At 41.6% G+C, this 72,089-nt stretch overlaps 1 protein-coding gene across 1 annotated transcript; it reads left to right on the top strand.

The window, feature by feature from the left end:
- The first annotated feature begins 23,806 nt into the window (after positions 1-23,806).
- On the top strand, positions 23,807-67,287 carry LOC146829880 (vomeronasal type-2 receptor 1-like). Its single transcript, XM_085606556.1, has 3 exons — positions 23,807-24,287; positions 30,057-30,896; positions 67,225-67,287. Exons 1-3 carry the CDS (start codon positions 24,207-24,209, stop codon positions 67,285-67,287), a joined length of 984 nt encoding a protein of 327 aa, XP_085462682.1. The 5' UTR covers positions 23,807-24,206.
- Positions 67,288-72,089: the final 4,802 nt, after the last annotated feature.

Here is a 72,089-nt window from a genome sequence, read left to right as displayed (position 1 = left end):
ATTTTTGAGCTAATGATGTCTTTCGAAATCATATCTCTAGACACCACAAGCCAGCGATGCAACGAGCTCAAGGTAAGTGATTTTATTTATTTAATTGAACAGAGATGGTCCTGCACTCAGAAGAGTAAGTAATTAATTACTGAAAGGAAGTTAGTGTCCATAGTCCATAACAGAACAATGAAGAAATATCTTCCCAAATGAACAACGTTAGTCGGCGTTTTTGCTGTAGAAAACGATTCCTTCTATTCTTTTAATCTATAGAAATTCTTTAAAATCCCCTCACACATTTGGCAAGACAGCAGACGTGTTTTGTCCCTCTTGGAATTTCTTCAGGGCTTGATAAGTAAAAGACATAAACCATATGTTCTTTGACGGTGATCCTTAAGTGAGCAGGCGAAACAGTCGTTGAACAAGTAAATGGGATATGTGTCTCCCGACAACATTCAGTGGCTTCCAGTTCAAGAGTCCTTTTTCCTTGTGCTTTTATTTATTTATTTATTTACTTAGTGTTCGCATTTCTGTCGTATGTCGAATTCCACTAGGCCCCACCATGCCCCGCCCCACATCACTGCCCCACAGCTAACCCTGGGCGTAGTTCGCGAAGTAGCACTTCGCGAAGCTACGCAAAGTGCACTTCGCACTACGCGAGCTACGCGTAGCACTTCGCGAACTGCGTAGTACCTTGTTCGCACTGTGCCAGATGTCGTTTTCAATGATTGCACAGTGCGGACAAGCAACCGGCACTGTGCAATCATTGAAAATGGCATCTTGCACAGTGCGAGCTGTAGTTTTCTGCTGCTCGAGTAGATTTTTACTCGAGCGGCAGCTTTCTCAACGCGAACTGGTAGTTTCTCATCGCGAGCGGTCGCGAGTATACGCGACCACTCGAATGAGAAACCTGACCTCCTCGCGTTGGGAATCTCGCCGAGAGGTTTATTTTCCATGCTCGCGATCGCCAACATGATGTTGCTGATCGCGAACAAGGAAAAAGTCTCGCCGGGATGTCATTTTGCTTGCTCGCAGTCGCCAACTTGACGTTGAGGACCGCGAGCAAGCAAAAAATGACCGCAGCATTACGCAACACTACACTACGCGTGTTCGCACTGTGCTACGTGCAATTCACGTAGTGCGAAGTAGCGCGAACTTCGCAAACTACGCGAGCGTAGCGTAGTGCTTTGCCCAGGCTTACCCACAGCATTTACCTGTGCAAGCTGCTACTGGCTGCATGTTCAGCAGGTATCTTAGATAAAATGTGGGCCTCAGCTCATTTTTAAATTAGGCAAGGTCAGAAAGGTGGTAGAATAGCACTGCAACAACACTTCAACCATTCAAGACATCTGCTGACCCACAGTCTCACCACGTATGTTCATACATGTACTCATGACCGTACTGATTCACGTTGTTTAGTAAGTGAAGGTTTCGCTCCAGGAATGGCATTTGCTGTCTCATTATGACCAATTAGTTTGCACTCTAATTTCTGTCTTCTCTGACATAGGAGCTTTATGGAGCCCACTCACCTTGACTGCAAAGCCTGATTCTACGTGCTGTTTGCCAGATTGGGCAATTAATATCTTTTAATAAGAGCATTCATTCCCTGTCATGACAACATCCTTTTAATAGGAAGTATTCAATTATTTTCAGGTGCTCTTTCGCACTGTCCTGATGAAGACCCTACACTAAGGATTGAATCACATTGAACTTTTAAGGGGTTGAAACGTTGACTACTGCATACCATTATATAAGCTCTGAGGACTGAAATTCATTATCAGTGTCTCTAAAGTGCTATGTGTACTTACTGCAATATTTGGCCCATTATGGGCCGGACAGGTTTCACTATGTAAATTTAATGTATTTATGTCACATTCCCTCTCCCCTATCAATTACCCTCACTCACTCACTTTGATCCAGAACACCCCTACCCCTCCTCCCCCACACTAGAGCACCATTGTTGCAAATATAATCATGTTCCACATGTATCAATAACTGCGTTGTCTGTAGAAAGTGATTAATGCTTTGAAAATAAATTGCAATCATTGTGAATTTTTTACATTTGGTTTTGTGAATGCCACTATTTCTTTTGCATTGTTAAATTGTTGCTATTGTGACCAATTGTTTATTGCATTGCAGTTTTGACCCAGTTCAGGTAGCCCCATTGTTACTTAAATACCAACTGGAAACAGCTCACCACACACCCCACCACAGCCCTCATGAACTTGATTATCATTTGCGACCTACCCCCGCTACGTCTTCACTCGGGGACAGAAGAAAATCAGCAGTGACCTCACATTCATGTTCATCTTCCATACCACGGTCACTATCTCTGATGAATGGAAGAACACAGAGGTCAAACTGCTCCTTAAGAAACCCCTGTCAACCAACCAACCAAAGCAAACTAAAGAATTACCACCCCATGTCTCTGCTCCCCTTCCCCGCAAAGGTCAAACTCAATGAACACCTGGAAGAGAACAGCCTCCTCTCCAACCACAGCACCAGCACTGCCCTCATTGCCGCAACTGACGAAATCAGATCCCTCCTCGACTCAGGGGAGATCGCAGCACTGATCCCCCTCAACCTATCAGTGGCTCAACACCATCTCCCACCAGACCCTCATCACAAGACTCCACCACACTGGCATCCATGGCAACACCCTCAAATATATCACCTCCTTTTTAACATGATGCACTCAGAGAATCCACCCTCTGCCTTTCACCTCTGAACCCAAGAATATAATCTGTGGCATCCCTCAGGGGTCCTCCCTCAGTCACACCCTCTTCAACACCTACATGGTGCTGCTGGGTGACATTGTCAGCACCCATGGACTCAACATCATCTCATATGCTGATGATACCCAACTCTCCCTCTTCCTTACGGAGGACCCCACCACCACCAGATCCAACTTTAGGAATGCCATGACCAGCATCGCCAACAGGATGAGGTCCAACTGCCTGATGCTCAACATGGACAAGACAGTTGTGTTAATCTTCAGAAACAACAGCTCAACCTGGGATCAAACACCGCACTCGGACCAGCACCTATCCCCGCAGACTACTCGCACAACCTCCGCATCATCGTTGATAGTGAACATACCATGAAGTGACAAGTCAATGCAGTGTCCTCCTCCTGCTTCCACATGACAGAACATTGCAACCAGACTCGTCCTCAACTTTCCCAAATGGACAAGCATCACCCCCCACCTCGTTAAACTCCACTGGCTCCCTGTACTGAAGAGATGCCAGTGCAAGGGAATGACCCTTGCAAATCAATGCCCTCCACTAAATTGGACCCAACTACATCAACGACCACCTGACCATCCACCAACCTGTCAGACAACTCCACTCTACCTTCCTAACACACACCCTGCACATCTGTTTAAGCAGCAGCATAAGTAGGTTCTTCTCCTACCTCATCATAAAGACCTGGAATCACCTTCCCATCCACCTGAAACCTGATCACTCCCTCACTAACTTCAGGAAAGGACTTAAGACCTTGCTCTTCAACTAATGGCTGTCAGAACCAGTGCCTGGATACCCCTTGAGGTGATAAGCTGCACTTTACAAATACTTGATTGATTGAATGTGCAAGGAGTGTGAAAGGTACGAATAAGTACATTAATAATGGCCCTTCATTTTATGTATGAACATCATGGATTCTTCTCTACGTTCAGCTGAGTTTGCTCTGCTCTGGTCTGCATTGCTCCACAGAGACTGGACTTCTAGTTCCCCAGGGAACAGCTTGTCTCTCTGGAAAGTACAGATGAGTGTTATATCTCAGTGAGGGAGTTTTGGTCACACCTCTGTAATAACAGTGTTCACTACTCAGGAAAAAGTGGCGCCTGCTGTTTAATTAAGCGCCCCTAACTTGTCATTATTTTGCCTTCATAAGATGCTTGCTCTGCTTCCTTGAGAGTGAGTCACAGGAGGCTCACTCTGTGGTGTCTGTGAACCTGTACAGCCTGTGGTGACATCAGGCATATCTTAGAAGTGAAGCTGTAAGTTAGATACAGGGCTGAGCAGCAGTGCAGGCTCCCTTGGTCATTTCAGCCTCTCTGGTACTATTGCCTAGCTCATCTCCTATAGCCTCTTTGGAGAGGCTTCGAATGGAATTGCAACTCTTCTGAAGTGCTCCTCGTCACATGGAGCTCCACAGGTACTTGGTCATCACATTCATCCTTTGCAGCGTGAATTCACTGGTAAGATCTGCCTGCACTCTGCAGTCATGGGGGTTGGAAACCCTCTCCACACCTGGGCAGCTTCTTATCGGAGGCATCATTGACATTTATTCTGGAGTGACACAGAGTGAGATCAGCTACAGGGAGAGACCAGAGCAAGACAGCTGTCATAGGTAAGGAGAGTGGTGATGCATCTGTCTTCTAAGTCCAGTCCCTATCCTCTGTCTCTGAGTGGTGGTGTATATCTTTCCACTTATGCCAGTCGCCTGGCAGGGTTAAGAACAGGATCTACATATATGAGTGGTGGTGTATGTTGTCCTCTCAGCCGAGTCTCCTGTAAGAGGTAAGACCATAAATTACATCTGTGAGCAGCAGTGTATGTCTGTCCTGTCAAGCCAGTCCCCTTGCAGTTGAAAGAACAGGATCTGCACCCCAGAGTGGTGGTGTATGTCTCTCCTCTCAATTGCTGTCACCTCAGGGTTAAGAATAGGACCCGCCCCTTTGAGTGGTTATATGACTGTCCGTCATCTGCCCCACTAGGATGGTGTGGGACTTTTAATATTTACAATCCATCTATGAAACAGAAGTGTTCAATTACAGCTTTTGCAAACATATATCTGAAACCCAGTCTGCACCCTGCTGGTTCCTCCCAGCACCACGTGAACATAGTGTGGTGAAAGCAGATAAAGCATGGGATGCGGGGATGCAGGGATGCGGGGATGCAGGAACAGGTGGGTATGATCCATCAGTGAATCACTTTTCTGCTCCCAAGCCATGCAGCGTTGTTATTGTCCTTCTTCTCTATGAGCAAATTCACTCTAAAAGAAGAGGAAAAGTTATACATACAACATACGTAACGAGTAGAGCAGGTTCATCCTTGTGGTTAATTTTTTATATATTCAAGTGCATCTGCCTTTGCCTACAAGAGAATTCCACAAAAAAATAGAAATGGGAATAATAAGGGCTGTGAAACAGAACTTCTATTTAAAATCTCATCACTTAAAATCTGTGACTAAAGCCTTTTAGTGCAATAGGCCATCTCTTGTCGGTGACACAAGCCCGGTATGTGCCATAGTCCCTCTACTATCGCTAACTATATCACTGTATGTGCAATGGTCCATCTCCCTTTAGTGACACGAGCCCTTGCTGCATTTAACATTTTATGGAGAAAAAAACATATATTAACTGATAATAGTATTATTAATATTTTTACAGTATATTAACGTTGAAATAACTAAACATTGAGCCAGATTGTATATTTTTTTTAATTATCATTAATTAAATTAAGTCAAGTAAAAGCGCAGTAATTAGTAATATTTATTAGACTCACAGAAAAATATATGTAATTACATTTTTTAATTTGTATCACTTTTTTAAATATAATATTTACAATATTTAACTCATAATATAACATTTAGATTTTCCCCATTCCCATGGGTGAAATGTCCTTTTCTACTTTTTTTCCCGGCCATTTTTAGTAGTGTCGTTGTTTTTTGCATTCAGTGGAAGTTCAGAGTCAGAGGGATGCTGCAGCTTTGGTCAGGTAAGAACCCTATTTATTAAAAAAAATATATATATTAGAAATGTTATAAGCATCACATAGATAGGTACATAAATATATGAGGAGATTTATCAGCAACAATGCCATTAAGAAGATTAAAAACACAGGAGCTTTCAGATAAAACCCATAAAAATCCTATTAAATTCAAACAATGCATGTAATTCATATTTCGTCTAGTCCCATTGCAACATAATTTTTCCAACGATAAATCATTTCCACATTTTTTAGCCCTCCAAACCTTTTAGTCATAAACCCCTTTTTCTAGATTACAAGTTGATAAGAGCCGGGCAAGCCATTGATGAGCAAAGGGATCCACTGAGTACAACCAAGCAGAGGCAACGCAGATTCTAAACACTGCCATGGTCAGAAGCATAAAGTATTGGTGATCTTTCCTCGTCTCCTCGCTACTGACCCCCAACAAGATTAATTGAGGCATTAGGATTACTTTTAGTTTCAGGGATTGATCTAAAATCTTTCTATATCTTTCTTCAATGTTTCCAGGCGAGGGCAAGTAGAAAACATGTGTACCAAATCTGCTGCTCTACTTTGGCAGCGGAGGCACTGAATGCCAACTAAGCCCCCCTCATTAAGCAATTTTATCCAGTGTATGATTTTTTTATAATGTTCTGCTTGCAACCGGCCAAACACAATATCATTTAAAGATTTTACAAAGCCTGCGCTAGTCTTTGTTCCTATTTTTTAGCGTGCTTTTCAAGATCATCTTGTGACCAATGTTTAAACCCCAGATATACCCGACTAAGGGGCTCATTACGATGTTGGGCTGAAAGCCTCCACCCGATACCGACTCGGAATCAGGACCGACCGACTTGTGGTCGGCGGTCCCGATTGCCAGATCATGATGCGACCAAACACTGTTCAGTCAGAGTCCCATTGTTCCCTATGAAAACTTGTGTTCCCCCCAACAACTGGCTATAACAGAGGCTCCTATGGTGAAATGGGGTGTTTGGGGAAAACCCTGCACCTTGTTGCAGGCAAGCCACGGTTCCTGGCACAAAGTGCAGGGTTTTACACGAGGTCCCTCAGGGACCCCCTCAACCATCAACCATAGGCCGCGGGACCTAGGAGGCCCTGTCAGGGGACCCCAAAGTCACTTTCTGACAGCCTTTTGTGTCAGACAGGCCGACATGAAAAGGCTGTTGAAAACTGACATCATAATCCCGTGGGCGGAAGCACTGTCCATAAGGGTGTACGATGTGGTTCCGACTGACAGGAATACTCCGCGAGTCACTAGAAACCGATTCAGAATGACTTCACGGTTTACAGTCCGACCGTGAACATCATAATCAGGCAGTAGGAATGTAAACCGGTCGGAAGGGCTCCGATGCAGTCGAGGAGAATCTGTCTGTCAGGAGGAGGCTTTCTGCTCGACATCGTAATGAGCCCCTAATTGTAGAAAACTCTTTATCCCTTACTACCTCCATTATAGCATCTTTAGCAAATGCTCTTGCCAGTCCTATTTTTCTTGGCTAGGAAGCTGATTATCTGCAAATATTTAAAGAAATCTTTCTGATCAAGCCCATAGTTTAGTGTCACACCCTTGAAAACAGACAGGTTTAATACTCGGGTTAGCCTCAAATTTGTGGATCACGGGGTCAATGTAACAGACAAATAATAACGCAGAGACGGGGCATCCCTGTCCTTGTCCCCCTTTTAATCATGAGCTGTTCTGTTTGCACCCCCATCATTTGTAAACGAGCTATAGGTGCTGCGTACATTACGCCTATGGGATCAATAAAACCCCTTCCACTCCAAAGCACTCAAGAGTGGTCCACATATAATCCTGGAAGACCCTATGCAATGCCTTTTTGGCATCATTGTCATAGGGTCTTCTGCTATTGAGGCAGCATCAAATAATGTGATAACCCTCCTAATGTGGTGATTGGTTCCTCTGCCGGGGGTAAACCCATGATGTCTGGGGTGATCACTTTCTGCACAATAAAGCTCAGCTGATTATCTAACACCTTTGAATATATATTTAGCATTATTATTCATAAGCATTATAGGCCTGTAGGACCCGGGGTCAGTTGGCGGTTTTCCCTTTCGCAAAAAAACTATAATGCTGGCACTGGCCCATGACCCCTGCCTGGTACACAGTGCTGATAAGAACGGGCCCCAGGGTTGTCAGAAAAGTTTTGTTAAATTCTAATGGGATCCGATCGTGTCCCAATCTCTGAGTGCCCTATATATTTCTTAAGTTGAGAAAGGAGCATCTAAACCTCCAGAACTTTCTGAGAAAATTTCAGATAGGCCCGTATGGTACTTTCCTCAGAGAGCCTTCCGAGTTATACAGTTTGTCATAAAATCTACTGAATTATTCCTGTATACCAGCAGAGCCATTTGCAAAATTCCCTTTATCATTTGTAATCTCCACAATCTCCCCACTGACTGTTTTCTGTCTTGTCGGTATGGCCAGCATATGCCCCACTCACTTGTTATACTCAAAACACTCTTGCTGCCATGCAATTCACTTCTCGGCTGCTCTTGCAGTTGTAACATTACCTATTACCACTTTGGCCAGTGCCAGTTTATCCAGGATATTCCCTATACATGACCCAACAGCTTTAGCCCCAACAAGCTCTAATTCCCTCAGTTTTGTTATATAGGTTATTCAAATGGTGATGCTGCTTTTTTTGTTGTTTAAGCTAAAACTTAACGTCTCCCCCTTGCCCCCACCTTACCCATCCCAGTACTGGCCCTAATACTCTCCATAACATCTACAATCCATTATTCATATGTATAATACATAATCCAGGCGGGCAACTGATTTATGCTGGGCCGAGGAAAACTTACACCCTAAGTCTGCGGCCTTTAAATATGGGCAAACATCTATAAGCCCATTATCTTGTATCATATGTATTAGGGCTCTAAAAACCTTAGGATCATGGCTAACATATTTTCCTATATTATCCTCCCAGAGCCACACATACCATTGATGCCCAAATCTCCACATAGCATAATCGCGGTGTGCCAAGCAGCCAGTTCTGCATTTAAAAACTGAAATAATTCAGGATCATCCCCTGTAGACCCATATACTGAGCGTGTGGTAAAAGTGTGTGTTCCATTGTAGCGTCCCATGATAGCACAATGTCCATATGTATCTGTCCTATGCCTTTTAAAGTTAATTTCTTTCCTCCGGGCTAAGATGGCCACAACTCTTTGTGTCATTCCTTGCATGGTATAGGCAATAAGATTATACCCTAACTGATTCAATAGCCTCTTGTTAGTGCCTTCAAGCAGGGTCTCCTGCAGGTAGAGCAGATAAGCGCGTAGGACTTTCAGGTCTTGTGCTACCTTACGCCTTTTAACATGATTGTTTAGGCCATACATATTCACTGTTGCTACTTGCAGTTTTGCCCTGTTGCCCTTCTTAATATAATTTTCAGGGAGTGAACATCCACCATTCAGCCCTACAGATCCAGATCCCCAGGTCAGCTCCTCAGTTGTCATGAATCTCCTCATACTAAATTATTTTCCCCATTTTAAACCACCCCTCATGCCCTTTCCCCACAATAACCCACCCACGCCTCCATCCCTCCTCTGCACATCCCCATCTTCCTATATCCCTGCCTTCCCCTAGCCACACCATGAGGCAAGATGGCATCTGTGTGAGTGGTCGCAGCGGCCCCTCTCCCACTGCTTAGAGCTACTCATAGGCAGACTCTAATGAAACTTGGCTCAGAGCAACCTTTCTTCGGCCGGTGTAAAACAGGGGATGTGGAAGCCTTATGCTGTGTCCTGGACAGGAACTGCAGCTCAAGCTTGCAGTGAAATGTGGACGGTGCTAACAGCGGCAGGAGTCTTGCTTGCTTGCAGGACCATCTCCTAGACAGATGTGCTATGAGGCCCGGAAGGCTCACGGCTTGAATTGGCATCAAAATCAGGATGCCATCCTAGCAGCTCGTGCGATGAGAGATCGGAGCATTGAGTCTGCACCAGTGGGACTGGCAGCCACAAATTCCTCTTCCACTCAGCGTGTCAGGTCAGGGAAGGCAGTGATGGCTAATATAAATAAAACTGCCCTGAAGAACAGAAAGGGCTTGGAGGCTGCAATATCTTTAGACCCCAAAAGTGCTGATCAAGATGCACTGGGTCATAAGTTAGAACTTCAACAGCAACAGGCAATTACTGAATTTTTCCCAGCCATGGCAGCAGCTGTTGGAAATCCGCAGGTAGAAACTTCGGACAAACTGGTACATAATCTGCAGACCAATACCCAGGGCAGTGAATCAATATAAGCCAGGGAGAGGAATGGCTCCCCAGCAAGGCTACTATGCCTGTCGGGTGGGACCAGGGAGCCTCACAAATGACATATAACCCGCTTGGGGAGATGACTTGGGGGCAGGAAATCGTGATCCTCCTAAAAAGACTGGTCCTCTGCCCTCTCAGGGGTGTACTTTATCAGAAGAAGGAGGGCAGGAGGTACACAGTACAGAAACCAAGAGGGTCGTACCAGGACCACAACCCTCAAGCTGGATCAATCCTGATACAAATGTATTAGCAGAGGGGGCAGTGGGTTTTAGAAGACTGGAAGGCTCCCAAGATCTAGGGCATATATTTTTTCCTCAACTGATGGTTCAGATACCAGCTCAGCGGAGTCTGCTGGTGGGCGTATTTTGTTGACATCCAGTTCAAGCCCAGGCAGCCAGTATGATGGCCTCAGAACTGTTGGGAGAAAGAAAAAGCACCCCAGACGGAGCAAGGAAGGTGTACAGCAAGGTCACTCCACAGAAGGATTAAAAAGACACACATCTTATGTAGTCCTTTAAGGGAATTATTCAGCCACACAGAAAATCTATGCTGACCAGCAAAGGTTGGGAAATACCAAAATGGAGTAGAGGGAGGCAGAAGCAGGAACGCAAGTCGAGGACCATCTTTAAAACTGATCTATGAATCTATAAAGCAACACCAAGAAGAGACACATGTGTATGAGAAAAAAGTCTGTCTGGCCACAAAAAAAACTATAAGGGGCAGTCAGAAAAATGGCTAAAGCTTATGCAGAAATAAGTGGGAGATTAATGGCTGCTGAAGAATGGGCACTTGCCCTGGAGAATAATGTTGCTAGGGCTCAACCCAGATGGAAGCTCATCGCTCACAATCACAGACATACAATAGAAGCTAGAAGATTATGAAAACACGTTACAGCACAACAACCTGAGAACTTTAGGCACAGGAGAAGGGGCTGAAGAGAATGATATCCAAACCTCCATAAGAAACGTAATGAAGGGGACCTTCCCTGAGCTCCAACAATTGGGAAATGGAAAATCAGCGTGTACATTGCTATCCATTTATGTAGAAAAAAACAGGACAATTGCAGCCAGGCTAATCTAAGTAACCAAGAGCTATAATTGTCTTTTTCTGGAACTTCCTGCTTCGGGAAGCAGAGTTCACGAAATCTCGCCCAGATGCAGAGCAGACTTATAAAGGACCATCTTTTTTTTCAAGGCCTGACTTCTGTCATGTATCTGTGGAAAGACTATGGAGGTTAAGGCAGCTGATTCAACCCTGTCAGGCACTTGGTGCTGAAGCCTATTTGTGAATCCAGACCGCTTAAAAACAATTTGTAATAACAAGATGAGAGTCTTTACGTTGAAAATATAGGCTAAAGAATATATGAACGGAATGTGAAAATAGAGAGGGAGCAATCAAATAGGCCTCTGATTAGCAATATTAAATGTCAGTGGGCATAGTGGGAATTAATATGATAGATGAGTATTGACAAACATCTTGTCCGAGGGTGGGTTTTCTGCTCATTGTTATTGAAGCTCTGGGGTTCTGAGCAGCGGGGGGGGGGGGTTGAGAGCACAGATTTCATCATCCAGAACTCCTGTGGTCAGTTTGCCTGAAGAACCCTATTTTTAATTTATATATAGATATAATTAAGGAACAAGTGTAATGGATATTGTAAGGACAGTGTAATGGATGATTCTGTGATTTGGGGAGTATTTTAATAATGTATTCCCTGTATAGGTTGAAGGTGAACATCCTTTCTGAGACACATATTTCTTAGGGCGTGTTCTTTAAATCTGTATTCAAGTTTTATCATTTTTTGATTTTTATTAGGAAGTATTACAGAGTGTATAGTTTTTAAATGTATACACACATTTGTACATTTTAAAGTTATTTTTCAATCACATTTTTGGATGTTAAGATAAAGAAACTCTACTTTTTGGTACTGTGTGATTGGGTGCAAGGGACTTGTCGGGTTAACACTTGCCTTAGTTATCCTACCAAACACTATTTACAGTATTAAAGAGGCCTTTTTCTGTTTTTTTAGAGTTTGCAACTGGATTCTGCTTTTGAGGATACACAATTTTAATTTTGATTAATTATTAGGTTTTCCTTGAACTCATATTGGGCTACTCAAAATTGGATTGTTTAGGGTGATGGCTGAAGGAGTGTAACTTTCTTCCATCACTCGAAGAAAGAAGACAGCTACAGCTGAAATTAGAAAAGAAAAAAATGCTATGGTACTGTAAATGTGACTTACAATAAGTGATTCATATTTTGTGTAGTCATTTAAGATTCAGACTATTATTAATCCTTTTACAACACGGACAAAGCCAGCTTAGATCCATAATACTATTGAGCTGGACTTTACATACTGTGCTCAATGGTTGCATGCCCTGGAAGCATTCGAACACAACTGATTTATTTCTGCCATACAATCTAAAACAACAGAAGGCAATCATGGCAAAGAAGGCCACAACATACACGATGTTAAACATGGAACATCTAAAGCAGTCAGCATTCAATGTGGCGGAATCACCATCAGCTGATTGGATAATACATGGGTTTATATCTCTGCCAATTTCCACATTCCACTTTAGATCCAGGTAGGCAGATATGAGGCAAAGCGGAGAGACTTGTACACAAGACACAGGCCCTAACTTTCGATTACAGGAGTAAAAATGGGAACACCAAAGTTTTTCTTGGTGGTACAGATTGCAAAAACACTTTCAGCCATTATCAAGTGTGGAGGAAGGTTACACGTCACATGGCATGTAAAGTGAATAAAGCAAACCTTGCTGATTATCTGAAGGGTTCAACACCTTCTGCAATGTATCCAACATTCAGATTACTTTCTAATGAAAGTTATTTGATGTTGAATGACCAAGGTTGCTTGTGGGATGAAACCGGGAGTGCCTTCTGTGATGACGGATTCCAGAGTGGTTACAAACTTGTACAGTTAGAGAAGTAACGATATGGCCTTTAGTTTCTATCTTGAATGTGACCTTTTTTTAAATAAATCTTTGTATTAAATAAACAAGAAACCAAAGATTAATCATTCAACAGTCATCATGGTAGATCTATAGAACAATAAAGTGGTCAGAGAATATATAAGTATAGTTACTTGCAAGACATTAATCAACATTGTGGTCAGCTGATCCTGGGGGAGCGTCATCAGAAGGAGCACATATCAGACCACTGCTTATGTTCCAGGGCCCCCAAATTGTAGTCCATTTCTTTGGGCATCCTCTACTTACCTAAATCACTCTCTCTGCCTGCATGCACCAATCCATATCAGATTTCCAATCCGATAACTCTAGTTTTGTCAATCCTTTCCATGTTCTGGCGATATTTCGTTTTGCGAGTATACATCCAAGGGATACCCACACCCTCTCAGTTTTGGACAAATCAGTAGCCTGCCAGATGTTAAGCAGAAAAAGGTGGGGTGAGACTTCGATAGACTTAGGACAAATTAAAGACAGCACTGACGTGACCTTCCCCCAGCACGTCTGAAGAACTGGGCATTCCCACCACTAGTGGAGGTGAGTGCCGTTTAGACCACACCCTCTGGGACAAGACAGTGAGCTTCGTACCGCCATTTTAACCAGAACTGAGCTAGTATAGTAGGCTCTGTGTAGTAGTTTAAGTTGGATGAGTTTAAAGCGGGATCGTATAGCCTCCTCGCGATGAGAGGCCAGGGCCACCTGCCATTCTTTGTCATCGATGTCTTTAACATCATCCACCCATTTGGTACGAAGTTTTCCTAGAGGATCAGGCATATTGTTAAGTATTTTGTGGTATGTCAGTAAAATGGCTTTGTCTTGGAGGTAGTTATCTAGGAGTCTATTTTCCAACGGGGAGGAGACTGGCAGGACGGTCCCCCTGGGTATTGCTTTTTGTAATACGCTTCGGACCTGAAGATAACAAAAGGTTTCCCCCACTGTGCAATTGATAATCGTGCTGGAGGTCGCTAAACGGGGTCACCTTTCCTCCTGCCCACAGATCGCCCACCTTGGAGAGGCCTATTAATTCCCATTTATCAAATCCCAGACGTTTTGACAGTACGCCCAGCTGGTGTGCGTTGAGCAATGGTGTAACTTGTGTTATTTTATCTTTCCATCCCAGGGCGGCCGTTGCGGTGTGCCGTATAGCGATTGTGGTGGAGGTAGGAGTGTGTGATGGTGTATGTTTCTTTCCTCCATAAAGGGCCCTAGTATAGCTACCGGGGAGCATGTTGTGCATATCCACTCGATATGCGGGTCCATGCCAGGGCGGTGCACCCAGTGGTTGAGGACCACTAGCTGTGAGGCCCAATAATAGTTTCTAATCACAGGCAAGGCAATACCTCCATAGTACCAGCTTTTTGTGAGTTTAGCCACAGCTATGTGGGGGTGCCATTATCACACAGCAAGTCACATACCTCCGACTCAATGGCGTTAAAGTAATGTGGAGGAACCAGGTAAGGCGCATTTTGCAAAGCATACAGAAATCGGGGAAGGGCCATCATTTTGTAGAGAGCGGCCCTGCCAAGCAGAGTGAGGGGCAGTGTTTTCCAATGCTGCACGTCATTCCGAAAGCGACGCAGATGAGGTACAAGATTATGGTCATGAAATATCTTAGGATTGATGGTAACATATATACCCAAGTATAAAAAACCCTCGGTAACTATTCTGCCGCACAACCAGTCGGCAGGATTGGACACCCTCCACTGAGAACATAAACCAGGGATTTATCCCAGTTAATAGTATAACCCGAGTATTTCCAGAAAAGGGCAAATATATGCAAAACAAGATGAACGGAAAATCTAGGCCTTGCCAAACAGAGCAAAATGTCATCAGCGTAGCGGGAAATGTTGTCATTCCAATCTGCTGTCCAGTTAAGGCCTCTAATGAAGGGGTCTCCCCTGATCCAAATCTCCAGGGGCTCCAAGGCCAGGTCAAAAAGCAAGGGAGAAAGGGGGTACCCCTGCCTCGTCCCCTTCTGTAATAGGAATACTGCGGAGCATCCCCCATAATGCGTGCCTGCGGTGCCAAGTAAAGGAGTCTCATCCATGATAAAAACGTAGGACCAAATCCATATCTTTCGAGTGCTGTGAATAAAAAGGGCCAGTCAATCATGAGGAATGCCATTTTGGCATTTAGCGACATAATCACTGCGTCTTCCTGAATTGTGGACGCCCGACCTAGTACCCCATAGAGGTGCCGAAGGTTGAGGGTGGTATTTCTAGCAGGCATAAATCCGGCTTGGTCCGGGTGGATCAATTTATGAAGGAAAGGTGTGATCCGTTGGGCGAGGAGTTTGGCTAGTATTTTCACTTCCGGATCTAAATGGGAGATTGTCCTGTATGAGCTGCACCACTCAGGAGGTTTGCCCTTTTTATGTATCACAACTATATTGGCAACTCTCTGCATTTCAGGCAGAACCCCCCTGAGCCACACTTTCCTCATACATACGTATAAGATAAGGGGGAATCATGGCAGCATTAGATTTGTAGAGTTCAATTGGTTGAATGTGACCTTTGAAATTCTAGTAGATTGAAAGCTGTATTGTTTCAGAAGGAAGTTTCTTTAACACCTGCAAGAGGGACATATGATCTACAAGTTGCAATGCCTTCTGAAATGCAATTGCTACTACGTACTAACCTCCCACAACATTTTGAAGAACTTGTGCACCACATTTTTACCTCCTCAAATATGTTTCGACTAGTACACTTTATTAAAGCAATTTAGTCTGGGTTTGTTAGTTCTTTCCAGAATGCCTTCGGAGTGATTTTATCTTTTATACACTCTCTGGTTTCCTGATCTTTTGAGGGCATACCACTTCCCCCATTCTTGATTGTTGGGATCATGTTTCTATTTTTGCTGCCAAGTGGAAATGTCTGAATAGCACTACCACATGTGCTACTGTGTTGTGAATGCATGATTCAGTATTTTGGTGACCCTTATTTCAGGAGCTAAAGAACAACTGGCCTTTGGCCTTTTGACCTATATGGTTACATTGCTTTTAGCCCATGCTTCAGTCTGCAGTGCACTTTTGAGTGTGCTTTGGATATATGCCTTGGAATGCAATAGGTCCAATTTACGTATGTGGAGCTGCTGTTATGTCTATTGAGAATCCACCTGTATAGATGAGATGTCCTGCTTGATTGCTCTTGTTGCAAAATGCATATTATGAGCCTGCTCTGAATGCCTCAGCTCCTGGATTTTCAGATCATGGCTCATCCACCTTCAGCGGCTACTGATTGAGTATATTTGTTCTTTGGAACTTGTGAATAGGGTGCCAATTAAAACATCATCTGTGGAAGCTGGAAAAAACCAAATTCTGTATTACTCTGGGAACATTTAAACATTTATGCACTTTCAAAGAAACACTTTTTTAATTCAGCAACATTTTATAATGCCAATTTGCTTTTTATATTCAGATTTTAAACTGGCTTTTAAATGCAAGTTGGCTTTCCTTTTGCTTAGTATTAAAAATCAAAGTATTTTTGAGACCATTAGGTTTCTTGAACAATTTAAACTTTGAGTTTAGTATAGTTTTAGATTTAATATGAAACATTTAAGTCGCTTTACAGACAATGAGTGGGTATTGTGAGGTTTCATAGGCTTTTTAAAATAAATACAGAAGTACTATATTGAAAATGCAACTCTGAAATCCTGGACTCAGATTCTTCCTAGGACCCTAGATACATATCAAAGACATAAACCTATCACATCTTCGAAAAATATTACTTGTTTCTGGTGGCTCTTGGGTGAAACCACCTGACAGGTTTATGTCAAATTTGATAAAAAATGGTTCATATACCATTGTTATGTTATGTTATGTTAAGTGAAATTTGTTGAGCGCACTGACACCAAAGGTTTCCTGGCGCTGAAAGACAGAGGGGAGTCAGAAGGGACAGGAGCGGTAGGGCCTAGCAGGGTGGAGGGAAGAGGAAAGTTTTAAACAGTTTCCGAAAGTGAAGGAGAGAGCTACAAGATTTGATAGGGAGGGGAAGAGTGTTCCAGCATTTGGGGGCGAGGAAGGCAAACCGGCGGCCGCCAAATTTGTTGGTTTTGATCTTGGGGGCAGCAAGCAGGTTGAGGAGGGCTGAGCGAAGATTGCGCGTAGGGCGGTGATGGTTGATGAGGGTCGTCAAAAAAACAGGGCTGGGGCAGTGAAGAGATTTGAACGTGAGGCAGCCCAGCTTGAAGGCCGCCCTATGTTCTATGGGTAGCCAGTGCAGTTTGTATAGCAGGGGTTTGGCTGACTGCCATTTGGGGGTGTTATGGATGAGACGGGCTGCTTGATTCTGAACGACCTGAAGACGGTGCAGCAGAGATTTAGGGAGACCATAGTACAGGGCGTTAGAGAAATCCAAGCGGGATAATACCAGGTAGATGACTACCTGGATCAGGGCAGCTGGTGGTAGTATATGGCTGACTTTGCGGATTTTTCGAAGCTGGAACATGCATGAAGAAATCACAGTACCCACATGTGGTCTGAGGGAGAGTTCGGTATCAATGGTCACTCCTAAGCTTTTTACTGATTTCATGGGAGCCGGAGGAGGGCCAAAATTATCAGGCCAGAACTGTGGACCCCAATGAGAGAGGCTGGACCCAGGGAGGAGAAGCTTAGTTTTGCCGGGATTTAGTTTTAACTGATTGAGATCCATCCACTCCTGGATGTGTATCATGGTGGAGTGGAAGTTATTTACAGCGTCCGGAGAATCGAGTGGAAAGATGATCTGCAAGTCATCAGCGTAATTGTACACTGTGATGTCCCAGCTGCGGAGCGAACGGATTAGGGGACGGAGGTAGAGGTTGAACAACAAGGGTGACAAGGCGGAGCCCTGGGGGACCCCACAGACAGTAGGGGTTTTGGGTGCAGTATAGGGACCCAAGCGGACGGCTTGTGTTCTACCGATTAGAAAGGACTGAGTCCAGTTGAGGGCCAGACCCCCGGACGCCCGCCTGCTCGACACGGTGAAGAAGGATGTTATGATCGACCGTGTCGAACGCGGCGGACAGATCCAGGAGTACAAGAGCCTGGGGGATCCCCATGTCGGCGTTCCTCCTCAGTGTGTCCAAAACTGCTAAAATAACAGCTTCAGTGGAGTGGGCTGGCCTGAAGCCAGCTTGATTGGGCTCCAGGTAACCGGAGGTCTCAATGAAGCTGGAGAGGCACCGGGTAACGTGGGCCTTGAGTAGTTTGGAAAGATACGGAAGAAGGGATATAGGGCGGTAGTTCGAATAATCCGCCAGATCCAAACCAGGTTTCTTCAAGAGTGGCACCAAGATGGCCTCTTTGAAGGAGCTGGGGACGCTACCGGTGCTGAGGGAGGCATTCAAAAGGGGTAGAATGCAGTCAGGTAGTTTGAGACAAATGTCCCGAAGGATTGAAGGGGGGCAACAGTCGTTAGGAGAGCCTGATTTGACCCGGGTGGCAAGGTCGGCTAGGGAATTGGGATTAAGGATGGGAAGGTGAGTGAGAATGGATGGATTGTTCGGCAGGGAGATTGGGGAGAGTATCGGGGGAAGGGAGGGAAGGGAGTCCTTAATTTTATTGATTTTCTCAACAAAGAAAAGATTGAGGGCATTACAGATCTCTTGAGTAGGAATCTGGACCGGGGAGGTTCTATCATCTGAGGTAAGTTCACTCATGATTTTGAAAACCTCCTTGGATTTATTGTTCGCAGAGAGGATTCTGGTTGAAAAATGTTCCGATTTGGCAGAAAGTATTGCGTGTTTATAATCTCTGCGGGCTGTAGTGTAGAGTAATCTGTCAGGCTCCAAGTAGTTGCGTCTCCAAGTCCGTTCCAGTTGGCGCACCCTTAGTTTGTGCTTCTTAAGTTCGCCCGAGAACCATCTGTGAGAGTTGTGATGTCTGGTGCGGGGGAACTTAGTGAAAGGAGCAAATTGGTCGCTAGCCGACATTAGCCAACTAGCGGTATCACTTTGCAATGTGTCAATCTTGGCGGAGGTGTTGAGGGCTGGGCGGGTATTGGCTAAGGTCGTGAAAAAGCCTTGGGAATCATAAGAATTCCATTTGCGAGAGAGACCGCCAGCCAGCAAAGGGGCGGGGGTCCAGCCGGTGACAGTGAGAGTGGAGTCAATTAGGTGGTGGTCTGACCAGACGCAGGGGGACACAGACGGTTGGGATAGTACTATATTTTGGGTCCAGATTTGGTCCAGGATGTGGCCCTTGATGTGAGTGGGCGAGGAGATTTGTTGGGTCAAATTAAGGCTATGAATAGCTTCGAAAAGTGCTGTGGCATGCGGCCCCGCATTGACGTCATTGAACCAGTAATTGAGGTCGCCAAAGAGAGCAAGCCTGAGATACGATATCAGGAGGTTGGAGAGCTGTTCAGTCAGGGTGATAGCGAAAGATGGCATGGAGTGTGGAGGACGGTATAGAAGGAGAAGTATTAGGACTCCTGAGTTGGTCTTCAGACTAATAATTAAATTGTCAACTTCCGGGAGGGAGAGGGGAGGAATGGTGGTAAAGTTAAGACGTTTACATAAAATGGCTGCCACCCCACCCCCAGAATGATTGCCGGTACGATCGGCGTGAAGAATATCGTAGTCTGGGGGAGGGCAGCCAAGATGTCAGGGAGAGAGTCTGGAGTCAGCCAGGTTTCTGTAAGTAGGAGTACATCTGGGTTTTCATTAGTTAACAGAATAAAAATATCAACTTGATGTTTGATTAGAGACCGGGTGTTTAAGTACAGCACCCGGATAGGGGTATCACTCCTAGCTGCTTTAGTGGGGGGCACCAGCCGGCGAGAGAGATGTAAGCCGGGACGCGCAAGGCCGGCGATGGAGATTCGTCTGGAGGTGGCGGGAGAAGGGGGGGGTAAGAGGTTTGCAGGTCTCTAAGAAACTTGACCGAGTATGTGGTAAGTTTGGCAGAGTGGCTGGCCCCTGGGTCCGGCCTGGCGCGGACGGGCGCAGACGGGCTTGCCTTGGGCGCGCCTTGGGTGCGCCCGCGGCGCGTCCGCTGCGCGCTCACGCAGGCATCGGCCTTAAATGAGGAATGTGGAGGAAGCCTAGAGAGCTGACCCCAGGAGCAACCAAGATGGCGGCTCCACCTCACTTCGATAAATGAGTAAGTAACTGTGCAAATTGGCAACCAGAGTATACAAATGTGCAAATATCGCAAAAGCAGCAATCGGGATAAAAAGGGGGTAGAAGCGAATGAAAGTTAGCCCAATACCTCGCTAGCCGCGCGCTCTCCTGGCACACCCGGCTCAAGCCTCAGGTGTCTTTGAGCTCGCTCGCGCAGGCCTCGGCCTTAAATGAGGAATGTGGAGGAAGCCTAGAGCGCTGACCCCAGGAGCAACCAAGATGGCGGCTCCACCTCGCTTCGATAAACGAGTAAGTAAATGTGCAAATTGGCAACCAGATTATACAAATGTGCAAATATCGCAAAAGCAGCAATCGGGATAAAAAGGGGGTAGAAGCGAATGAAAGTTAGCCCAATACCTCGCTAGCCGCGCGCTCTCCTGGCACACCCGGCTCAAGCCTCAGGTGTCTTTGAGCGCGCTCGCGCAGGCATCGGCCTTAAATGAGGAATGTGGAGGAAGCCTAGAGCCTTGTGCGTGAACTCTGGCAGGACTTACCCATCTCTTTTTCTCATCTGTACAAGGACTAGGTACACTGCGCAAAATGTTGTTGTTGTCCATTTGGCAATAGCTTTGGGTGATAGAATCAACCATGACAGCTAAGCCAGAGCTCAAGCAGAGAACAAATGTGTCCTTTTATTATATAAACTTCATCAAGCCTTTATTTCTACAGAGGATCATTTCAATGAATTGTCAAGGTCATCCTGTGTCTGAATTTTAGCCCAGCTGAATTCCATCACCATCTTGAGAAGCGCGGTGGCATTTTCTACACCTAGACTGGCTACCAGAAGACGCATGCCCGCAGGTAAATGGTAAGCCTGGGCAGAATTCATGACAAAGTGACAAAAAACTCTGCCATGCTATGCGGAGTTCCCCGAGCAGTGGAGTGCATTAGGGGCATGCTATTCGCAGTGAAGTTGAGGACCGGGTGTTTGTCCCACGCTGTAAAATCATCGCGAACGGCACCATCCACAGCGCAAGAGGGCGCAGCTTCCTTTCTGCTTCTGGAGTAGACTTTCTACTGTAGCACCAGCTTTCTCAACGTGAACGGAAGGTTTCTCAATGCGAGTGGTCATGACCTGCCGTGACCACTCAAATTGTCAGGAGGATGATTTTCCTTGCTCGCGCTCAGCAACTAGACCTTCATTAAAGACTAAGGGGCATATTATCAAGACGCAGCGATAATTATCGCTGAACGCGCTTAGCGTGATTTTTCTATCGCCGGCTATCACTGGATTATATTGCCTTAATAGCGCTGTATTAACAACGCTTAGCACATTGGCTATGTAAAATCCAGCGATAGTGGGGAAATCGTCCAACATCGTTGAAAAACCAGCGAAAATCAATGCAAAATGGAGAAGAGCTTGCTTATACGACCATGTGGCTTTAACCCTATAATCCACCTCCCATGTTAAGTATGCCTTAGTCAGGAATTTAGCAGACGTTAGATTCCTGCGTTAATGGCGAGTTAGCGTGTTTATTTCTATCGCTACGACGGTCGGGGCCTCGTTGTAAATATCGTGAAGCTGCGTTAGTGATATTTTCCTGTAAAGTTTTGTGAGGCACGCCTACTTTGCATCTCATTAACGATGCGATACGAGGCGTGAGTAAAACGGGTGATAAAACATGCAAAACACGCTTTAGCGTGTCCTTGATAATAATGTGATAAAATTATCGCCCCTTTTCAGTTTAATGCTGAAAACAGCTCCTTATAGTGTCGTTTGTTTATATTAGATAGGATGAATAGAATTAAAGGAAACCTGTATATAATGGCAATTCTACCTCCTTTATAATAATGTAACTCACAAATTCAATAATCTGGAGGTACAGCGTTTGCAGTATCAGGGAGTGAGGAGTCCGGTTCTCGTAAGGAAATCAATATTCAAGGAAGCAGAGGATAGAATGTAAAATACATCTATGGAATGTTTAGGTAAATCTCTTACATTTATGAGGCAGAAAATGTTTGCAATCAACCCTCCAAGGGCTTGAAGGCAGGAGATAATGTAGACACCCCACTATCCTGAGGGGTGAAATATATTACTGCAGACATGGCGATAGCATGCTGACAGTCTGTCCAAATGGTTGAATGAAAAGATTAGCACAGTCAAAACGCTGAAGACGCATAACTCCCCTGTTAATAGTAAATATCTTTTACCCCTCATACTTTAATATCTGTTTCCTCTTTTCAATCGAACACCTTTTGATATATTTTCCATGGTTTCTCTGTTTATATTGTTTAAATAAAGAAAAAGCATGTAATTAATTTTACATTTGATATTTAATCTGCATTACTTTTTTGACCTAATATATAGACTGGATTACATTGTTGTTTCCATTGTACTTTGCTTAGAGATGAAATATTTATTTCCTTTTTTTCATATATCTCTACTTTTTATTTCCTGTTTAATCTTAAAAAAGTTATCTTTTTAATATTGTATTTATTTCCCAATATTTATTGCCTGAAGAAAGAAAAAAATGTTCAGCTGTGCACTCAATTTTTGATTTCCTTTGAAAATATGTTGTATTAGTTTACTTGTGAATAAAAAAATGTACATTGCCTGTTTTTTCCAGAAGAAATTTCTTTTAGCTCGTAAATTAATTCAAAATATTTTCATTGTTGTTAAGCATTGAGTGTAGAAACCAGTGCAGGGTTCACAAAGAAAATGTTCCCCTTTTGAGTAATTTTACTATTTCTTGGCCATTTACTAAACTACAAGTGAAAATTTACCCCAAAAATGTAACTCAAATGTCTCCACCAAATTAACGTACCTGTGGGCAATACATGTTTGAATAAGTTTAATCCTTTTTTGGCTATTCATAAAATTGGAGTATGATTTGAATTCAAAAGTATAACTTACATTCAGCACTTGTAACTATCCAAAAGGTAGTAAACGTATTCAACATTATAAATTATTTAAAAATGTAAGTTACTAGGCACAGAATGTTTTTTTAACCTTATTTTGTTTTGTTTGTAATGGATTTGCTCCTGTGAGTTTTTTAATTCAGAATTTGTTCAGTTGAGTAACACTGTATGCTGTGCAGATAAATTGCTTTTTTAAGGTTATAGAATCCTTTCAACATTTTCTTTGAAAACAGGAAACAAGAAACTCTTATTGTAATCCGCTTTTACCCTCATATGTATACTTATTGTAAATAGAAAATGCTTCCAAGGCATTTTTATTTACTTATCAATAGTAAGAGTCAGCTGGTTGTGTGCTCTCAGCTTCAGTTTTCATCAACCTCAGGATAGCCCTTCTGTCTCCTCAGAGGTCTACATATGACTGAGGACCATATGTTTTTATAGTATTTTAGAAGCTATATTTACTGGATTTTGTTGCAATGTAAGAGATTCTTAGTGACAGAAATGCATATATTGTTACATGTAAAAAAAACTATTTCTAACTTGTTTTGTGGGGTGATTATGCATCCATATTTGATGGGCTTTTGTAAAAAGATTTAAATCAATCTTAATATACATTCTTTTAATTATGTATATAACTAGATTCATGGTAATAATGTGTGTAATTAACAAATGCAATTTTTGAAACAAATTGCAAAAAAAGATCATTGTAAAAGGTGGTGTTGTAAAGGTAATACACAGTGGTACATTGCAAAGCTTTGTAAAGGCATGTTTGATAAAGCCGTGTGGTAATGTACCATGTTGTAATGTTGTAATGAAATGCCTTGTTACAACTGGTATTCTGTGCCTGGTGTTGGAAGGACAATTGATGTTATGCCCCTGTCTAAATACAAATGTATTTACTCATAGTTTATTTGCACAGTCTATGCGCATGTATCATTATTGGACTAAAGTATACTTGAATTGCATTGTTTGCATCTCTGTATGTGGTTATGTGCTCTTACTCTTATTCACCATGGTCACCTCACCAGATTGTTAATTGTAATCCTTTGCTAGTTTTCAGATCCGGTACTACAGGGACGTGCTTGGATTACTCTTTGCTGTCACTGAGGTAAACAAGAACGCTTATCTGCTGCCAAACATCACCCTGGCATTGAAGGTCCATGACTCCTGTCTATCTGAGAAGAGAGCTGTGGAAGGGGTTCTTTCCATTCTCACTGGAAGGGAGAAACTGGTCCCAAACTTTCTATGTCAGTCTCTGCCAATCATGATTGGCTTTGTTGGTGGTGGTTCATCTCCCAGTTCCATTGCAATGGCTTCTATACTAGACCGCTACAGCATTCCTGAGGTATGGATTTTAGAGATATTGGAAGAGTGTGAATTGTCTTGGTTTTCTTGTCATTGTTTTTTTAAAATATTTTGCTGCATCTCTATGTTGCCTGTGTAGCATGATCTTTATAAGAAATATACAATAAGAATCAAGGAAAAACTACAATGGCATAAATCTCAGCCTAAATAACATAGATTAATAGCACCATTTAAGGCCAAGGGAATGCTGTTCTGTTGTTGCTAAAATTGTGCACAATATTCTACCTAGCTAGGCTAGTTCTTTCTGAGAGTGACTACACCTCAGTAAATGTGGACTTGTTGCAGCACGGGGGAAGATTAAAAAATGAAGCATGGTTGCCGTCACAGTTCTTCCCATTGACCATGATGGTGAGATTCAGCCACAGACAACAATGTCACTTGAACAGCTAGCCAGGGGTGACTTCAAGTCCTGGTGCATCAAGGTCCAATGATGACTCCTGGAGGTCCTCACATTCGGTGGCACCCTGTACTTGGCTGGCACGTTAACATTACCCCTGATAGATGCACTCCAGTGTCATCAATGTACTTAGCCAAGCTTCTGTCAAGCTTCTTTGAACCCTTCTGTTAGGATATTGACCATGCATATTCTTGATCTGAAACAAAGGAAGCAGTAAACAAGACTCTTCTCTTGGTACACATTTCTGAACCATGCTCCTAGAATAATTGGACCCAGTGTCTGTGTTCAAATCTGACAATCAATGCGTTATATCATTTTGAAGTTGGTGATCCCTTCCAATGCAGAATTGGTTTTAACTTTTGGGAGCAATTGTGCTTTCCTGAAGAAGGTGATGGTCAAAATATAGTGCCCACTGAAACGCGTTGATGCACTGAGAAAGGAAAGTTTATTTTAAATCTATGTGGACAACTGTTATTTGGAAAAAACTAATAATTCTAATGAAATATAACAATTGATCTGTGCAAGATTTAGTAGTTCTTCCTATCATTAGGAAACATCTTCCTGCTTGTTCTCCCAATTTTAATTTTAATTTTATTATTATATATATTTTTTTCTGTATTTTTCTATTTTGTTGCCATAAAATATTGTCGAATTATATGTATGTTTTGAAATCGTTAAGACCATTTTGGTTTCCATATGGCTGTGTTTAAATGTAATTTATGATGAATCTTTAATGTACGTTTAACCAAGAGCAAACTGTGTATATTCTAACGTATACAAATTAAATTGATACTGATTATTTGCAATTGTGTTTGTAGCTTGGTTTCCTTATCCGTGTATGCATTGCCTATATCCTGGTGACACAGGGTTCTGAGTGCTAGTGTGATTTATATATACTTATCTACCCAAAGGGGTGTTTTGCTGACTAAGATCCCTTCCAATCCTCCAAGAGCCTGGGCACTGTGTGAATACTCTGTTCTGGGATCAGGAAGACACACAATTCTCCCTCCTGGGGCGGTTGTAGCTGGCCCATGAGGGATGTTTATTTGTCCCACATTTGGTCCCAAATAATGCAGAAAATTATAGAAAGAGTGGAGATGCTGACAAGGAACCTGCTGGGGCACTGTGACTACTTCAATAACTAATGGGGATATAACCCTTGAACATCACCCAAAATATGCAATGGGTCCAATACTCTACAGGGACACCCTAATCCTCTAAAAGCCTCCCCAAAAAAGATTTAGGGGCATATTTACAAGCTGGCAATAAAAAATTATCCTCGCTTTTGCGGCTGTTTTCGGCCGAAAAGCGGCGATAATTTTATCGCCTAATTAGCAAGGCCATGCTAATGCGTGAAACCTTGCTTTAGCGTCGGGATTCCTAACGCCCAGCTTTGCATCTCTAATGAGATGCAAAGCGGGCGTTCCTGACCTAACATGACAGGAGAAATGCCGCTAAGCAACATTTCTCCTATCATCAAGCCCCACGCTATGAAGCATAGCGTCAGGAAAAGTAGCGATAACCCCTGTTATCGCTACTTTTCTTACGCCTGCTTCAGGACTGACTTAGCCATGATATCCTATGGAAGGTGGATATCATGGCTAAGTTTGTGAGTCCCTATCAGCAAGCTAACGCCACACTACTGAGATTATCGCTGGGGTTCCAGCGATAATCTCACGTTAGGCAGTTAGCGCGAGGATTTTTATCGCTGAGGAGATAAGCGTTGCTAATAGCACGCTTTCTCAGCGATAAAAATCCACGTTACCCGGCGATAATTATCCTCACGCTTAGAGCGCTGAGCGATAATTGTCGCCGGTTGTTGCTGATATGCCCCTTAGAGAGGAGCTCTTACATGGTATCTAGAAGGATATCCCAATGTGAGATGTATGTAATGGTTAGCAGAGTATCCTGAAAAAAGTGAACAAAAGTAAAATAAAAATGCCTCTCAGTGGATGATATTCAAACTGTAATCACTCAGCAGAGCAACTTTACCCTTTAAGTGATAATGGGGTTAACAACAACATATGGGTTTATGTAATTCCTAATGACCCTAAAATTAGGTGTATGGTATTCACCAGGATCAGTATTTAAAGACTTTATCACTCTGCACCAAATGACTCCAGAGGCAATTACAAATGCTTCACCCACACAATTTTGGCTCGACCAGGGCAATCAATATCTGCAATATCCTGGTATGTCAGTCTCAACTCGCCTAAGCATTTAGACAGACATGAGCAGGGATCACTGCAGGTCTGCTGCCTTCTCAACCAGCATGTCTATGGCAAGGAGCCTGGGAACTCTGTGAACTCTGTTTTCAGGGATCAGAGCACAGATTTCTCCCTCCCGGGCTGGTTTCAGATGGCCCATGGTGAATGTTCAGTGTCCTAGATTTGACCTCAAATTCTGAAGAATGCTGAAAATGACAGAAAGAGTGTGAGAGGCTCAGGGAATAGGCAGAAGCACTGTGACTACTGCAATGAGTACAGGGAATATCTCCCATGCACACAGGGATCACTATTTGTGGGCAGGAGAAAGGGGAATGCAAATCATGCAGATTCCCAGGTCTAACATGTACCCAGAAAGTTATTACACAAAATGAGGCAAGAACCTAAATGTTACATACACATGGAGTTTAATGGACGTCATCATGTACTCAATCAGACGAACATAGACTTCACATTCCACAACAAATGTACACACAAACTCACACACACCCACCCACAGACACACACACCTCAAAGCGACCACCTACAAGGTTGTTATTTTAACTTCATCCTTCATCAAGTCCTTTGTAGAAAAACTCTATCACCCCTACTCACCATTGTCAATGCTTCTCTTGCTTTAGGTAGGTTCTCCAGGGCACTAAAGACCCATCAAGGTCATTCCATGCCTGAAGAAACCCACAATAAACCCTGGTGAACTTGCCAACTACTGTCCCATCACCCATTTGCAGTACTTTGGCCAAGTCACCAAACAAGCAGTGAATACACAGCTTCTCTGTCACATCAATGACATCCATTTCCTGCACAACTATCAATCCAGCTTCAGACTGCACTGCTGGAAGAAGAGAATTACCTTTTACATTATAAGCAAGCAATGGCTTTCTGAACACAGATTTAAAAAACACGTGACTCCAGATTTTACTGATCCTCTCAGCCATTCTACTCTAGACCACAAATTCAACACCAAAATGAGATTCTGTGGAAACATCCTTCACTAGTTGTCCTACTACTTATCCACACAACATCTATTCATTCACATGGGAACCTCCAGGTACTAGAAAATCCAAACCTGCTGTGGTATTTTCCAGGGTTCCTTCTTGTGACAAGTCATCTTTAACCTCATTGTGGAACTCCTTGGTACTTGATTTAAAGATATCAAAATGAAAACTCACCAATACTCCGACACCACACAACTGTATTTGAAAGTCTTCTCTGATGCAGACATCCAGAGCCTCAAAAAAATGTAACTCCCATCCAGAACTGGCTGTCTGGCAGCTGCTGAAGGTTAACCCTCCCTAAGCAAAATTCCTGATGTTCACCAACAACCAGAAGCATCAACTGGTCTAAACCTGGCTCAACAACATCAAACTGGATGGATTTGAACCTCAACATTCACCATGCCAAGTCACTCTGATCCAAAATGGACACCGATCTTATCCTCCCCTAGAACATTGCCAAGAAAGACAAGAGGCCTCATTTCAGCTGTCTAACTTCTGATGAAATTAAATCCATTCCTCCCAGAGAGCCGTTCAAACCTGGATTATGGATAGTCCTGTTCAGCAGCCTTCCAACATCCATAATGGGACTTTAAGGGCAACCTATATGCTATATCGTGCCTCATTAGGACCAAAAGAAATAAGATTGTGTCACCCCCACCTTGATGAAACTCCATTGACCTATTTGCCGTCCGGCACAATCTTCAAAACCAGCTGCATCATCTACAGACCCATTACTATGGGTACCCCACCTTCTCATTGAAATGCTCGTCACATTCACTGAATCTCAGCATATCTTCCTTCAAGACACAATCAGACTGGAGACAAAGAAATGCCCAAAAAAGAAATAAAAGAAGGCAACAGGCCGTCAACACATTTAAAACCAGGTTATGAAACAACAGATCCATCTGAAATGCTCCGTCCCTGCTCCAATTTAGGCAGGAGCTGAAGGCACACCAGTTTAAAGAACACGTTCCATGATGGAGTAACAGTCTACCTTTGTTCCTAGTGACAAGCTAGCCACATAATACATTGACTGTATATTTGCTTGGACCCCATACCATCAGTTGCTACCTTTGGGCTTGGTTTATGCTTTGGAAATATATGTATGTATGTGTACGGGATTCCGGTTGCTAAAACCTTACCAAAAGGAAGCAGAGCTCTGTACAAATATAAGCATAAAGGCAATGAATAATGAGAGAGGAAGCTTGGTGGTATATAGTTAATGTATTGTGATGTAGCATTCATCAAAGAGGTGCATCTTCATGCCTTTCCAAATTTGAGCAGTATTGGGGCGGTCCTGAGATGTTGTATTAGATCATGGCTTCATTAGTAAAAAAGCTCTGTTGTCTTGTTCTGTCTTGCTCTTTCTGTTTTACACTTTCTGGTCTGCAGTCTGATGGTGTCCTGGCTGCTTAGATCTACCGCGGATGGTGAGTTTGCCTGAAAGTTAAGTGAGGTGTTGGTTGTGTGAACTTTCTCAATTATGCTTCTTGGTTTGAAGATGGTGCGAGTTGGCTAGGGGAGCCAATGGAGTTCTGTCAGGATTGGTGTGATGTAATTATATTTCTTCAGGTTACTTACAGCTGTGTCTCTATTACACCATGCATGTGTGTGATGATCTCAATGGCACTGCTCATGGTTGTGCAGCATGGAGATGGACTTTGCTATGCTAGTGATACAGTCTGTCACCATCATGCATGTCACAAGTGCTGTATAAGGATCCCCTGATTCACTCAGTGCATCAACATCTAAGTTAAACTGAGTGTGTGGGGGGGGGGTTTGGGTCGTACATGAGTGTGACTGCCCTAGATGTCAAATGTTTACAAGTGTTCAGGCAACTCTTATCTCTTCATCATATTGTTTTCTCCTTTTCCCTTTTCCAAAATCATTAAGTATTATTTCAGCATTGAATTCAACGGTGAGAACAATTGTTTGATATGTTTGTAGATTCCCTCTTTGAAACATAGATGTACCTTACACAAGTTACAGTTTATTTTTCTTTATATGTTGTAGCTTGTTGTAGCTATCATTAAATCTTGCCAAATGTCACCATCTGCCTTGAATGCAGTGAAACCTAAAGCTCTGCAAAATTATAATAGCGTATTGGTGTGTTCACTGTGCTTCCTTGTTAGGTCAGTTATGCAGCAGTGCACGATGTGCTGAGTGACAAAGCCCAGTTCCCATCGTTTCTACGCACAGTACCACCCATGCGACCTCAGTCTACGGCATTTGCAGTGTTAGTGAAGCACTTTGGTTGGACTTGGATAGGGCTGATATCTGAGGATGATGACATGGGCTACATGTGGAGCAAAGATCTAAAAGAGGATTTGAAGAGTGTTGGAGTCTGCATCTCATTCTGGGAAAAAATCCATGGCAAGTACCCAAAGGAAAACATGAGGAGCATCGCTGAGAGGATAAGGAGCTCCTCTGCCAGGGTTATCATCTGCGATTATATTGAAATGGACTTTATACCACTTCTGCAGGAGCTGAACGACCTTAACGTAACTGACAGAATGTGGATTTTTTCAACTCGTTTAACAATAACTCCAGATTATGTTCCAAAGTCCTCTTTGAGATTATTGAATGGTTCCCTGGTAATGGTGCTCCATGCCCCTAACATGGCCAGACTTAAGCCTTTCTTAGAGAGCCTTCATCCTAATAGGTTTCCTGAAGACATTTTCATCCATTCCTTCTGGGAGGCAGCCTTTGGGTGCAAGTGGACAAACAATGCCACTTCTTCAGAATCAGGGCCAGTGGATGCTATGGCTAGGGAGCTGCAGTGCACTGGCACAGAGGTGCTTGAAGATATTGAGTCACTGTTCATTTTGTCTGATATGAGTTATACCTATCACACTGACCTGGCAGTTTATGCCCTGGCGCAGGCTCTGCAGGACTTGATCGCGTGCACACCGGGGATGGGACCCTTCCAGAACAGCAGCTGTGTCAATGTACAACATCTAAAGCCCTGGCAGGTAGGAGGATATTGATTTATGTTTTGGTGCTTTTTTTGTTGATTGAGAAACTACTATAAGCTGCATTAGAATGCCCGAAGTCTGATCTATAAACATTCAGGGTATTGTTTCCTTATTTAACCCCTTGCGTGCTCATGACGAGCTCAGCTCGTCATTAGTCACAGTGGAGCTGCGCTCATGACGAGCTGAGCTCATCATAACGGCCGTGGCCCGCCCACGCACGATTAATTCCCCGCCTGTGAGGGAGAATTAATTAGTGGCAAGCTCAGCTTGTTATGAGCACAGCTCCACTGTGAGTCATGACGAGCTGAGCTCGTCACGAGCACAGCGGTGCCGCGGCCCCCCCCGCACCGTGGGGGAATTACCCCCGCAGGGAAGGGGTTAAAAATAACTTGATTAATAGTGTCTCAAAGAATGCTATTCAGTGAAGAAATACCAGTGCGAGTGTCGTGGTCACACAGCCAAGAAACCTTCATTTTTCATTAATTTAAAATAGTGAAACACATTCCTAACTGCCCAAAGAATGTCCAAGTTGATTTCAAAGGTATTGTGGGGGGACACGAAGAGGATTAACCCAAGGCTAGAACTGCTGTAGCTCAATGCTCAGGAATGACCTTGTGAAGAACCTCTTTCTACTTTTTTCCCAGCGGCAAATCCTGAATGATCCACGTACCTGGCTGCCTACAGAGCCTACAACATTCACAAGTCTCTTGTGACCTAAACCCTTACACCTTTTCTCTTTAGGGTAGAATATTTTTTCACCAGAATGGTTCTCCCAGAAAACAAAGGTGGGCAAGGGAAGTATGGGGCAATACAATCTCAAATTACAGCCTCACAGCATCTAATCACATGAGCAGGGGTGCCCTATCATGAACCTGCAAAATAGGTAGAGGAAGGAGGTAACATATCTGAATTATGGCTTGGGGATAAACTCCTGAGTCTGCTCTGGAGGGGCTGGTGTAGATGGAAGATAAGTCAGATACAACTTAAATGATTTGGAACATTAGATCAATAACTTCAGACCCCTGTTCTACCCACTTCCAGGGTCTGAGGAAAGTTCTGGTTCATTGGTGTGAGGGCCCCATATATGGCCTATGCCTAAAAATGAGTCATTAAGTGCATTGGCTCCTCACTTATGCTTAGTTTGCAACATAATTTGTTGCCTCATATTTGTTGCTTTCCTCCTGATTGGTTCCATCAGATTTCCCAGTCCCAGGTCTCTTATTAGTCTGTTCTGCTGTGTTGCCTTGGTTCTCCTAATTTACTCCTCACAGTTGGACCAGCGTTTTGTCAGCAGTCTCCTTGAGCTTAAGCCACACCTGCTATTGAGGCCAGTAAGCCTACTGTGTGCATACTGATTATGTGGTGCCCTTATCTAAAGCAATATATTTACCAGTCCCTTTCTGTTGTACACCTCTGCACACAGGACAGCATGCAGTGACCCAGACTGGGATACTGGGGAGGGAGGCATCAGATGAGCCCTGTTAGAAATGGAGGTCACTAGTTGGCAATGGTTTGCACCTTTGTCCAAGTAGGCACCCTTCTTCCTAGTCAGGTTAAGGGGGATATACTTCTAAAGTATCCCCTGCCCACCCCTTTTATAGCTTGGCACAAGCAGACAGGCTTATCTCATAGGCAGTGTGTAAAGCATTTGCACATAACCAATAGTAACACAGTAAAAACACTACAAACGAACACCACACCAGCTAGAAAAATATCCAATACTGTACATATTCAAAACAAGACCAGAACAATAAAAATCCAGCATACTGCATTTAACAATATGCACTTTGTAAGAATAACTTTAAATTGAAGTTCCTTTAAGTCGGTAGCTCCGTCTGGGGCTACCGTGGTGCTGAAAACAACAGAATGCAACAGTTCCATCTGACCGCATCAGGGGTGGTGTCGGCAGACTCTTAAACAGTACCTTTTCATTGCAGGCCGGTCGTGTCAACCATTGTGGTTGTGATATGAAGCATAGTAATGAGGTGTGCGGTGCCCTCAAAGCGCGGTGCAGGCAACAGCTTGATGACGGTCATTCAGTAGCATCAGTGAGAACGGGGCTGTGATGTGGAGTGAACAAAGTAAACACAAGGAGTTGATGAACGGAGCTCTGAAACTTTTCAGACACTCACCCTCAGTCATAGATCTGGGTTGAATCCATCATCATTTTTTAGCTCAGTTCACCACCCTGGTTCAGACACAGCTATATGAAAATCAGTCTTGACCCTGTGCCTCCTGGCAATCGTCCTGTCTGAATTGCCAAGCTGTGTGTTCCCTTGACCGGAAACAAGCACCCGGGGACGGGTTCCGGGGTAATACCCTTCAGCAGCCAGGCTAGCTTGAATCCAGTGGCAAAGTGAGCAAGAGACCCACATCCAGGCATACCCTGCCAACTTAGGGCGAACAAAGCACAAAAGAAGGAGATGATGGATGGAGCGGTGACATCAATAGAATTGGGCTATTTTTGTTTACCTATTTTTTTGGTAAAGCACTGCAGAAGACCTTGCAGTAGCTTCACAGTGTCTTAAATCAGAGATATAGGTAACTGAAGTAGATTGCATTCTGGATAATAACTGACGATATCCTAAAGCGGTATCATCAAATAAAGAAATCCATCAACAATATATGTACAAAGAATATATACCCTTTGTGAAGTGGCTGCAAAGGGTGAATGGATAAAAACCTTTTGTGGGCATCAGACAGAAAGGGTCAAGGAAAGGAACAGGGACAGGCACAGAAAGAGCTAGGAGATTGCTTACTACTTTTGGGATTCACTGAATAAACTTACTACTTTTGGTATTCACAGAATGGATTTACTACTACTAACTTTACGTCCGCACTCGGGCCGGAAATTCCGGCCCGGAGGCGGAGCTTCCGGCCCGAGGCGGAACTTCCGACCCGGAGGCGGAGCTTCCGGCCCGGAGGCGGGGCTTCTGGGCCAGAGGCGGAGCTTCCGGGCCGGAGGCGGAGCTTCCAGCCCAGAGGTGGAGATTTTGGCCATGGCTAAATCTCCACCACTGGCCGGAATCCCCACCTCTGGGCCGGAAGCTCCGCCTCCGGCCTGGAAGCCCCGCCTCCGGGCCGGAAGCCCCGCCTGCAGGCTGGAAGCTCCGCCTCCAGGCCGGAAATTCCGGCCCGAGTGCGGACGTAAAGTTAGTAGTCGTAAATCCATTCTGTGAATACCAAAAGTAGTACGTTTATTCTGTGAATCGCAAAAGTAGTAAGTTCATTCTGTGAATACCAGAAGTAGTAAGTGCATTCTGTGAATACCAAAATGATACTAAGTTTAGGATTTTGTCTTAAGTTAATTCTGTGAATCAGGCCCATAGTTTGGTTTCAGGCAGAAATTCATGACATTTAAAAATTTAGGTTCAGTTTGATAACAAACAATTTCATTTGCTGGCAGTAAGCTAAATACATTTGAATTTAGACATTTCTTGGTCACAGTATTTTCCCAAAACAACTCCACAAAGAAAGCAACCATTACAATAATTGGAAATGCCATTATTATAAACTCACTCTTTTTATGACTGATATCTACCGCAGCTACTAAATTAAGGCAGCTGGGCATTTCTGTGACGTTGGGGTCAAGGGTCATTGGGAAATACATCACAGACCTTTGAACAAATTCATGTTTCTGAACAGGCACTGAGAGAGCGCAGCCCTCCCTCTCACTGCACATCGGTGTATTTTCTTTTAAATAAACTTGCATTCCTAGTGCCGGGGCGCGACATCTTTTCACTTTTAACTCTAGGAATGTTTTTGTGCAATTGTTGTCCAATGGAAGCGGATCAGACACAGCCTTGTGTGTCAGCCTCAGTAAAGACTTAGGGCCCGATTCACAGAACAAACTTAAGACAAAATCCTAAACTTAGTACCATTTTGGTATTGACAGGATGCACTTACTACTTCTGGTATTCACAGAATGAACTTACTACTTTTGCGATTCACAGAATAAACTTACTACTTTTGCTATTCACAGAATGGATTTACGACTCCTAACTAATTTCCGGCCCGGAGGCGGAGCTTCTGGCCCGGAGGCGGGGCTTCCGGGCCGGAGGCAGAGCTTCCGGGCCGGAGGCGGAGCTTCCGGCCAGTGGCGGAGATTTAGCCATGGCCAAAATCTCCACCTCTGGGCCGGAAGCTCCGCCTCCGGCCCGCAAGCCCCGCCTCCGGGCCGGAAGCTCCGCCTATGGGCCGGAAGCTCCGCCTCCGGGCCAGAATTTCCGGCCCGAGTGCGGACGAAAAATTAGTAGTCGTAAATCCATTCTATGAATAGCAAAAGTAGTACGTTTATTCTGTGAATCGCAAAAGTAGTAAGTGCATTCTGTGAATACCAAAATGGTACTAAGTTTAGGATTTTGTCTTAAATTTGTTCTGTGAATCGGGCCCTTAGCCACTAGGGAAAGGTTTAGCAACCACTCTCTACAGCAGCTAACAATTCCCAAAAACTTCCTGACTTCTTTCTGAATTTGAGGTGGATTCATCTGGTAAATGATTTCTACTCTCTGTGGTGACACCTTTCTACCTCCCTTTCCAATTATGTGTCCCAGACATTCATTTTCTTTCTGACAGTACTCCTCACTAGCTTCATGCAATGGCACTGTGACATGAACTTGGCATAAATCAACAACAGTAAGCCATTCTTCAGCACATGGAATGTGAAAAAATATATTGGCTGGATTCGGTACCACAGGACAACATGAAAAAATTATGCTATTAATCTCCTGCTCTAAACTGTTCTGTTCATTTAGTTTCTGCGAACCTGTGATCAGAAAGTTACATAAACTTCCAATCAATTCCATAAAAAATCCTATTATTGGTAAAATTCCTGCAACTGATGCTGTTCTTGAATACATGTCATCTAATTCTAATTTGAATAAGACATGTTCTACACATTTTATTAATCTGACATCCTCTTCTGTGAACTCTCTTATTTCTGCTTTTATTATTGCTTTCAAATCAGAAGGTAATTTTTCAACTGTCTTTTCTGAAAACAATGCTACAGCTGTCTCTTGTTGGGCCATTTTGAAATCCTCATCAGGAATCTGAAAATTAACATTATCTGGTGTACAGTAATCTGTGCTGTTTAATTTGCAAAACAATTGTTTTTCTGTCAGGCCTTGTTTCTGGAAATAATTCACATTTGCTCTGGACAACTTATTTAAACTAATTTTAGCATTTTCCATATTTTTGGGGACCCTTTGGGCTTGAAAAATTCCTGCCATTGGTACCTGTTTCTGAACTGACATTTGCATTTGCTGAGCTGGCACCTCTTGCACCTGCATTTCTCTCTGTTTTTGCACATTTCCTATTCCTGCATCATGTTTAAATTTAAATGTCTTCTTCCAATGTTCAAATCTGTCACAAAGATGGCAAAAGGACACTTTTTCCAGCAGTACAACATCCATACCTGAATTTGCACAAACCAAAACACCTTTATTTCCATCCTGTGGAACACCAAATCTTCCTTTAGCACTTTTTACCTCTGCTTGTGAAACATCACCCTGTACCACAATTTTATTCTCGGCAAACAGCTTATTCTGAAAACGTTTCTGTGCAAACCTTCTCCGTACCATCATAGGTTTTTTTCAAACTCTTTTGGCTTCATTCCCTGTCCAGCACAATAGTAACCTTCATCCTTCAGGTGCCGTTCTATTAGCTTTTGCTGTATGTGCACACTGATCTGATGAGAAAATATTAAACCAATAACCAACTGAGTCGCAAAGAATCTTATGCTAGTGGCATCAGGACATACTCTACCACTGTGTTGCTGAAACATTAAACACACACTTTCACAAAACTCATGAACCAATTTTAGCTCCTGTTTTGTTCTTTTAATCTGTACCCAATTAACATATTTTGCTGGCACTCTGCCCTTCAGAAAAGTAATCGCTGCTTCATTTTTCTCAACAACAACAGAAAATGATGGTGCATTCATGCAAACATTTTTCACTGTCTCCTCACCTGACCTTTGCACCGCAACTTTAGATTCAAACCATAATTTAGTTTGCATGGCAGTGTCAAAAATCATTTCCAAATTAATACACAACTCCTTTAAAATTTCGATAAATCCATCAACTTGTGGGTTCCACAGCATAAGTTTGTCTCTCAATTTCGGGAATGTGTTCAGAAATTCTGCAAGTTCACTTTTGTTCCGTGGCACATGAACATGCACTTCTCCCACCATTTCTCTCAATGAGCAAGCAAAAGCTTCTCCCTCATTCTGCTTATTATTTTCCTCAACTAAATCTGGTGGTTTCTTTTTCTTATCCAGTTTCCTTGCTAGGTCTGGTGGTTTCTTTTTCTTCTCATGTTTTCTTGTGCACTTGTCTCCTAATTTCTCAAACCTATTGCATTAAAAAATATATTTTGTTTCTGCAATGTACAATTGCATTCCTGAAGAACACATTGTCTCATTTGCCTCATCATCCACATGTACTCTAAATCATTTCTGAAATGGAAAACTTCCTGAAACATTAATTTTATATTTTTGAGCCAAACCATGTGCAGTTACTGCACATGTATTTATTTCCTTACTCAGAGAAATGAATTATTTTTCCTGACACTGGTTCATATTTTCATGATTTAAATAGCAATGACTGTTAATTTCTTCAGGCTCAAATGCTGAATTTGAAACACTAAACTGTTTCTCTTTTTCGGGCTCTGGGTTAATTTGTTCCCCCATGCTTACTATCTTTTTAATTACTGCTGCTTCCTCAAAGCAGGTTTGAAAAATCCCATCTCCAAATATATTTATTTTATCCTGGGCTGTGGGTGCTGTAAACACCATTTTTTCCCCATCTTGCAATGCTTGGACTGTCTGGGGTAGTTTCTGTTTAATAATCTGTGAATTCTGAGTTTCTGAAGTAAACCCTACCATATTTACTCCTTCTATAACTCTTTGAACCTTTTGAGTAGGGCCCATATTAATTTGGACAGTCACAATTTGTCTAGGCACAGTCTGTGCATCTGCGGCTTGTAGTTTTTTCACTGAATCAGTCACATTTAAAGCAGTAACACCTGGAGGTATCACTGTCAGTGCTGAATCAACAGGCAGTGGGTCAATCTGAAATGTTTGCACATTTCTCTCATTCTGTTTTTCTCTCTGTTCAACAGAAGCAGTAGCCACTGTAGTACTTGCTGGTACAATATTTTCAGTATTTTTAATGGGACCCACATAAATTGGCTGACACTCAGTTAGCAATGCATCCATTATTTCACCCCCTGAATCATTAAAAATTTGAAGCTTTTTATCATCATTAATTCCCTTCTCCTGCATCTGGTGCTTTGCCTTTTGATCCTCACTTGCTTTGTCTCTTGCTGCTTTTTCCCACATGCTTAAGGCCTCAAATTGTGCGGCTCTAGATGGTGTCTTTCTTTCACATAACACTTCCCTTAATTTGTCAATAACTTGCAATTCAAAAGTGCCATCTTTTGGAAACCTCAAAGGACTCTCTTTTTCAGTAATCTTTCACCATTGGTGAACCCACATACATGAATTTTGTCCCAAATTGGTAGACATAAAATGCACAGGTGTTCCTTCAGGAGCATCACCAATAAAACATTTTTATTTTCACTTTACCTCCAAACAGCTTCTTTAAACCTTTAAACAATTCCATTTATGCAATATCTTTATGCAATTTATTTTCTCCAATCCTGCCACAATTGACAGTTTCAGTCTGTTTAACTCCTGCTACTGACAGGGCTCGCTACACACCCACTGTCTCGTCCAGTGCCAGCACGGCCCTTTGGGACGTCAGTTTTCCTCCTGCTACTTGCCCTCCCTTTACAAAATCTTATGGCAATCATTTTCTTACGTTCTCTTTTACTCAAAATCTGTTAGTAACGACATAAAAACACCACCATTGTCTGTTTCGCTAACAAAAGAGATAGTTTTGACCTTTCTCACAAGAATTCCGTCTTTCCCGAGAACAGCGCTTACCTCTGCTCTACTACAGAATTATTTCTTTCGCCGATAAAGTACCACTTCCCTCTACCTTACCCTTCTAGCAAGCATTAGCTAACCGTTTCTCTAGAAATAAAACACCTGTTGGAGACTCACTGCTCCTGAGAATTAAGACCAGAGTTTCACAATTAAGCTGAATGCTATTTCATTTACACACATTCATACGGAAAATGTAGCTCATTCACACAGAATCCTGTCTTTCCCGAGAGCTGCGCTTACCTCTGCCCTACTACAGAATTATTTCATTTGTTAATAAAGTAGCACTTTATCCTTCTTACAAGCTCAGGGAACACCTATTACCTTTCCAATGATTAGCGTAATCAGAGCTCCCAACGGACTCCTGTTACTTAAGACCAGAATTTCACAGGTGGCCTTCGCTACCCACACACAGAAATGTCCCTAACGATAACACACGGTGATGTTACCAAATAGAACCCGGACAATGCGTCGTGCAACTTCAATCATCACACGTTTTCCCCGTGTACCTACAGGGCAACAAACAATTCACCATGTGACTTCAATTGCCACAGGCCATCCGACTTCCTACATCCCAGAAGTCTTCAAAAACAACATAGAACGCAACGCGACTCAACATAGAATGTTAGTACATAAATCAATAATCAATAAATCTGTACTATGAAATTGCCAATTTAATCAATAAAACAAAATTTAAAAAAACATCAAATCAAAAATGAGCAACATTTCATCCACAGTCAAAACCCTTACTATTTTTCAACACCACAAAAACATACCTGCAAGCACATTAACAGCATTTCACAACCCTATTAATACTCACACCACTCCAGCAATCTCCTTCTTGTATCACCTTTCCAGTAATGCTTTGCCAGTCTTCAGGTTCTGAGCACAGGAATTAGGAATCAGGACTTTATCTAACTTGGGCAATTATTTTCTAGCGCTAGGCATTAAACTAACATACTCGTTTTGGTGATGGCACTAACCTTAACTCTGCGACAAAAACTGATCCAGCGGTAATTACCTGGTAATTTCCCTATTCAAAACCTCATTACCTATGGTTTACCGCTGTAAAGGGAGAAAATTATGGACCTTTTGATGACCGTGTTTCACCAAACAGCAGACTTTACATAAATATGAAAATTAAATGCAAACAATATTAAAGGCAATAATGAGAGTGGTGAGTTATTTTAAAGGGTTTTATTTTAAGTCAAAAGTTAAGGTTCTCTGACTCTTTATTCATTAGTCAAATATCAATCAGGTTACAGAATTGAAAAATAGGAAAAATAGCATTAATACAGAACATATTACAGTCTGCATATAAGCATCACATATAGGAAGGGAAATGTGGAGGAAATTGTCAGTCAAAACAGAGTTTCTATGAAAAAGAGTAAGTCTTACAAGGTTAATCAATAATTAATAATGGCACAAATCTCCCATAAAGAGAAATAAATGCAGTTTAGCACCTAAAATCTAAATCTGTTCTGATCCTTTCAGCTCTTTCTCTGCCTCGCTGTGCTAGTCTGTGTCTCTGTCTCAAGCTGCACAATAGCCCCCACAGATGCAGCCCCTCCTCTCTCCTCCCCGTCTCTGTGTCCAGCACAGAAACTGGGCCTGGCCCTCAGAAAAAATGAAAAAGAGGCCCTCCTCCCACTTGTAAGCCATATTTCAAGCAAAAGTTCACGCGCTCGGTCCTCATAGCTGGTCCAATCAGAACTTCAAGACACATCATCTCCCCTTGGGCTGACTGGATACGTCATTATTCAGGCGTGTTCTTGTTCAAATTTCAGTTGTGTGGGGTTTATGAAAAAAAAGTGTGCTCTTCTCTCCACGTTTAAACAGGCTACAAAAATATGCAACATAGTGAAGGTCGAACAGAAACCAGAGGGCGGGATATATTAACAAAGCCCTTTCATTGGAAGCTGGTAGGAAGAGGAGCACATTCCATTCTAATGTTCAAGGGCAAAAACTGCAGTAAGCCGAGTCCACTGAAGCAAACTGAAATCACGCGGTTTTCTACACTGTGAAACACAATTCAGCACATTTCTACTCTTGCAAAAATACATGTTAATTCAGAGCAAATATATGCCATTTTGAAAGTACAAATACAATTTATAAATTAATGTGCATTGTGCAGTGAGATTACATATTGATTAATCACATATAAACATGGCTGTTCAACTAATTGAGTATGTTTTCACATGAAAGCCCCTCCAAACTGAAGCATTCTGATCAGGCCTTATGTTTTCATCTTGCTTGCGGCACAATCTGCGTGCCATTTTAGAACTCATGTCTGCAGCTTTTTGTCATATAATAATGCATACAGTTTATAGGTAAAATCTAAGCTCCATCAGCAGGACAGAAAAAGATCAAATGTTCTAGAGTCTCTGGGGTAGAATGTCAAGACAGGCTGAAGGAGGTTACAGAGACATGTACCTAATTACTTTTCATTATGTTGAAGAGGAGAAGCCCATACCGAAATTGTATGTAAAGTGCATGTGCCTGCAGGGGTTCAAAAGATCTAACTTAAAACAGCCCTTGACATTCAAAAAGCTGAAAGTTGAAGTTTAGAGTGTCCTGACATCAGTGCAAGAAGAATCATCATACACCCAATACCTTTTTTTTAGTAGGGGTACCATTTTGTTTGGATAGACTTGAGTCCTCCCATATGAATCCCAGCCTCGGTTTTCAAAAAACAGTCCTTAACCTTATTGAACCAAACCAAACGCCCTGATTGTTTTTTGTAGAATTAGTAATTCCTCCAATACATCCTTAACCGTAATCTGGGTGCTGCTGGTCCATGATCTTACCCAAAATGAAGCACCTTAAGAATAGCAAAATAGCTAATAGGTTTAAGACCAAGGTCAAGGCATAGAGGGAATAGGGGCGTGTTCAGTGGGATGTTAAGAATCGCCCTTAAGAATTTGTTCTCAATGACTTCAAGTTGTTTTAGGCACTTTAAGCCCCACAGTTCTGCCCCGTATAGGGCAGCACCTATTCCTTTTGCTCAGTGTAATTCTAGGGTCAGAGAAATGGGGCAGAAAGCTGAACATTTTACCCTCTCCGCTGTTGCATAGTCCACATGTTGGAGTGTTAATACACTCGTCTCCATTTGAGGTGTCCATGCTGTGTTATCACTAAATCAGACTCCCAGATAATCAAAAGCCTTAACCTTCTCTAAAGTTGGGTGCCCAGCCTCACTTTACCGATGATAGATTTATAGGTATTAAAAGCCATGAGTTTCGTTTTGGAGCAGTTTATTTCTTTGTCCCTATCTTTACATGCTTTTGCGAACTTGGTGAGTGCATTCTGGATACCCATTGCCGTTTACGATATGAGCAGCTTGTTATCTGCAAATAGCAAGGAGGGTATGGGATTGCCTGCTAATTTAGGCGGGTTGCCTTCACAATCGTAAAGTTCACTTATGAGCCTATTCATATACAGAGTGAACCGGGTTGGTGTGGTTCTCTTGATGCAGGTGAACCAAGATCACTGGAGAGTCCTAGGTCCCCAAGGGCAGCCCAGAGTTTAGAGCCGTCTATAGAGTCAAATGCAGATTTTGAGGTCAACAAACAGGACATTTAAATGACCCCTCCTTATTGTCACTTCTTTCCAAATAAGCAGGAGAAATCTAAACACCTGATATAGAGTACTCGTTGAAGCCATAAAACCTGCCTGCAGATGGGATAGTATAATATTCTCCTCTATCCAGCTTTGTAGCCGAGTTAAAATAATTTTGCTAAAAACCTTCTGGAAACATCTATGAGGCTGATTGGCCTGTAATTCTCTGGCTCCCCCATCTCCCTTTCTGAAAATGGGCATTAGTTCAGTACCTTTCCAGCGCTTAGAGACCTTTTTGGTATTAAGCGCTTAACAAATCCAAATTAACATAACATAACGGGGATAAACCCCCCTCGTAGAATAGCATTAAAGATTGTTTATAACAACGGTCCCCATCTAGTGGGTTCCGCTTTAAACAAATATCCCTGGAGTCTGTCCAGCCCTGGAACTTTCCCAGTCTATGAAGGTTTCCTCAATTGAATACCTAACTACATCATCCTATGCTGGTTCTAGGTTGCGGACATCAGGTAAATCTATTGCCAACTCCGCGGGGTCACAGGCCATGCCCGAATAGAGTTTCTAGAAATACTCTTACCATACATGGGGCTGTATATGGAAATCATCTTCACTGACCTACTTGCTTGTCCCTTTCGACAAAGGTGCCAAAAAGTTGGCAGTCCTTCAATCTTGAAGCCTCTACACGTGTGTGCCAGTTCTCTGCCTCCCCGTTCCTTTTTGCTTCGACCTGTGCCTTCTTATACATCCTTCTTCTATTTTTAATATCTAGCTCTATCCCTTGTTTTACTGCCACAGTTAAATCATTTCTGGCCTGCCTACAATCCTCATTGTACCAGGGGGTGGTATTCCGTTTAGCAGTGGTAGAATTACACTTTTTTTAAAAAAAAAAGGGTCTTAAGCTAGACGGTAATTATTGGAAACCAGTCATAGTACAAGAGTCACTTTTATTAAGATTACTCAGAACCGGAATGGTCTGTATAGATTTTTGGAAGCAAATTCCCATCAGCCAAGATCTGGGGCCATTTTACTCTCCTGTTGTTATTAGTAGTGACAACAGGGGCCACCGTCTGTCAGGATTGACCATGCAAGATGGGAAGACGGGATAACATTAAAGAATGGGCATTGTGATCCCTATCCTCACGGCTTAATACAGTCATGTTGTTAACATTTGGCCAGAGGTCAAGGTCCACCAAGATATAGTCGATCATGCTTTTAGCATTTTCCCTTTTAAACTTCAACTGGGCTTCCACATCAGAAGGTGTCTGCCCATTGCGGGCTCGTACTCCATAGGCAAGAGTAAAAGACAGTGATTGCTGCCCAACCTTAGTACATATTTTAATGGTAGGTATCTGGAGCTTATTTACCCCTCTAGCTTTCTCTTCGTTCCGCACTATTTCCTGTACAAAGTCAATGGGTTCAAATGTTGTGTTAAAATCACCAGCGACAAAGAGGTAATACTCTTTCCTTGAAATATCAAGGAAGTTGGATAGTGTTGCTATCATATCAGAGGGCTTGTGGTGACTACTAAACCGGTTATATATGTTAAATAATCTGAGATAAGTGGGGGAACCACCTTTACAACGCAACTTTTACAACGATATGCTATTACAACGCATTTTTTACAACGCAAAAACTTTTACAACGCAAGCTTTTACAACGCATGCTATTATATGGTAAGTACTTTTACAACGCATATACCTTTACAACGCATTATTTAAAAATGCCTTTACAACGCATGCATTTACAACGCATGCATTTACAACGCAAGATGTTATATGGTAAGTACTTTTACAACGCATATACTATTACAACGCATTTTTTAATGTTGGTTTTTTTATTAAAATAAATATATGTCGTATAATTAATTTTTAATAAAAAAATTGTAATAGAGAAAAAGTGAGTAGTTTATCTAAATATTAATACTTGAGTATTTTGTCTAGTAGAAATGTTTTGTTGGATAGTTAAATTAATACTTGAGTATTTTAATATTAATACTTGAGTATTTTGTCTAGTAGGAATGTGTTGTTGGATAGTTAAATTAATACTTGAGTATTTTAATATTAAATCATGAAACTTAATACATGAGTATTTTGTCTACTAGAAATGGTTTGTTGGATAGTTAAATTAATACTTGAGTATTTTTCAAAATAGAATGAGTTTTTTAATATTTAATTTTTAACATATTACATTGAATAGTGAGTATTTTTACAGTTAAATAAATAATTGAGAATTAATCTAAATTGAAAGAGTATTTAATATTTTATTTAAAATAAATAAGAGTGAGTAACTAAATTTTATTACTTGAGTATTTTTAAAATATTAAAGTGTATTTCTTAAATTAATTCAGTTCATTGGTTTTTTCAAGTTAAGAAACAGCATATTTTTAATTTAATTTATTTAAAGTTTGTGAGTACTTTTTAAAAATATTAATACTACAGTATCTATCAAAAATTTAAGTAATCAGATATGTAAATACTAGAGTATTTATAAGTTCCAAAAATAGAGAATTTTGTTTTAAAAAAAAGGAAGAGTACTTTAGGATTATTTATTATAAAAATTAGATAAATTTTAAAAAAAAAAAAATATATAATAATAGTTGAAATATTAAAAGAGTAATAAAAAATGCATTTTAAAAACAATAATAGTTTAAAAAAAAAAAAAAAAAAAATTACTTACTTTTTAAAAAAAATTCCCACGCTTTTCCATTGAAGTCTATGAGCGTCTTTGTCCTTTATTTATTTTGGCAGCATCAGAATATACAACCCGCGGAACAAGAAAAGAAGGATCAGAAAGTGAAGAAAGAGAAAGTTTTGAAGGGAAAAGACAATAGAGTCGAGGTAAGGAACATATTTAGTAAATTAACATTTAATTAGTTACAATTTTGAAGTTTAAATAACTATTTAAAAAATAATGACAGCAAACAATTTTTGTTTTCACATTTTTTATTTATAGAAAAATCATGAAAAAATAAACCATATTTTTAATGAATTTTGCAATGTAAGTAACATTTTTAAAACAAAATATAAATATTTTATTAACATTTATAAACATTTATTTACAGATTAGTTAAAAAAAGTAGTCCGCTATAAATTTAGATGCACGCGATGACGTAATGACGTGAGCGTCGACGTAATACGCCATTTTGCAGAGCATCGGAGGAGGAAGCAGCAGGAAGCTGATCTGCGGCCAGGTAGGAAATATTTTCATTTGTAATTGTAGAATAAACCTTTAAAAGGGATACATATATAGTGAGGAAAGAATAAGGGGAGGTTGCGGGAAAACTAATTGATTACTTAATTGTTTTTAAACATGTCCACATTAATGTCATTAATGTATGCCTATGTCGGGTCGCTAAAAGTTATTTATTTAGTTAAAAAAAGTATGTAACTGTTAAAAAATTAAAAGTTACTGTTCAGAAAGTTGATTTGTTTATTTAGGAAGTAAAAAAAGTAATGTCGATCTTCATTTCTAAGTGCAAAAAAGTTGCATACTTTGAAATTTTGAAAAATAACCATTGTTATAAAAATGATGATTAAGCTGCAAAGTGCATTTCGGAATATGGTTTGAATTGTAGAATTTACATATGATTGAGTTTTGGTGATTTGTTTTGACGGAAATTAAATTGGAATTTTTCGGTAATTTAATTAATGGAGTTCCGATGTCGGACAATAGTTCAAATACTATGGGACAGTAAATTTGTAGACATTGGTAGTTTTTGCTTGAAATGAAGATTTGTTTTTAAAAAAAAGAACCCGACTTGTTTGTTTGAAAAATTTTTTAGAAAATACCTTGGTATGCCAATTGTAATTTGAAAATTAGTAAAATTTAAAGCAAAGCAGGAAAGTAAGTAATTACATTATTTCAAAAAGATAGAATGTTAGAAAGATTTTCAAGGTAGTCTATAGCCACACACAACGAAAATTGTTGTAGAATTGCCAATAGTCTCTCAGACATTTCCCTTGTTTTGACTGTTACTCGTGGGTTTAGACTACCTGCGAGTGTTTGTGCTATTCTCATTTCTTGGAAACTTTGCTCCTTCATCAAAGTTTCCAAAAATGAGTAGAAGTTAGGATGTGGTTTACCAATTGTATGGTTGAAGGAGTTATGCCATCCCTCAATGGCATTGTTTGTTTTTGCTTCTCCCTCTAAACAACTCGTGTAGCAGTTCCACCACTCTACATGGAATCGTGGCTTCCTCCTGCGACCCGATCTGCTTAGGTGTCCAATCCATGTGTCCTCAAAATAATTTAGAATGGGTGCCAATTTTTCTTCGTTACTCGTATAATAAACAGATTCTATAATTGCAGTGTAGTACTCGTCCACACTATCGGGAGGAACAAAACAAAGTGCAGTTAATTTTTTTAGTTCAAATTGTAGTTTGCTATCCCGAGAATATTCTGCAACTAGGGATGTTTTCTGTAATTTACGCCAAAATGCCTGCGAAAAATGGAAAAAACATCCCTGAATTTGGGTATCCGTGTACGTTTTAGTGATCACATTGATCATGCTCAATTCAAAATCAATAATTATTTTTCGAGGACTTGAAGATGTTTTACTTTTAATCACTGATAAAAGTTCAGTGTATGTTGCAGAAGTCTTATCAGGTAGCAAACTATAAACTAAGGGAATTACACTATTGTTAATTTTAGCATGTATAGTGTAAATTTGAGTGAAAGGATGGGGTGTACTTTTAAACGTCCCATCCATCATCCAAATTTCACTACTTTCTAACTTAGCAAGGTTACGTGGGGTACTAAAAATTAGAATACGTTTCTGAGGGTTTTCGTTGTCATGCAGAAGGAAAGGTTCATCAGAAAAAGAAATAGAAAGATCATGAGGAATTCTAATGTCAGAGAAAGTATGTGGTGTAGATAATTGAATGTTACTTGCCTGCTTTTGTCTCTGAATAATTCTTCTCAAATTAGGTATTATAGGCATGTTACTAGCAACATGACTGGGGACATGCTGTGCAACCTCTCTTAAAATTGATCCTGTAGAATCATTGGAGGTGCTTGCAATAGCTTTCATCTCGTTTATTGTTTCTCTAATTTCTACATCCATTGCAGAGGCAGAGTGGTTAGGTTCTGTGGTTTTCACAACCAAATTGTCAACAGTAACCGCTCTGCCACTGCAATGGGTAGTGTAGTATTGCACACACCTCCAATGATTTCTAGTTAAACTTATTCTTTCCTTACTATATATGTATCCACCATGGTTTAATAAATTTTTGCCCTTCCTGGATTTAATAAAGTTGGCAGCTCCCAGGCTAGACATTATCTGAAAAGAGGAGAAAACACAAAAAAATTAGCCTGATTAAATTTATTAATTAGCTAAAACATAACATTTACACCATCCAACACATTCCCTACTGATGCACCTTCCTGGAGTTTGAATAGTAAATTGCACCCCTACACCATCCAACACTTTCCCTACTGCTGCACCTTCCTGGAGTTAGAATAGTAAATTGCACCTCTACACCATCCAACACTTTCCCTACTGCTGCACCTTCCTGGAGTTAGAATAGTAAATTGCACCCCTACACCATCCAACACATTCCCTACTGATGCACCTTCCTGGAGTTAGAATAGTAAATTGTTACCCCTACACCATCCAACACATTCCCTACTGATGCACCTTCCTGGAGTTAGAATAGTAAATTGTTACCCCTACACCATCCAACACATTCCCTACTGGTGCACCTTCCTGGAGTTAGAATAGTAAATTGCACCCCTACACCATCCAACACTTTCCCTACTGCTGCACCTTCCTGGAGTTAGAATAGTAAATTGCACCCCAACACCATCAAACACATTCCCTACTGATGCACCTTCCTGGAGTTAGAATAGTAAATTGTTACCCCTACACCATCCAACACATTTCCTACTGATGCACCTTCCTGGAGTTAGAATAGTAAATTGCACCCCTACTCCATCCAACACTTTCCCTACTGTTGCACCTTCCTGGAGTTAGAATAGTAAATTGCACCCCTACACCATCCAACACATTCCCTACTGATGCACCTTCCTGGAGTTAGAATAGTAAATTGCACCCCTACACCATCCAACACATTCCCTACTGATGCACCTTCCTGGAGTTAGAATAGTAAATTGCACCCCTACACCATCCAACACTTTCCCTACTGCTGCACCTTCCTGGAGTTAGAATAGTAAATTGCACCCCAACACCATCAAACACATTCCCTACTGATGCACCTTCCTGGAGTTAGAATAGTAAATTGCACCCCTACACCATCCAACACTTTCCCTACTGCTGCACCTTCCTGGAGTTAGAATAGTAAATTGCACCCCAACACCATCAAACACATTCCCTACTGATGCACCTTCCTGGAGTTAGAATAGTAATTGTTACCCCTACAGCATGGTACATTTTTAAAACAGCTTCACCTTACAATGTTTGATAAAATTACCTTTTTCTTTCGAAGTTGCTTTTCTTGCTGACTCTTCTTAAGTGGGAATGGCGTGTAGGCTGGAGTAGACACTTATGAGGTGATTGGATTTCGAATGGAAAAATAAATGTCTGGAAAAGTGAAAAAAGAAAAGAATGAGAAAACTGAACGATGTTGAGAAATGCGATTTTACAATTATTTTTTAAAAATTGTATATTTGTTATAAGTTGCATTAGATAACACTTTCCCGAATGCTACACCATCCTTTAGTCATGGAATAAAATTCGGAATTCTGCAAATGTAACCATAATTAAATTGGTTTTTTTTTCAACATTAGCAATGAGATAGCTAGTCTAATATATTGAAGGTTTAGAAAGCATCATGAAAATCGATACCTTGTTTTGTAGAACTTGCTTTTCTGGATGAGGCTTCTGAAGATGATTTGGTCTGTTGGTTCAAGATTTAACGTGTGTGGTGGAAAGAATCTTTCTGTAAGGAATCAAATTTTTGTGTTTTGAAAAAAAAGAGGATAAAAAAAAATTTAACGTTGGTTTGAAATGTAAAATCTGAGTATATTTAAATTAATAATGACATACAATATAACTAATACTACATGACACTGTACTAACCAATGCAGCTTCCTGTGGTTGAAATAGAGATATGTACCCCTACACTATAAAAAAATTTCCTTAATGTTGCACCTTCCTGGAGTAGAAATACTATATTGTTACTCTAAACTATCCATTATTTTTCTAATTTGGTACGTTAGAGGAGTAATAATTGCAAAAGGAAGGATTAAAAATTGTATAGTAAAAATAGTACTGAAAAGGTAACATACCTTTTTCTGTTATTGTTTGTTTTCGTGCCTTCAAGGTTATGCTTGCAGCAGGTTAAAGTTATTTTTTGGTTCAGATGTACTCTGGGAAAAAAAAAAAAAAAAAAAAATTAATGTTCCTTAGCTAACGTTGGTTGGAACAAAAAAAAATACAATTTATAAACAATTTGATATATGACAAAGGAGTATGATTAACAATTGGTGAAAGAAAACATATTACACATTTAATGCATTTTTCTTTAAAAAAAAAAGTTAATCCGATACTATCACTAAATTCCTATAATGCAGAACATTCTAGGACTTTGAATAGAAATAGTTGCCCTAGTAATATGAATCGCTTTTCCAGATGTAGTACCCAACTGAAGTCTTATTAGTAATTGTTACTCCTGCATCATGGTATATTTTCGATTATGATGTAGTGAGATTGAGGTTTAAAAAAAACACACCATTGCCATACATCACTTTAGGTAATTTTTAAAAATATATTTTACAAGTAAAACCATTACAAATAAATTACATTTACCTTCACAATTTTATATGGCAGTCGTTAACGTGGTGGTGATGCTCAATTAGGTATACCAATTGTTGAATCTCAATATATTCCGAGTTTCTGTTTTTGGAAAATAAAATATTTGTTTTAAGTTGGTGTATATTTTTAGTGATAATAAATTAGAAACAGTACATTTTAAAAGTTATTATTAAGAATTTTATTTAAATTTTTTTTGGGTTAAGAAAATATATTTTCCTCAAAACCAACGTTTAAAAATATTATAATGACTTACTAGTAGTTGCTCTATTGTAATGCTTTTACAAATGAATTCCGTGCTCTCTCTGAGGAGGTCGCAGTGGAGGTGACAGAGGGTCAGCTTTTCACGTCTGGTCTCTCTGCTAGTTGATAATCAACTGAGTGCAAAATGGTGTCTTCCTTGTATTTATAAGTTTTACTCTGTGTCACTATTAATTTTTTTAAAAACTGCGTTCGTTGTGTTTTTTTAAATGCTTTGTTTTACTGTGGAAAATGATAATTTAAAAATGCTTTTTTAAAAATATTGTTTTGATTCATTTGCTCCGTTTTGGCATCCATTTTGAAACATGTCTTTTGGTATTGTTTACATAGAAACTGTGGTAGGACAAGTTTTACAAGTGAGATGGTTAAAATGGCGCCTATGTGTATGTGTCTTATGTTTTACTTTGTTTACTTACTTTCCGATCTAATCATGATAAAAATGTCTATGTACTGTTATTTAAATTTTCGTTATTTTTGTAAAACTGTGAAATGTGTGAAAACTGAATTTTATGGGGGATTTTGAGTATTAATTTTAATACTCGAGTATTAATTTTAATACTCGAGTATTAATTTGGTAATGCGTTTCAGTCGATTTACGTACAGTTTTTCTCCACATTTTAATACACTTCCCCACCCTAAAACCCCTAATTTCCCTGCATCCCATGCCAGATTTTATTGAACTTTTAATTTAAAAAAAAAAAAAATCTCGTTGTAATGGTATGCGTTGTAATAGATTTCGTTGTAATAGCACTTTTCAGTATTTTAATAGGTTTTGCGTTGTAAGAGTATTCGTTGTAAAGTAATGCGTTGTAGTAGTACTTGCGTTGTAAAAAATGCGTTGTAAAGGTATGCGTTGTAATAGCATGCGTTGTAACGTCATACATCCAGATAAGTGTTCTCTTTTAACAATATCAGATCTAAGCAAAGAATCTCCTCTGAGCCAACTTCCAGTAGCTTAATTTTGCAGGCCAGAGTAGTCTTAACCCAGATCAATAATCCACAAACTGGGCCGCCAGTTGGGGAGTGCCTGGCCTCACTGCTTAACGTAGTGGACCCCATTATATGTACTTGCTCTGTCGCCCAGGTTTCCTGGAACAGACATATATGGAATCTGTCCACAAATGTAATCCATTCTGGGTCAATTAATTTGGACCTTATTTCCACAACATTCCTTGAGATAATCACCAATTTCTGGTCAGTATTGTTACATCTCTGTAGCGGGCCTTTAGATATAGACTTTACTCTCTTTAGGCCTTGGTTAAGTGCAGGGTAAGTGGGCTGGATAACTGGACTACAGTGTGCTGTTCCATTTAAGATGTTAATACTAGTACCCCAAGACTGAGTGGCAGGGGTCACAGCACAGGCCGTCGTCAATTCAACTGTTTCAGTATTAAGGAGCATATGTATTAAACCAAATTTTATTTGCAAACGCTGCGAATCGCAAAAAAACAGCGTTTGCGAATAAAATTTCGCTATTTCATATGTATGACACACATTCCCAGTGCAAAATAAGAAATCGCAAAATTTATGAATTCTTAGTCTGCGAAACGCCAAATTTGCGAATATCCTTACGAATTCCTAAATTGCGATATTCTCAATTTGCGAAATTCGCAAAATGGATATCGCAAACTAAGAAATCACAAGGACATGTATTAAGAAATCGCTAATTGCGAAATTGCGAAAATCGCAAAATAAGAAATCACAATTAACACCAAATGCATGCAGGTGGTAAACAGGTGCAAGGTACTTAAACCACCCCACAATGCAACAGAACCTTCCACAATGGCAGCACTGTTTGTGATAGCCAGGAGGCTGCGTATTCGGGCTCTTGCACAGAGGAGAATGAGACAGGAACGTATCTTCAGGCTGCGCATCACTCTTTTCCAGCAGACTGAAGAGGACATCCATGACAAGTACAGGCTGCACCCACAGACCATATTGGGCCTGATTGAGGAGCTGAAACCCTATTTGGAGCACCCTACACGCAGGACACAAACAATTCCCACACATGTGCAGGTCCTGTGCTCCCTGCACCTCCTGGCGTCAGGGAGTTTTCAAGGGGTCATAGCGGAGGTTGGCGGGGTGTCACAGAGTGCCCTTTCGCGCTTTTTCCATGCCTTTCTAGATGCAATGCTACAGAGGCTATCACCTCACATATACTTCCCCACCACCCAACAGGCATTACAGCAAACAAAACTTGACTTCTACCAGATTGCACGTTTCCCCCACGTCATTGGCTGCATCGATGGGACCCATGTGGCCATCACACCTCCATCAGCAACTGAATATGTCTACAGAAACCGTAAATGTTACCATTCCCTGAATATACAGATTGTGTGCAACGCAAAGTATATCATCAATGAAATTGTACCCAAATACCCCGGCAGAACACATGACTCTTTCATCTTTAGACACAGTGGAATACACAGGCGTCTGAGTGCTGGAGAGTTTGGGGAGGGATACCTGCTAGGTGAATACATGGCACACATCCATACATCCACTACATCACTGGAGGGGGGGGGGGACATTGACTTACCTATTGTGTCTATTCCTGCAGGTGATAGTGCCTATGCAGTGCGGGACTTCATCCTGACCCTGTATCTGGATCCAGCCAATGCAAGTGAGAGGAGATACAACAGGGCGCACAGATCTACGCGCTGCGTCATTGAGCGTACGTTTGGAATCCTAAAGAGACGGTTCCGGTGCCTGCATAAAAGTGGAGGTGCACTGCAATACAGCCCTGAAACCTGCTGTAAAATCGTGGCAAGCTGTGCAATGCTCCATTACATGGCTATGAGGAAAGGCACCACAATTGATGTGACCGATACAGACACATCGGATGACGATTGCCCTGCTCCCCCTGGCAGACCAGCGTCAGGAGTCGGGGCAGCTGCTGGACGCCAGAGACGGACAGAGATCACACAAAACTACTTCTAGGTGAGTAATGATGACATGAGCCCAAAAATGATTCTAATGTGTGCTGTGTTCATTCACACTACTCAAGCATTCATTGTTGCTGTACCCAGCACATGTTATGCACACAGTGCAGGTACGGCACAAGTAAGTGTTCAATATGCATTGCTGGGTTACATCACCCATTGATGCTAAATTGTCACTGAACAGTTCACCTCCTTCGGTGAGGCATTGGTGCTGTTTGGGTTCCAGGCTGAGTGCCCTCCGTGGTGTTCCTAGGTCCTGCACCCTGTCTGGAACTGCGCCTTCTTGCTTCAGGCAATGTAGGTGTGATGCTACTCCTACTTGAGGTTTCCTCACTCTCGCCATAGACCATGAGAGTAGTGCCACCTGAGTTGGCCGTCTGCATTTGCTCCACTGCACTGGTGACCTGTTCTAGCCCTCTTGCAATGTCCTGACAGCAGTGCGACATTTCCAACTGTATGGTAATGCTGCGACGTGTCAGATTGCTGGTGGTGGTGCAGAGGCGGTTCACGGCCTTAGTGTAATTGTGCAGCCGTGCATTGGCACGTCGGGCAGCCCTGTCACTGGCGTCCTGGTTGTGCCTCAGGGTGTCACAGAGGTCACGTATGGCACCTGCCATGGCCATGATGCCCTCCCCCATGTTGCGCTGATTTTTGTTCAGTCTGCATAGCTGCCTATTGATTGAGTGCAATGATTTACATTGCAGGCGCTGTACCTGCAGCATGCTGTGTTCCAGACCAGAAAATATGGTGTTGTCCGCATCAGTGGCAGTACTGCTCCTGGGCCTTGATCTGCGTCGTTCCAGTGCTAGAATGCTCCGACTTGGTGCTTCCTGACTCGGCATGTGTGACGCACCGTGACTCTCCTCTCTTCTGTCACTGTCCTCCCCTGTGGCCTGTATGTCATCCTCCAATGGAGGCAGTGGGGGCACATGTGTGCGCGTCTTGCGCATGATTTCTGTGTGCTCCGTATCGTCACTGGAGTCTCCATCGTCCTGCTGCTCCTCAGGATGTTCATGCTCTTCTCCCTCTGCACTGTCATCAAGTGCCCTGGATTGTGCTGTGGATGTAAAGGGGACTACATGAGTGTGTGTCATTGTCTGCAATTTGCACTCAATAAAGTTTCTACAGTTTGTCTCGGCTAACTTCTGACACTGTATTATTCCCTTATCCCCGACCCACATGTTGCATTAGATTTCCTATTTCTCATGGACACACTGTCATACATATTACTACAAGTTCCATGATGCATTGCTGGGTGTGCTGTAAGACTTGGACTGGAATGACATTTGTCGTGTATACTTTGCGCATTTGGGGAAGTGTGCATGGGATGGAGATCAGGGCAGATTTATCTTGCTTGCATCTTACCTTGGCTGCTGGATGCAGGGTCGGAGCTGTCAATGTCAGCCACACCACCGATGCTCTCAGGCAAGAGGGTGGACTCCACAAGCTCCTCGTGGGGTGTTGGCTCTGCTGCTGTGGATGGTCCTCCCCCGGTATTGTTTGCATCCTTGAGTCTGGCACTCACCCTCTCCTTCGACCTTTGCCGCATGTCGTACCATCGCTTGCGCAATTCCTCGACAGTGCGATGTGTTACACCCACAGCATTCACTTTCTGTTGTATCTCCAGCCAGATCTTTCGTTTTCTTGCTTCTGGGACTCGCAGTGCCTTTTTCCCAAAGTGGAACTCATGGCTGCAAACCATCTCCTCTATGAGGACCTCCTGCTCCTTGTCAGAGAATTTGTGCTTCCTCTTTCTCTTCTCAGCCTCCTTGCCCTCATGTTGCTTGTGGGACTCCATTGGGGTTTGTTCTCTCCTGGGATGCCTCTCTCCAAACAGCCTCTGGGTGTGGCTCAGGTAAGCAGGTGCAAGAAATCACTCCCACTTCCTGGTTGTGATGTCATCAGGCTGCACCTGTATGGCAGATTCCCGCTTTTGCGATTTCTTAATTTGCGAATTTCGCAATTAAGGAATCGCAAATCATGTTTCTGAGACTTTTTTGCGATTATTAAGAAATCGCCAAACATTAGCGATTTTTTATTTACATCCCGATTTGCGAATCTCAAACTGCAAATCGCAAAATATCGCAATTTGAGATTCGCAAAACGGGAGTTTCATACATATGCCCCTTAGGCAGTATAGGGTGTCCAGGTCAGTGAGTGCTTGGTATCTATTGCTAGTTTAGAGATGAAAATGCTTGTGTCTCAACATCGGTTTCTGGGCAATGTGTGCATGTTTTGGGACAATTGGACCAATGGGTTTAAGATGCCTATAAAAAAGCCAAGTGGCACACTCTCAGTCCCTTGCCCTAAGCCCCGACATGGTGATTTCTTGTAGCTTCTTAGCAAATGCCCTGCAAGGGCAGGGGATCTGCAGTTAATAACTACAGAGTCTCCATTTGAAGTCTTCCATAGAGGACCAAGCCAGTTTACTTTTTTACAAGCAGAATATCATGATAGTTTGTGTTGGAAAAATGTGTGTGTTTGGGATAACCAGTAGCAAACTTTATTTTTAAGCTGGCTAGTGGTTTCCTTAGAGGTGCCCTGGAATCTGGGGACACTAGTTAGGATTGCCACATATGGGCAGCACTCTGGAGGAAGGTGTAAGGTCACCTCGTTAGCATGGTCATTTCTGACAGTAGAGTCATCAGTTTGGGGAGGAGGCTTCTAGTGTGTTCAGGTTTGCTCCCATTAAGTGTAGAACTACATATGGTAGACCCAGAGGTATTAGCAGATTGCCTATCCCCAGCCAGGTCAATTCTCTAGCTTTGGGCAGGGCTGCACCCATGTCATAAACATTTATTTGAGAGGTGGACATGTACAAAGGTTGATTTGAATTACTACTGTGGCTCCCCACCCAGGAATTGAATTTCCCGCAATGTGGTGCCCCCCTATATCAGGGCTTTTAGATCGTAAATGCCCATTTGGCCCGGACCCAGATATTAAGCAGGCGAGAAACGTCTGGATAAATCCCACACTTGTCTCCAGTTTATCAAGCCTGTCCAATATTGGCAAGAAATCTTTTGATATTGTTTTTTCAAGGTGAGTCATTAAAGTCTCATTGTCTTGCAATGATAAGCCTGTGGGGTCGGGAGATATCAAATGAGAATCTAATACCGTTGGGACTACTTGCTTTGGGCCGCTATGCACCTCAGATATTGATTCCTGAGTCTTTTTCTTAGATCTGGTGTTTACAAACAATAAGGGCTCCGGTGTTTCACCTTCTTCTTCCTTTTTACTGGAGGACCATATGACGGAGATACCAGGGGTTGAGACAAAGACCGCTCAGAGGGAGATGGTTCTAATTTATTTGATCACTAACACTATTCCCTGGTTTAGTGTCCCCTGTCAACCTGTTCTGTACTTGATCCAAGTTGGTGGCTGCAGTAAAGCCCCCCTCCTAGGATAGACGACGTTCAGCAACTAGGATTTCCTTATCTATAGCCTTGGCAGCTCGTGAGAGAAAACAGTCAAGGCCTGAGTTATGGAGGGACTTAGAAGTATTCTCGCTGTCTCCCATTTGCTTTAGTTTTGCAATTACTTAAAAATCAAACAGCACTATGTAAAAAATTGATTAGATGCACTGGGACCAAAATGGAATTCCAATATCCAGTATCCAAAGCCAAGAGGGAAGGCCCAGCCCAGGTTCTTCCGGGCACTGACAGGCGTGGACTGGTTCGCCCTTGGCCCAGGCTTTGCCCGGGCACGTCCCACTCTGCAGCAGACCCAAGCTACATTTAAGCACCTCCTGGAGCGGGGCAACAGCGTTGGTGGCAGCGGCCGCATTGCAATGTGGGGAAATGGGACCCCCTGCCTCTCTCCACCTGGGTGTGCCTGCTGGCGGCGGGTATGATGGGCTTCTGCGCTGAGGGAGCCCAAGCTGGATTCATGCACCTTCTGGCGCGAGGCAACAGTGTTGGTGGCAGCGGCTGCATATCAAGTTGGGGGATGGATCCCCCTGCCTCTCTCCACCTGGGTGCGCCTGCTGGCAGCGGCTATGATGGGGTCCTCCACTGTGGGAGCCCCAAACTGGATTTAAATACCTCTTGGCATGGGGCGACAGCGTTGGTGGCAGTAGCCGCATTGCAAGGTGGGGGATGAAGTCCCCTGGCTCTCTCCACCTGACTGTGCCTGCTGGCGGCAGCTATGACGGGCTCCCCTGCTGCACCTCTTCAACTAATTCATCCAGGTTATCTCAAGAGATTAAATTACTCGTAACTGATTCTGAAGTTTTTGATCCCCAGCTAGTTACCCCTAATTTTCTGGGGGGAATGTATAGCTGCTCTTTACCATCTTGTGGCTATTTTTCAGTGCTGCACCCAGAGATCACTTTGAAAACCGGTGAGAAGTGTCTGTCTTTCGTGCCTAGTATTTTTATGTATGTTTCATTCTTACTATTTCACCACACCTCTCTTTTTCACAAAATCTCCTGATGAACCACCTTTTAAGTGGTCTAGGTGGAAAAATTATTTACTTACTCCTCAAGGTCTGTGGTAATAATTGAAAACCAGAAAGTAAAATTTGACTCTTAAAACACTGTCTATGTGCTCAATGGCAAGGTGACTTTGATCCGTTAACTGCTTTCAATGATGAAAATGAAGAAAGTCTAGATGAATATGTTTACATAAAATATTTAGATAAACATTATCCACCAAAGTTAGTCCATTTTTGGAAAGGTACTATTTTGTGTGTGCAAAGAATGTGTGAGTGTACAATGGATGGTCTCTGCTCTTAGGAAACTTGTATCTTAATGCACATGTTGTAACAACTGGTGCAAGAATTTGGGGTTAAATAATGATTCGACGTAGCAATAACAAACTAAGATATTACCTCTCACTCAAGTGTGAATAAGTTAGTTGTTGCTAAAAGGAGGGAACCTCGAGCTGGACACCCCACGAGCGACGTCAGACCACTGCTTGCTGGAGTTTCTGTGTTCAGGGACTTTAGCGTCTCGTGTCAGCATGTCAGCAAGGACGTTTCATTTCTCTTCTAGTTTGCCCAGTAAAGAGGTGGTGCTAATATACCTGAGAGGTGCCCTTAGGGGTTCTACCTCGATGTGTCATGGCACTATGGACATGTCGGCCGAGGATGTCGATAGTGGTGAACGTTATACAGAGTTATTATGCAGAAGATGGTAATACTGTTGTGATACTGAGAATCCTCATGCATAATAAATGAGGCTACGTTTTGGAGAAAACCACACATTTATGAAGCACCTAACTAGGTAAAAGGTCAGCACCAGAACCATTAAACAGAACAATGATAGGTCAAATGTAGGTAAAAGGTTGTGCACATAACTAGGCCTATATTGGGGTTCATAACACCCACTCCTCATCCAACTGGACAACAAAGTAACAAATGCTAAAATATGCCTGTTTAAAAAGCATAAAAGACATTGCTAAAATAAGAATATAAAAATTATGTCAAAAGTTTTTAAAAAGCTCTATAAGTCCTCCAAATAGTCAATATACTCCTAGGCCAACTGAGCGTGACAAAAGTCACAGTGCTCAGTGAGAGCAAAAGAGAAAAGAAAACAAAAATAACGTTTTTGAAATTGTTTTATGAAAAAGGCCAATTTGTTCCCAGCACAAGGAGAGCCAAATGTTTATGAGTCCAAAGTGAGATACGCAACATGACTGCTGCTTGCCTTTGCATATGATGGTCCCTTTAACACCTCTTGGATCAGGTCAATGGAGCAAAGGTGTTCTTCTCTGGTTCCCACAGCCGATGCTGAGAAAGTACTTGATGTCTGTAAGCCTGATACAGAGCCAGTATCTTTTCCGAAAAGAGCTGAAGCTTCCTTTGGTGGCTCTAAGAATGTCGACATCAGGATTGGAATACGCTGAGGACACTGTACTACATGGACCTTTAATGCAGTACATCCATGTCCAGAGGCTCAACTGATGAAAGTGTTAGACAGATGTCCAACGTACATTTGTGTCAGCAGAATAAGCAGTGGAGTACAGGCAAGATGCAGTCAACCCAGACTGATCTGAATGACAGAAACCAATGCTCGCTTAGCTCTTGAAGTCGAGGTGTGTCCAGATGGAGTACCATGCGTTCATGGCAACATCGCTCCAAGAGTGCTTTTTCCATCTCTTTGGAATTTGGGTCGTCCATTGCATAGAAGGAAAATTAAAACCAGGATATCCCCTACAAGTTGTAGGGTCAGTGAAAGCCCTCCAAAAATACTTCCCAACACAGAGTGTAGTAATGATTGAATTACTCCGAAGATCGTCTGAAAGGTGCTTATTAGCCTAGAACCTATGTTCTTAAATAGGTATACGATCTCACTCATATCAGACATCAAATTCAAATTCAAATGTAAAAATGATTTATGGTTTTAGTTCATTAAAACCGCAACAATGTGCTTTAGTTAATTATTCTAAGGTTTAAAAGAATCATTTTTTTTAAAGCATCAATTGATTCAAAGTGCATTGATTACACAGTTCATTTATGCGTATCAAAAGGTGACAGAGAAAGGAGTAAAAATCATGCCAACATAGCCTGTTTTGTGAGGTACAGTCTCCAGTGATTGGGCTTTTTGAGATATTTATGCAGCACCATAACAACGAGTTAAGACTGGAAGAGGGCCATTGTAGAGAGCGTGACCTCCAATTTGCTATTCTGCAACTCCCTTTAGGCCAGATTTTACAAATTTTTCATACAGGGTTAAAAATCTTACCAGATTATATTTGAGCTACTTATATTCAAATGGTTTTTTGGTAACCAAAAGCAATATGGCTTTAGGTTAGGACAGACGCAGAATACATGTATTACATCCTGCTTCAAAGCTCCACAAAGACTGCATGCTTTTGGGCCTTTATATTGCCTGCTTGTTTGTTCAGCATTTGATGGAACTGAGCCAAGATTTAGTGCAAAGAACTTTGTTTTTAAGTATGGGGCATATGGTTGATCTAAATAAATTGACGGTTGCAATTTGGTATATGATTGCAGAATCATCCATGCGTGGGATCTCTCACTCAAACTTGTTTTGTCCTCCATTAGTGAGTGCTTCACAGCTGCTTTCTTTAGCATTTGCTGAAAGGAAGAGAATGGAAGATTCAATTGCCAAAGATTTGCCAAAGATTTGTAGTTTTTGTAAGTTTTAAGGATGATCGTAAGAACTTAGTGAAGGCAGAGTGAGGATCATTATCTAGAGCCCGCTATAGTACATTATTAATTGGATTTTGCTGATTTGACCACATTTTGTACCATGTTTTAATAGTTATGGATCATCTTTGCACATGCTCCTGCTGCGACCCGAACTCTAACCTCACCTGGACTAGGGAGCAATTACGGGATAAAGAAAATACTTTCTTATAAGCTTTTGTTTGTAAGGTGTCCAAAGTAGCTGCATCTTTCCCATGCTGGATTTTGCTTGCATATGCCACTGTGGGGAGGAGTTTGGCTTTATTAACTGCTAACAGTGGAGTGAGCGATGGACCTTTCCGGTTCCTTGCCATTGAACAGAAGGCAAATATTGGCCCATTTCCTTTTTTCATTTGCATCTCATTATGGTTTTAAAAAGACAATTGATTATCCATAAGCACTCCCAGATACTAGTAGGTGCTAACTACTTCCAGGTCTATATAGCCAATTAGAAATTGGCGATATTTCCAAGCACAACAACTTATAATCATAGCCTTTGTTTTTGAAATATTAATTTCCATCAAGTTTCAAATTGCGCCAGTACATTAATTGCCCTTTGTAGCCCTATTTGTGTCTGGCTTAGTAGCACTATGTCGTCTGCATAAGATGGATGGGTGATGGGCAATATGCTAAGACGTGGTGCATCTGAAATCACCTCATATAGCTTTGGGGAGAGATCGGACATGAAAAGATTGAACAGGTGTGGGGCCAAAACACACCCTTGCTTTAAACCAGCACTTGTATAGATCTTCTTAGTGAGCTTGTTCCCATCGGCAAACTTGACTTGGAGCTAGGTATTTGTATATAGTAGCTGTATGGCTCTTAGTATTGTTTCCGGGAGTCCCCATTGCTCTAATTCATCCCAGAGAAAACCTCTGTTTACTTGATCAAATGACGCTTTAAAGTCTATAAAGCATAGGCTTTTTTGTTGTCGTAAACTTTTATCTGCGATTAAACCTAGGACAAGAAGGTTTGTGATAGTGCCCACGCCTTTGCGGAATCCCAACTGGTTAAGAGGAATTGTATTATTGGTCTCTGACCAGTCCAGCAGGTCTGATAAAATCAGAGATGCATAGTATTTGGATTCTGTATCAAATAAGGCGATTATTTGGTATTTGGCTGTGTCTGTGCGGTCCCCTCCTTTATATACTGGGTTAATTATTGATCCTCTCCAACTCTCTGGCAGGCTATTTAAGTTGCCCACCTCTTGGAAGAGACGAGACAACAGGACCGCCCAAAAGTTAGGTCCTGTTTGTAGATTTATTGTGGGATCCCATTTGGCCCTGGGACGCCATCTCATCTGCCTGCCTGTATCACCTTGGCTGTTTGTTCTACTGTGTATTGAGGAACTGCGGTCTTGTTGCCTTCATGACATTTGAAATCTTTGCTGGAACTTTGGGTTTCCTAACCGTTGTTTGTAGTGGGTCTAAATGTAGTTTTTGTCCTGCTGCTTCAACTAGTATAGCCGGTGTAGTCAGGCTTATTGAGCATGGGTGAATCAATGAATTGCAGACTTTAGTGCAGGGGTATTTAGATTTTTCCACATCTTTAACCCTTCTACCTGGCGTGATGCAGAAGGTTGAGGTTATGTATGTTATCCAGGCCAGCTCAGTTACACAGGTGGTATTTATTACTGGTTTTGGTCTCTTAAGTCCATTCACTAATTCCCAAAAAGCTCTTGTGTTTGATCTTTTGACGTTGAACAAAATTTGATCTTTTTGTCTTCCCAAATTCGTTCTTATATTTCCTCCTCAGCTTTTTATTTGATCCCAAGTGGCTTCCGGCACTGTGGTCACCCTTGTCTGTTCTATTCTTCTTCTTTGTTCAGTTCTTAGATTTGTTGCTGTTTTACTCAGAGGCCTGTCCTGGTCGCATACAGTGGGGCTTCGATAGTAGGTTTGCAAAAATTCCTTCAGTAGTGTTGTTAGGAATGTGATTCAAACTTCTGTCAGTAAACCTTCCCATGCACCAGGGTTATGATCAGTTCCATTGCCCTTGAGGAGATTTTTGGCAGGGAGTTGTTTGTCCATCTTAGACTTTTTAGGTTAAACGATGTTAGTGATCCTAGTTCAGGTGACACTATTGAATGTCTAGTTAGAGAAGTAGCCAGCACAAGATGTTGAGCTGAATGGTCACTTTCAGTAGTATATTTGATTGAAAATTCCTTTATTTGTTCAAGTAGTGGTAGGGTAAAAATAGTGTACTCTATGATGGATCTCACCCTAGGGCCATGATAAGTGCACGTCAGGGGTTTATCTTGATCAAATCTTCTGTTCGGTACCCGCAGCCCTAGATTTTCCAGGTCTACTACCAGTTTCTAGCTTTTTACATCATGGTATTTGTGCACTGGACGATATTGGGGTTGCACTGCCCATATTGTATTTGCTGTTAATATATCCTCATCCTCGTCCGGTGTGTGTATTAGGTTTGAATTAAAATTGCCGGTTACTATTATGTCCCAAGCTGGGTATTCAAACCTTATTTCTTCTATTGCTCTTATCTCTTTATTGAATATGATTTATTTAGTTTCACGCATCAGATTAGCGTCCACATTAAAGAGGACACTGGTGCTTGACGTATTATTAGCTCCCCAATCCATTTTTATTATTTGCATGTCTGCCGTGGTGGTCGGCATTTGGGTAGAAGTAGTGTTTAGTGCCATGGAAATGTAGAGAGCCAGACAACCCTTTGGTCTGCCATAAAGCTGTGGTCTTATGGCTTTTTCAAAGTAAAGAATTTATCCTGTAACCTGTATTGGGGTTGTCAGCCCTGTTTCTTGGAGGGCTATTATTTCATACTTCTTCCAGCAGTCTGGAAATGCGTAATCCCACAATTATTGATTTGCGCCTGCTGTATTCCATGATAAAAGGCTTATTAATGATCCCTGGGCTGTTGGGTTTTTTTTTATATTGCATACTTGTCTAATGCCATTTCTGGCTCCATCAGTTTCTTGGTGCATTTTCCCTTGTAGATTTAGGTTTAACCCAATCATGCCTTGGTTACCTAAAGCATTTTGTAGAACTGAGGGAAATCAGGTTGCGGTGGAATCATCCTGTTTCATCTTTTGCCGGTCAAGCAGTGGCAAAGGGTAACATTGTTTTTTGGGAACTGAAAGTTTGATACCCCATGCTTCGAAATGGGGTGTGGCAGTTAATATTAATGAGGAGATCTCTGCTGTCCTCCAGGTTAAGAGAGTTGTTTCATTTTGATTATTTGTTCCTTGATTGACAAACTCGACGGCTAGCAAGTCCAGAGAGGACAAATGATTTAGTGCTGGTATGGCTCCAAATAGATTTAAAATATTTCCTCTGTTCAGGTAGTCTTATAATCCCCATGACATGTATTGGGGTATTAGGAGTATCTGATTAGACATTATCCTATGGGACTCATTATCTCTAATGCAGTGAGTGGGAACTTCATGTTGGCATTTCTGATCATTGCCATTTGCCCTGGAGTTGCCTAGATTGACATTTATCAATATTGTCTTGAGATGTTCTTTATTGTGCTGATTACACTTCTGTAGCACAACCTCCCATTCTCCTCTGGTTGAGCTGCTGCTGTTTTTTGATAGTGCAAGGGCCATTGTCATTGTTTTATTTTTCACTTGTCTTTCTTCCTTTGCTCACTTTTTTTCTGTGCGAGTTGTGGAATATTTGAGTTTTCTTCATATGGGTTTACCATACTCTCAATCAACCATTCTGTGTCTTCTGTGAGGTTTCTTTTTTCTTTTTGCGTTATCTCCATCCGTAGACCTCCAGTAAGATACTTCTATTTGGGTTTGATTAGGTCTTGTACTCCCTTTGGTTCCCCTACCGGCGTATCTGATAGGTTTGAAGTCCTAAGAAGCTCATTAGAGTTCAAAGAGTCTTCTTTTATTTCTTGGTGTATTACCGATATAATTTAATTTTGTTTTTTGTTCTTGAAGTCAAAGATGGGAAAAAGCTTGGTCACCTGTTGTTTTGCCCTATTGTTGGACTGTTGGCTCTTTCTCGGCTTCCTTGCTCGCTTTCTTTGCCTTTTCATTTGAGGAAGGAGAGGTATGTTGGGTTGATCATTTTGGGCATTTACTTGCTGTTGGGTAGAAGGATGACTCGTGGCTACTAAAGGGTTGGCTAATGAGGCTGGTAGTGTTCTAGTAGCAGCTGTAATCATCTGATCTATTTTGCCTCTTGCTGCATGCTTGGGATGGGCTTGCTTAATATTGACTGAGGGATTAGCTGATAGAACTGGAAATTCGTCAGTGCCTTTCTTTGCTGACACTTGCAATGGTTGCACTGTCCGGGGCACATTTGAGGCGATTGTGGGAATTATATTTTTCCCCCTTGGTGATGTGACACACAGCCATATTAGGTTGTGCTGGAATTTTATTAAAACACTTGCCCTCTTGCAATATAGACCTTAAAATTGTTGGAACTTCACTGAGTATATTAATTGTTTGTCCACACGCACAGTTGATTACTCGCTGAGGAGTTGATATAATACTGTTTTTTATTTTAAATTCCGTTAGTATATCAAGTTTTGAATTTATACATGTTTGTCTGACAGCATGTTTAAAATGCTAATTGAAGTTTGAAAGGTATTTGTTATGGTGAGCTGTAGATTTGCCTCCTCATCTGTTCTTGTGTTAAATTTATCCTCCTTGGACTTTGGCTGGAAAATATGAGTTGGCACCCCAGGGTTGCTGTCATTTGCTAGACTGTCAATGCTATGCGCCAACATTAATTTGCTTTGATGTTCATCATATGCTTCAATTTTATTATCTGGCTTATTGTCATCATCATTTAGGCACTCTGAGGTGCTAGATATTTCGATTATTGTTTGCTGTCATGGTTTTCTGTTTCGGTGTTGGTTGACTTGCCAGCTCTTCTGATCTTATTTTAGGGTTATCCTCCTACTTTGTGGCATTGTAGACAATATTGAAATTGGAATGTTATTACTGGCAATGTTATATAGCCATTGAATAAACATTCTCAGCCTCTGTGAAAGGTAATTTGTTCAATTTGTTCAATCTTTCTTTGTGCCATTGTTGTCTGCCTTTCTGTTAAGCAAGGAACAGTGACGTACTCTTAATATATAGCCAGGGCACGGAACCAGAGCTTAATGATTGTAGTGTTCAGCTTAATAATAGGTAGGATCGTAACTGCGACTGCCCATTATGTAGGATGGACAGATCCTGTTGTATTATATCTATTGCAGAAGACACAATGTTGCCCAGTGAATACATCCTAGATGTTAGTGTGGTCATATCATTGTCGACTACTGCCAAAGCCTTCTCTGGGTTAACCCTATCAATGTCATGCAATCTCTACACAGCTTCCTGTTGGGAGATTTTCCATACTTCATTGTAAATAGCATATAAGAAGCGTTTACGACGTGGTTTCCGGTGACCTAGTAAAAAATCCCTTAGGTCCAGGTAATCTGAAAATAAGGACAAATGTTTTTTTACCTGGGACAGTGTCGAGGTTCTCAGCCATTCTAGGGATAACTTCCCAACTCTGTAGGATGTCACCAACCCCGGATGTTCTCATTGTACATAGCGTTGGTCATATCTATGGATACCAAACCCTTGGGTGGTACCCTTTAATCATTATTGACACCTATTTGTGTTGATAGGCCAAACCAACCATCCATTCCAACTGGGGTCTGAAGATTTGGTATGAACCCTCCTGTATAACATTTTCTAGTATATCCTCACTATGTTGTGTAAAGTGTTGCCCACCCTCCAAGTGTGAAGGCAAAGGAATCCGAGGTCTGTTCAAGTCCTTGATGTTGGCTAATGCAAGACAGGAAGTCTGTTGCACTGTGTTGTTCAGGAAGATAATCTACTCTGATATGAAAAATGCTCTAAATAATGCCTAATTTCCCAGAAACTGCCAATCTTTAGTCCCCCAGACAGATTTTGTGACTACGGTGTCCCTCCAAAAGTCAGAACCTTGTAAAGACAGATGGGAAATAAAGGAAGCAGAGTATGTCTGTTTCATATTAGTGAGCATATTTTTCTTTGCAGGTGTAGGTGCAACCTTATGATAACATGAGGTCGGGTCTGAACTGTTAAACCCAGAAAAATCGCAAACTTTTGTGCACCTTTTGGTGGTGTTGGGCAAAGTTCCAATTGATGGTAAGTGAAAATATATTACTTGGGATACTTACTTTGTGGAGGAAGTGATGACCATAGTGTTGGTAAACATACATGGAATCAAAATCAGATGCATCATCATCCAGTTTAGGGAATATAGCAGATAGTTCTAAATCAGACAGCATACTATTCACAGTTTCAAAGTCCCAATCATCAGAGAATCTACTGGAGTTGATGATATAATTCAAAGAATATTTTAAATACTTATAGTATTTTCAAAAGTTCAGTGGGACCAAATACATCATATGAAATCCTATCCCATACTATTCCTTCAGGAATCGGAACTGCTGTAATGTTCACAAAGGGCAGGTCTCATCGTTCACAATGAGATATATATATGTTGTTTCAGGACCAAGCTCACATGTTGTACTGCAGAGAGTGCGGGGAGATAGTGTCCATTGGGGAGCAGGAAAAAGACAGTCACTATACCTATCCAAAGGACTAGGAACAGCAGACCAAGTGTAATCCAGAGCTCTAGCCAAGGAGAAACAAAGGAAGTCTTTTTTTCAGCCAAAGATAGAGTTCATGTATTTTTTTCTTTATGGGATGCAGAGGCTGGTGATGACACAGGTTCTCTATGATCCAGAAGGTATAAAAATTAATGAAGTAGCCTGATGCTGTATGATCTATCTATGGTAACTCAGCAGATTTCATTCAACTGACCGATGAATCGTTATGAGACACATTTCGATACATGTTGGTATTAGGCCAACTTGAGATCTGTGTTTGATTTGTGTTTTGTAGCTGTTCAATTTCAACAGGTACAAGTTCCATTCCCTTGTTGGCAATTCCACTATTTCGTATAGTAGAATCTTCAAACGTTATTAGTCTTTCTGTCTGTACTTCCTGTATGGTAGTGAGAGGAGATTGATGACTACCAAGGAACCCACGTGGCATGCTATTCAGTATCGGCCTCATAATGTGGTTTGATCAGATCAATGGAGAAAGATCTGATTTCCTTCCTGCTAGCAAGAGGCTGTAGAAGTACTGTTCTTGTTCCTTCAACAGCCAGGACAGGGGCTCCGTAAAATGGCTCAAATTCTTTGTTGTCCACAATCTTTTCTCTGACCAGGTCCCCCATCTTCGGGACCAAGGCAGGTCTTGCTGAACTAACTTTTACTTCCCTGGTGGTGGTGTACTTTACTTGGACGTTGCTTTGTAATGTCTGGAATTAATTGAGTTCCTGAAAATAGCCAAATGATAATTGATGTCAAATGCTTTTTCACCTGCCACTATCCTGCCACAATCAAGGTTGGGTACCAACATTCTCATCCCAAACAGGACCTCATATGGAGTACGACCTCCTATGGAACTTCTTGGCATGTTATTTTGTACCCTTTGGACCCCGCATAGGTGTTTGACCCAACTGCCAAGAGCCTAATACCCTGGCTGTCAAAAACTGCTTAGACCTCCACAATCAAATTTCCCTTAGGATGATACAGAGAGGAGTACCGCAATGCCACCCAAACTTCCTATGGCTTCCTTTTAAGCCAGAGAGTTAAACATGGGGCTACAGTCAGAATGTAATGTGCCAATTGCGTATGTCCATATAAAAACTCGCAAATCCTTTATAAAAGTTAAAGTGTCAGCCGAGCACTGGGGCTAAACCTACAGGAATCTAGAGCAAGAATCCAGTGCTACCAGATGTATTTGTAAGCCCCATCAGATTGTAAGGGGATGCAGTGGTCCAATAGACACATGCAAGAGGTCTGATATCAATAGTGGTGTTTGTGGTACGGTAGAACCCTTCATCTGCTAAAAACTGAAACTGTTGCAGTGATACCTGCCTGTGCTGAGCCCAGACTCTCATGTGCAGCTAGTATTAAACCTAATCTGTGATCCATATTTGGTATTACTTTATCCCTAACTCCTGGAACTTAAGCATACAGTATATCTTGCACATCTAACTTGTAGGAGTACTTGAGTGGAAAACCTTTTGGCAAGGCTGAGCTGTTTTTACACTAAGTGATGACAGCTACCATTATCGGTCCATCTATCCTCATGCTAGAACGAGTGATTGCAACAACGGCAGCAGTTTGCACTGTCGCCTTGATGGCTTCATCAGCCAATGAATTCCTTTCTTCAACATGCACGCCACCATGCAGTCGAATCATCGTATGAATCATGTGAGCCCGTGGCAAGCCTTTTTTCAGCTCTGCCACTTGCTCCCAGAGTAATTTGTGCTTTATTGTACAACCTTTTGAACCTTTAAACCCATTCTGACCGAATATACCGAAAGTCTTAAAATTAGGATTTTTCTCAATTTAGTAGTAGTAAAGTTAGGACTCCTGACTTTAGGACTCCTAAATGCCTTCTGTGAATACCAAAAGCCTTAAAATTAGGATTTTTCTCAGTTTAGTAGTAGCAAAGTTAGGAGTACTAGCTTTAGGACTCCTAAACTGAGAAAAATCCAAATTTTAAGACTTTCGGTAGGAGTCCTAAAGTTAGGAGTCCTAACTTTAATACTACTAAATTGAGAAAAATCCCAATTTTAAGGCTTTTGGTATTCACAGAAGGCATTTAGGAGTCCTAAAGTTAGGACTCCTAACTTCTGTGAATACCGAAATGAGTAAGTGCCTTCTGTGAATAACAAAACTGAGAAAAATCCAAATTTTAAGACTTTCGGTAGGAGTCCTAACGTTAGGAGTCCTAACTTTAATACTACTAAATTGAGAAAAATCCTAATTTTAAGGCTTTTGGTATTCACAGAAGGCATTTAGGAGTCCTAAAGTTAGGACTCCTAACTTCTGTGAATACCGAAATGAGTAAGTGCCTTCTGTGAATACCAAAATGAGTAAGTGCCTTCTGTGAATACCAAAATGGTAGTAAGTTTAGGATTTTGTCTTAAGTTAGTTCTGTGAATCGGGCCCTCTGTCTACATGTTGGTGGGACGGAAGTTACCGTCCCACATATGACCCTTACCAATCGCACATGGTGCGCTATATTGCTGCTTACTTCCTACGGCAGGCTGTGCTAAACCCTCAGTGTAACTAATGTATTCATACTGATCTAGAGGCATTATCTCATTCGGGGGAGGATAGTCTGATTCATACTGCAGAAATTCTTGTGTTTTTAATGTAGAATGTAGAATCAAATTTGTAGTCTACATCTGTTGCAGTGATAGAATTAGCCCATTGCATCCATTGCGGATGCAGTACTTTTGTGTTTGGGATGCTTGCTTTTAGTTAGAGCCTCTAAGGTTGGGACTGGAGTTATGAAAATTATTCATTTCCCTGAGCCAGTGCTCTTTCTCTCACTACAGCAGTCTGTACTGCTGTTAAAAAAAAATGCAGTAGATGCAAAGCGCATTCCAGCATTTGTGTACAAATGAGATTTGTATGCAATGGGTACAGTTTTGCCTTCATTGAGCCTCAATTACACAGATCACCAAATTCATAGTGTTGACACAGGGGTTTAAGTTTTAGGAAGCTATAATGTCAGCTTGTAGGAAATGAAGAATTTCTGTATGTTCCTGTGTACAACGTCAAACTGAAAAGTCAGGTCTAATTAAATCATAGAACTGTTTTACTTTTTCGGTGTAATCTAAAATGTATTTTCTGCCAAAACTTTGGAATCCTAAAATGGGCTGTTGATTTTTCAGAGTCTTTGGAGGTTGGATCAGTGCACATTTCTCTAAAAAATTAGCTGCTAGGCTTTTCCCATTGACTTGAGAGCTCATGTACTAAAAATAGGACATTGAGGAAGGCATTTTTGTTTTTTAATGTTAAATTCGTAGCCCTCGGAGGCAAACCCCAAATGATCCAATAATTCATCATCCGTCAAATAATTATTGTCTATATAGGACAATGCCTCCTCATCAAAGTTTTGAAGTAGCTCTGATACTCTTGCTGAGAATAACCCTGGGCTATTCTTATACCATTGGGGCAATCTACAAAATTGACGTTGACAGCCAAGGGCTGAAAATGCTGTCAAATATCCACTCTCAGACATTATATTACGGCAAAAGAATCCATTTGAGATATTTAGTCGTTTTGTAGTTTTTTCTGCACAATGTTATTCATTAATGTGGCACAGTGTGCATTCTGTTCTTCAAATGTTTTCATGCAAGTGTTCAAATGCCTGTAGTCTTAAACTAAATGGTATGAATTGTCGATTTTATTACTGGAAGCAAAGGATTATTCATAGATGAGGTGCAACTCTCTATTACTCCTTGGAATTCAAGTTGATCTAAGATCTTTCTGCGCTGTTTTTTCACGTCATGTTTTATTGGGTACTGTCTCTGTGGAGTTGGAGTATTTTTTACTGGGATTACATGATGAGATGACTCAGTATCCCATCCTACACGATTGTGGTGTAATGAAGGAGCTAGTTCTACCATCCACTCCTGCACATATGAATGTTTGAGTGATTCTGGAATGAGGTCGGAGAAAGTCAGTAAGATTACAGTTTCTCCTTTTTGGCAGTCCATGATGAACTCAGGTAGCCAAACATTTTCAGCCAAAAGGATATCATATCCTTATATCAAGTTTTCCCAAAAGAGACCTTTCACTTTCTTCAGTATGTCACCCTAGATATAACTGATGTGGGATGCTTATCCTCGTATCAGGTGTCTCCACCATGATATGTTTATTCAACGCCGCTGTCACCAGAAATTCCATCAGGATCTGGCGAGCTGTTGTTACTTCTGCTGCGCTGTCTAGCATTGTCAGAGTCCATTCCACGTTCAGAAGCTGAGTCCTTAGTATCCTTGGCATTTCTTACTTTAAGATCAGCTATTTTCTTCTTTTTAAATTGAGGTTTTCATTTTGGTTTATGTTCTTTTTTGATAATATAGTCTGAAGTGCGAAGTGTGTCTCTTTGCTTGACTCGCTCTTCTAATCTGCGTTCTGACCGCCCTTCCCTCTCTGAGCTTTTTGATAAACCCTGAAAAAAAAGAGAGGAACATGTATCAGTATGCTGATACCTATCAGGCTTTTTAATATTGTTACGGTTTATAAGGTTATTCTTCCTGTCTAATAGTAGCTGTTGAGGAGACCGACCTCATGATTGAGATGCATTCTGCCTATTTTTTTATTGATTTTTATCGCATTTCTTTTTTGAAGAATCGGGTGCTTGCTTATAGTTATTTTTTTCAGTATCACCGATTAATTGTGGTTTCATAGGTCTAGCCCCCATATTATCTCTACCCAGCGAAGCATGTCTCTTCGATAATTTTAGATAATTTACGCTCCTACTGTGCAGAAGTGCATTCCCTCAGGTGTTGGTGGATAGCCACCACTGCTGCCTCCCCTTTTTTGTTAGCTAACATAATTGTTGAAATTGCCTATCAATTGCTTTCCCAAGTCCAGGGCAGAGTCTGCCCAATACTCATTCTGTATTTGGTTCAATTCTTCTGGTATGATCGCTATTGAGGGGGTACCATGTGTTCTAGTATAAACGGCAGCAAAAACTGTACC

The sequence above is a fragment of the Triturus cristatus genome, chromosome 5_2 (assembly GCF_964204655.1).
Source record: "Triturus cristatus chromosome 5_2, aTriCri1.1, whole genome shotgun sequence".
Taxonomy (NCBI): domain Eukaryota; kingdom Metazoa; phylum Chordata; class Amphibia; order Caudata; family Salamandridae; genus Triturus; species Triturus cristatus.
This window is presented reverse-complemented; position numbering and strand designations above follow the sequence as displayed.

Coding starts and splice junctions, on each gene's coding strand:
- LOC146829880 (XM_085606556.1), top strand. CDS start 24,207: ATGATTGGCTTTGTTGGTGGTGGTTCATCTCCCAGTTCCATTGCAATG. Junction 24,288..30,056: donor ACCGCTACAGCATTCCTGAG/GTATGGATTTTA, acceptor CTTCCTTGTTAG/GTCAGTTATGCAGCAGTGCA. Junction 30,897..67,224: donor AACATCTAAAGCCCTGGCAG/GTAGGAGGATAT, acceptor TATGGGATGCAG/AGGCTGGTGATGACACAGGT.